We start from the raw sequence: 72,089 nt of genomic DNA, 5'->3' as shown, positions 1-72,089 counted from the left end.
ATTCTAACTTTTTCTCTTCCATGATGATCTTTCCAAGTACAAACAGTAAATTTTCATGTCCTGATATTATGTTTCTTTAAAACTTGTTTTGGCTTGTCTAATCCTGTTGTCAAGTTCACAGTCATTTATCATTCATTGTCTCTCTCTCTCATATATATCATTAGAAAATATATGCAACTATATGTTCTTTATAACAATAATTTACAAACTGCAAAAAATATGATTCTTCAGCTCAATGGTGGTCAATATGGCCCTTCATTTGTAAGGGTGCCCTTCAGTCAAATATGATCCACACTCCACAGGAATGTTTGAAGGTTTTTAAGTACAATTGTCTGGTGCCGCTACAGTTGCCCATATTTTTCAGGCACCTGAATTACTTCCCATAATACCCTATCTTATTTGTCTGTGGCATTTTATCCAGCAACGGAAAACAGTTCTAACTTTTACCAGTCATCAATATCAATGGACTTTCTAAAAAATCCTCTTTTTCTCTAAAAAATGATGAAATTATACTTTATCTATTTAATGAGTGCAGACATTACTTTTTTCTGCTGATATTTCTTCAGTAATGTTCCATCATTCCTCACTGCTTCCACATTGCTTTTTAATTTATTCTTAGAATAACATTTCTTCATCTACATTTTTCAGTTGAATTTTCTCATAATGCCTTGTGGATCCCAACTCTGCAAGCCTGCAGTGTGACAAAGCTATACGCTTGAGCCCTAGTTGATGAACAGATGGGCAGAGAAGAGCTGATTTCTCCACCTTCTCACATGATCTCCAGAGATATTCTCGCTCTGACTTCCTTCTGCTATTTCCCCTTCTCTGAGGATGGAAGTGTCACTTGGTGAGATACCACATACAATTGCTGTGAAGACACAGTGAGTCCCAAAAGAGTCTGAGCTCAGAAGACAAAGACAGACCGGGAAGCAGACTGGTACCTATAAGCCTGCATATGAGAACAGATTCCAGGTCAAAGTGGAGGAGTTAGCTTAATTTAGACCCAATTATTTTTGACAGAGATTATATCTGTGCTCCAGGAGATGTGATCTCAATGTGGGTAAGTTCACCTGAGCAATCTTTAGTTGAGATAATTTGGTCAACTATACATTGAAAATAGGACATTGTGGACTCAGTCTCTCAAATCTAGGAATCTAGGCAGGTTTCTGCAGCACAGGCTGAAATCTCAGTGACAAAAAAATATTTTCCTGTTTATTAAGCAAACAGATTAAAGCTGTGCTTTTCTTTGCTGTGCTACAAGCTTATCTCCAACTATGGTGTACTCTCCACTAACTAATTTTGTTTTAATGACATTGCCTGAGCACATAGAGGTATTGACCAAAATATCTGACAGTGATTTTCCCGTTAACCCGTTCACATCCAGAAGTTGGAACCTGTGGAACATGTGTAAAGTGTGAGTGTGGAAGTGTGATTTACTTGTGCATTGCAGTTACATACGTGAGAACCATCCATTATCTCTGTATATTGCTGTAAGTCACGTTCTGTCTGTTAACATCTTTGCAGTTTGCCTTAGTGTTACACCATGGGAGGCATGGAAAAATAAGATTTTTTTTCCACCCTTTTTCTTTTAGGCTGAGAACCACAACATTTATACATTTGAGACATATGTAAAACAAAGAGAGGTGGCAATTTTTATTTGAATATGGAGGTGCTATTCTGCAGTGTCCCACAATAGGAAGCTTTTAGTCCTGACTACCTAAAAGAAAACAAGGACTACTACTCTAGAAGGTTTACGAAGAATTAAGCAGACAAGAGACCTGTCCCTTTTTCAGTTTCTGTGTGCCTTGTCTTGCTACTGCCATTGTTCTTAAACTGTGTATCAATGGCAGCCATTAAATTTCTTTGAAACAACACATCTCCAAGTCCTTTTATTGAAGTAACTGTTGAAACTTTAATCTACTTCAGCAGATCAATCAATTGCAGCGTTGGTGCTGATGTCAGTACGTGCTTGAAATCCTTGAACTGTCTTTAAGGCCCTGTCTTCATTCCCATTGTCTGTCCTTATGAGTTTTTTTTCTTAGCTGAGTTGATGAAGCTGCATACTTGGCTAGGAACTTCCAGTCTTGCTGTTAAAATTTAACTCTTCATGGTGCAACTAGTCCTTAGGCAGGGTTTTTAGTTTTGCAAGGGCTTTTACTTTTTCAGTGATGAATTAATTTTGAGTTTGATTCCAGTCAAAGAATGGTAAGGAGCCTACCTCTAATAAACTATGCTTTGTGATATACTATCAGAACTAAGGAATTCTTAAACTCAGGGCTTTTTACCTGTTTTAAAAAAATAAATCAAAGAAAGACTACTGACTGATGGGAAGTCACTTAGCAAAAAGTAAAGATGGAGTAGCTTTGAAGTAGGTAGCAAAAACTCAGCAAGTTCCTGTGGGGTGCAAACTGTTTCACCAGAGAATTTAAGAAAGTTTCATTTGTTCACATAAGTTTGTTTCAGTGCTCCCAGTTCATAAATAATAATGTAGGTGCTTTAAAAGGCAACCATTGATCTTTGATCATTTTCTTTCACCCACAAAGAGAAAAAGAACTGCCCCCCCCCCCCCCCAAAAAAACCCAAACCAAAACCCAGAAAAAAACTTCACCCCACAGCAGGAAAAAAATTACAAAACACACAGTGGAATCCAGAATGCTTGGAATCAGAGGAAATTATAATCTCTTTTTGAGAGCATATCACTGAATATATGCATGGTAACCATAATGAATATGTGAATAATACGTGATTTTTGAAAACTTTTTTTTTATTTCTTTGCAAATGTAATGGTTCTATTTGATATCATTCACTGTTTGGAATGAAGTACCTAAGACAGCACTGTGCATAGGATTTTTTCAGAGAAGAACTTAAAGAGGTAAATGACCATTTGAAATAAATGCTAACTGGTAAGCTTGAATGTAGCCAAAAATTAAAAAATATTCTTGGATACGGGAGATATTTTTGTAGCATACCTTTTAACATTTCAAAGAGATTTATACATATATATTTCATCAGGAATAGTGCCAAGATACCTTTTTTGTCTGTGTTTTTGTTACCATAGTGACAATACCACTTTTATTAACAAGGAAAATGCTGAAAACTTCTGCATAGGCTTGAAGGGCCAGACTCCTTAGAGATAATTTCTTCATTGGATCCCACCCTGTAAAAAATGCTTTGTGGTCCCTCTTTGAAACATTTTAAGCACATTTATGTAATCAACATTATTTTAATTTAATAGATTTTGTTCAACCATATTTTAAATACATTGTGCTAGAACATAAACTGTGTTGCATTGGATTAGACTGTACTATGCATAGAGCACCTAATAAAAAAACCTGAAAATAAACAAAAGGAAAAATTAAACCAACTATTGGTGTTTCTGTGATAGAGCTCAAGTTGGCCTCAACTTTGAGGCTTGTGCACCTAGATATTCTCGTCTGGTTGCTTTCCACAATGAAGTATAATGAAAATCAGGATTCACAATTTCTTATATGGAGAAAATTCAAAGTGGCTATGTTAGACAAGTAAAAATAGGATGGACTTATACACAAGTCTCCCCTGCCTACTGTGTTCTTGCAGGTAAATCCTTGCTACTGTGTTTAGCCTTGCACTTTGGAGCAAAACTTCCGTAGTTCCCCCTGTTTCCAAGGTAGTTTGTCTTTCAGTCAGTGCAGAGATGTGTCACTGTTCCCTGCTCCTCTCAGTAATCCCTGTCTTTTGCCTGACATCCTACTTCTTTCTATGTTTCTCTCAGTGCTGTTTTCTTTCTGCTACATCCTGCAACGTCTAGAAGCTTTCCTCCTCCTGCATTTGCTCCGTTGTTCCCAAGCAAAGCAGAAATATCTCCCTCTCCAGAGAGTTCCCTCCGAGCCACAATTGTATTGCAAGGAACAGCACGCAGCTGAAAACAAACAGATCAACCTTACAGAATTTCACACTCCTATACATCTGACCAGAGGCATATGTTTCCCCAGCTTCAATGTCACCATTTACACAAGAAACATATCACAGACATAGCTCTGCTCCAACAAGGACAAGAAAGAGTCTTCCAGATCGATTTGCTGAAACTCTGCCCATCTGCTCTCATGCCTATAAGCTTGTCCTTACACCATCCCCCCTTGCATGTTATTCATGCTGCACCTGATTCAGTTCCTCAGCTCCTGAACTGAACATGTGGTTTAAATGTTTACGGTCCTGAAGATGTCGGTTACTTTACTAGAGGAGTCTTCCTTAGATATCACACAGAGAATGTAGCAAAGTTATTTTCCAGTGCTCTTAATTCAAATCAATTCATTACATCTCAGGAAGAAACTTATAAATTTTCTTGAAAATTCAACTTTTGCCTCAATCATATACTGAAAGTTTGTGTGCATGTGTGAAATAAAAATTGAACAAAGTAAACAAGGTGCCAAACAGATTGACAATTGTGACATCAAAGCTATTGTGAGCTATAAAGTCGGGCTACAACATCTTCCATAAAGTCAAGCATATGAGAACAAATCCTTGTGCTTTTAACCATATTTTACACCCTATCATAATTTCACTAAGATTTAGGCAGAAATTTATCATTCAGTTCAGTGAAGTATATTGCTTAAAAATTATTTAGGCAAAACTCCTACAGAACAGAGAATCATAGGATGGTTTGGGTTGGAAGAGACCTTTAAAGTCCACCTAGTCCAACCCCCCCCTGCAACGAGCAGGGACATCTTCAAACAGATCAGGTTGCTCAGAGCCCCGTCCAACCTGACCTTAATGTCCATTGAAGTTTCGGTTCAGTTAAGACTTACTAAAATGAGTGAATTGTGTATTTTAATCATTTAGTCCAAGAAATCTCCATCATAAGGTGCTAGGCAAACTAAGATTATCATCTGAGGAAAAAAATAGAAGAAAATTCCCAACACTAGATGACAGTTTATAAAATTAGTCCCTGCTCATTGCTTGCTTCAGTCCTGTTCCACCAATCCATGGAACAAATTACATTGAAATCAGGATGATTTAAATTCTTTCCCATTGAACATTTTCTTTGATTTTGGGGTTTTTTACTTATTTTTTTGCTGACTGTTTAAATTTTATGTAATATTATTGATCCTTATAAATACTGAACTGCAATGAAAGAGATTTTACTTTAATCCAGAACATTTTTCCAGAAATTAGAGTCAGCCTTTGCTATGCATCTGGAAGGGTTACTTGCATTTAAAAAACAGCTTAAGGGGGCTTGGGTGTGGACTTTCATACAAAACAAAAAGAATTGTCCTCCTATAAATTATACCAAAAGGAAGCAGAGACCTTAAAGTGAACAACAAAAGAGCCCTCATCACAATAATGTTTTTTTAAAAAAAGAAATCATTAGGTACAGTTGTTAAATCATTACAATTATTTGTTACAAGAAAAAAAAAAAAAGCCCTCATACCAAATAGTCACAGTTAAAGCAAGGTACTACAGTGGAAACACGGTGGGGGACTAAAATCTGTTTGTGGTAGGATAGGTAGGCATACTGTGAAGAACCCAGCTACACTTAAATGTGGAGAGGTTTTATTTCAGGTAGCCCATGGGAAGCAATAATGTTCTTTTCTTAGGGAGGAGTGGGAGGACAGTGACAGAAAAAGAATCAGAGAGAAAGTGAACTTTTATTACTGAGGATATGGCTAAAGTGCATTTTGTGTTCTCTAGGCTACAAGGGAAGCCAAAGATTGTTTATAGTGTGCTGGCTTTTCTCTGCTGCCTATCCAAGTCCATATTCTAACTCATGGTGCATGTGACATGAGCTACCTCATTTTAAGTGAGTACTACTAATGTGCTGCAAATCTGTGCTCTAGCCCATCTGATGATACTCTGAGACACTTCAGGAGGAATATGGCTGTGGCTAGGTGTGTTACAACAGGAACAATAGAAAGAGTCTCAGCAAAAAAGAAAGACTTTTATCGCGGCACGTGTGTATGGACTGATTACATCTCAGCTAATGCAAATATTCTCCAGAAATAATTTATTTTTCTAAAAAATAAAAAAAGCACATTAAAGGCAAATGAAAAATTTCACAAAATAATTTTCATAGAGTGAGTAAATCCATCTCAGTTTAAAAAAATTATTTTTAATGTTGATAAATTTCATAGCTATATATTAAAGACAAAACATTATTCAAAAATCTCACTTTGGTCCAAAATTTATCTTAGTTTTATATATAAAAATGTAATGGTTTAACATTCTAAATCTAAGTAACCCCTTTCATTTTTTCTTGAAGAATATCTGTCAGGTACTAGCAGCAGAGAAAGGCAGGATTTGATTTCTCTGAACATTCCAAAGAGGCTTCATTTTGGGTAATCCAGAATAATACATAAAAGAGTACTCTGTGGACCCTTTCAGTAAAGTAAAAACAGTGATTATGCTCACAGATCTAAATGGGCTATCCGAGTCACACAGGCAAGTCATTTTTTTCCATTAGATGTAGAGGAAGACTATCAGATGAAAGGGTATCAGGCTGGAAGTGCTGATGTTAACCACAGAGTGCAAATATAAACACATGAAAAAGTATCACGCAGCTAACTCTGTGTAAATGCTCTGAATCATTGGCACATCAGTGAAATAATGAAAACGCTTGAGATACTACAACAGCATCCATCATTACAGTATCTCAATACCTTTTCTCTGTCACAGCCTATGCACACATACAAAAACCCATGACGTGCTGAAACATGAATACTTCCCCTTCTGGGTAGTTGAGCTCACGTAAGTTACAGCAGTTCAGACAGGCTGAACTAGTGAGAAAAACAATTGCCCTTGAAGCCCATAGTTGATATGTGGTACAATGCACCTTTTTATAGCCCCTTATGTTGATTTGTTAGTCTGTATAAAGAGTTGATGCTGATTTCCAGTTTAATACTGTCCTTATACAGTGATTTGCTTTTAGTACGTTAATTTTAGAGCACATTCCCCAAATTCAGTTTCTGTATTACAAATCTAAAGTCTTGTTAAGAACACTTCTGTGCCACAATGTTTTGGGGTTTTTAATCCTACAAGAATAAGAAATCTAGTTCACCTATAGTTTTTGTCTTATTAAATAGCCAGATTGGTTGTTAATCTTTCCTATATTCTCTAAGCAGTTGATAAAATAGCAATGACTAGTTTTATCAGTATTTATTTTATTTTCTGTCTAAATTGGAAGCTCTTTGTTGAAATTAAACACCTCTTATGGTTTTATAGGGCAACTCCTACTACCTTTACAGAGAAATAACTCACACTTCGAGATCAATGGGACTACTTGTGTGAGTAATTGCATCCCAGTTGAGGGTAAAGCTGCACCATTTATTTCTTACACTGTATTAGAAGTCATAAATAGTGCTTTCGCTCTCCACAACATTTGTTTCATTGGAGAAGTCAAAGGCTGCAGTGTAAACAGAAATTAGCCATCTCATTGCTGTGAAGTCAAAACTGTTCTTGGAGCAGAGACAGGCCATATAATAAAATATGAGAACATGTTTCCTTTATGCACTGTACCTTCTACTGGTGAACCCTAAAACAAAATCGGGGGACACCTTTTGCTTTTGTACTATTCCACAATATTGTTGATTTGCTAAAATTTCTTCCGTTCATTGGAATCAGTAGATAGGTTTCTTCCTGTATACATTGTAAAACTTCAAAGGATGAACTTTGATGAATAGCAGGCTGATACTAGCAATGTGATAAATGGAAAATTGACTAAGGAAATACAGAATTAGAGCCACAGTTAAAGGGATAATTTTCCTTTATTTTTCTGTGAGGATGAAAAGGTTATATGAGACAACTGCCATTAAAAATGGAAGATGCTTTCCTAGAGTGTAATAAAATAATAATTTTCAGCTGCAATAAGGACATATCAGTGCTTTCTTGGGCAGTTATACAATTTAATCATAATTGTATGATTAAAATATTATGTGCAATTCTAGTTACTTAGGTTCAAGAGGAATAATTTCCAATGGCAGCCACCTGTATAGAAAGGCTAGTAGGATGTTAAGAAGCAAAATGAGCCTAAACTATAGGGGGCTGGGGGGGAGAATAACTCTTCACTTTTGTACTCTAACAGACTGAGGGTTGAGAGAGGATAAAGTCATTTTTTTATAAATATACAGGGGAATAACCATCAAGAGGTTACAGGAAAGGAGAGTTTCAGTAAACAGGGCTGTAGGTTCCGGGAGAAATTGAGTAATTTGCATCTAAAAAAGTGAGTGTGCACTCTGGGACAACAGCAGCGCTTGGAGTCTGACTAGACATCCAGAACAGATGAATACTGGAATGAGATCTCTACTATAAGCCATACAAGGCTGAAATTAAGCTGGAAAACAGAAGAGAAGTTTCAGAACAGCCTTTCTGTAAGTGCAATAAGGTCAGGAAATCTAACCAGTTTTGAGATAACACTCTCTGTGAAAAGGAATTATATGAGGGAGTTACTTGTATTACACTCAAAATCTGATTATGGGCCAAATGGGATGCACAGTGTATACAGACCTAAGACTTTGTCCAGATAAAGTCTTTACAATCAAAATGCACTGAACAAGTATTATTAGTCCAGCTACAACACTACTAACACAGTCGAAATCAATAAGGAAATAAATAATTAATAATACAGTTAAAACTCCAATACACAGAAACCCTTTCTAGTCTCTGTCCATTTTCCCTGGAGGTGTGCTCGCCCTTTCAGGTAGCTGTGTGCTTTGTCCAAGTCCTGAGCTCTTCTTCAGCAGTAGCTCCATGCTGGTGCTAGGGGTCCTTTCCTTCTACGTACTGGGCTCTGCTTCTGGTTTTATTCACACATTTTCTTGACATTTTCTGCTTCCTTCTCCTTGGTTGCTAGCTTACAGTTTGGAATTAGGACACTAGCTTTCCCAGACTCAACATAAAGGGTTAGTACTTGATGTACAACAGCCACTGAGGTTGGTAAGGCAATAATGAGTTGGCAATTAAACAATTTTTATCACAGCTGTAACAAGGTAAAACCTGTGCAGGCCAAGACAGGGCAAGACAAATCCTGAGACTCTATAGTATTGGGCCAATACAAATGTTGTGGCCTCTTACTACTAATAGCAAAACCATATCCCTTGCAATAGTAGGGGACTGAATTCCCTGCGTGAAATAGATCTTTCTTCATCCTTACACATGCAGCCACATCCAATTTACTAGCATAAATTAAATATTTATGAGACATAGATTATTGTACATGTGAGAAATAATATGCCAAATTGCTTGGATTTTCTAGGGTGAAATTTGATATAAATATGATAATTTTTAGCCACCATGTTATTCCATCATCATAATAACAAGCCAAATTTTAGTTTGCTGGTTATAACAGGTAAGATTGTCCACTAACATAAATAAGGAAAACCATCAAAAATAACCAAAAGTAAAACGAAAAAATACAATATGCTAGACAAATCAAATTAAGAAGTACACTAAGCAGGCTAAAACACAACATTTTCATCTTTTTGAAGGGATCTGTTGTCTGTGTACCATAAGAATTTCTACACAGTCCTATCAAAGGTCCATCTAATGACATCCTCCCTTCAACAGTAGTCAACACTTCCATGTTTTCTGTAAACACCTCACTGTTTCTTTCTCAGTCTGTATAGATTCAGTCTATATTTTACAAATACCACAGTCTTTCCCACCAGAAGAAACCAGAGGACAATTATGTACGTCATCTCTAACAAAAGAACTAAAGCGCTAGAAAATAAAATGGCTGATAGTCATTTGTCTACATTCTGCCCCACAGCAAAGAGCAGTTATATGTGGTGTCTAAAAGCATACTAGAAATCGGCGCTAAAGAAATACAGAATTGTCATTGTATTCCATTTTCCGATAAAACCACACCTCAGAATAACACATGTGGTACAGCCAGCATCTGAGAAGCATTTCAACGCAAGTGTCTAAGCCTGATCACTTTAAAATTGGATGGTCAGTTTTAGTTGATCCTGCAGAGTTTGTTGTCATTCAGGTAAGAAAATTTTCTCTTTCTTATTTTGGAAATGTTTGAATTAAAAGTATGAAACAAAAAAATAGAAATATATATGAATAAATGCTCATTTACGAATGGAATTTTTTGCCATCCTCATATGCATTTTTGAGTCATTCTATGTCAACATAGAATAAAAATGAAAAAGTTGTCTCAGATTCAGATGCTTCAGAATAATTTCAGCAAGAAATAGTTAATAGTGGAAATATTTCTGCTTATGTGTGTGGGAGGTTTATTATTATTTTTGAATTTGCAGGGCATTATATTCAACAAATGTAAAATTTTCAAACTATGTAATCAGCCCCAGAATGAATAGTTCCAAGTGAATCAGTCCTTCAAAAAACATATTGTACCATAGTGCTAGGTAAATGATCACTAAAGAATGCCAGAGATTGAATCAACATGACATATTTGTTGTTGTTCCAATGCTGAAAAGTGTATTGATGAAGAGTAATAAAAAAATTCTTATTTCTGTGGGGAGAAAATAATATAAAACCTAGATGATTTTGTCCGTCATCTACAAAATATCAAAATATGGTGAAGAATAAATGTGGTCTATTGAAAGACTTAAAAAAGGAAATCTCCCTGTCAATCATATTTGATAAAAGCATACTGGAAAGGGGAGGAATTGAGGACTATTTATAATACAAGCTCTTCTAAGTCACTAAGAAGCTAGTGGCTAAGTGAAAAGAGATGTCTAAAGATTTTGAGACAGAAACTTCTGAAAAAGTAGAGGAAAAATGTCACACCTGAGGAAAAGAGAGGAAAAGAGGGAAAAAAATAATTTACTGGACATACATTTAATTAGTGAAGTCATTTGAACTAATAGCGAAAAATTTTGAGGTCATCTAGCATTCTTGGAAACTAGTGGTTTATAAATCATCTCTTCTTTATCTGTTTCTCTTTTCTATCACTTTTTTCTGCCCTGCAGAATACCTTGAGTCTGGGTAGAACTCCAGTAAGACCAAAGTTTTTATTCTGTTGTGAAATAACATGGGCAATACAGACAAAGGGGACAATAGACCAGAATTAAGGACCGATTACAAAATATTTCTGTAAGCATTATTCAAGAAAATTAAAAAAAAACAAACAGCCAAAAAAAAAATCCCCAAACACCCCCAAAATCTAAAACAAACCCCAGAAGTTTCTAGGAGTTGTTTCCAGGAGGTGTTTTACTCCCATTTTGCCACTTTTCTTACAGTTATTACGTTTTTCTTTGAAATACTAGGCAACTGTGCCATGGAGAACCCTGGGTGGAAGGGGAAATTTCTTGCCTTGGCAGCAACTCAGTCTGTTCAGAAAGATAAGCTATGAAGCTGCAGTTGAGGCTGCAAAGGAAAGGGGAAAACCACAGGGAGAAGTCTGCAGCTTAGAGGGAGATCGTTGAGCAGATGATCAAGGTGCAGAGAGGAAGGCCTCACGAATGAAAAAGACAGCTATCGCTGGGAGCAGAGCGGAACTGGCAGAATTTCATGCAAGGGAGAAAGCAAGTGATGACCTGCCTTGAAAAGACATAGTGAGAACTGTGTAATTCTTTTGCATCTGACACAGTTCCTTCAAGATTCTTTATTTTACAAACTAAGGGATTCTAGTTTCTATTCAAATAAAACGTGGCTTTTCCAAATTTAAAGCTTTCTTGGTCTTCTTTGGGAGCTCATTCAAGGAGAGAGTCCAGGCATATCCACTTCAAAGTTCTGGGCACCTTGTGGTTCCACCACAAGTAGGTGGATTACTTGGATGTATACATGTAATTGAAATAAAATCTAGAGCGTTCAGTGGAATACTTGAACAGAAGTTCTACACCTCTATTAATAACTTTATATTTCAGCTGCAAAGTGCAGATTCTGGCATTGATATCTGTTAACGTTGTTACTATTCACTTTAGGGTAACATCTACCAGTGGCAGCTAATTCCATTGGTCTATATCAAAATGACTATATCAAAAGATGACCATATATTCTGATAATCTTCCACGTCCAAGCTCTTCTGCATTGGGTGACAAAGAAAAGCATCTTGGTGCCTGTCCAGCTCTGGTAATCGGCTGTGAGAGGGAAAACAGAATGGATGGTAACATAGCAGGTGCAAGGTGGACCACGCAAGTCAGCATGAATACGAGCACAGGAAAACCATGGAGATATCAGTGTCCGTTGTTTGGTGCAATTTACTTCCCCATATTGCCATGGTATTGCTACGACACCTGTCAGTAATGTTGGAACACTGAAAAGATCTCCCAAGCTGCAGTGAGGAATTTGTTTCTTTTCTTGGAATACATTCCCTGTGGGCATCCTTATTGTTATGATTTCATGGAGTTTTCAGAGATTTATGCTGACTATAAAATGAATCAAATGCCTCTAAGCCTTTGTATGTCAGTTTCTATTACATACTTTATGAGTTTTTATAGAGTGATGGGTATTGAATATTTCAGCCTAAGAAAACAAATAAAAATAATCATTAGAATTTGAGACACAAAGCTGTAACATGTGAACAACTAATTAGTAATCCATTTTTAAGTGAAATTTTTTTCAAAGTTCTTATTTTGTACAAAAGAAGTGACTTGCAGCCATTAAAAGCCAAACAAGAAATTGCAAGTTAAAAGGAAATGTATTTTGCTAGGGGTTTGAGTTTATAATCTGTTTAAATAAAAACTTATGGCATGTTCATTAAAGCCAAAGCTTATGGCTAGGGGAAGGGTAAGCAGACAGAAATTTGCTTACTTACTGTGAATAACTATGAAGAAAAACTTCTTTTCTTGCAAGATAGGACTGACCTATGGTAAGGAATGATTATAATGAGTTCATATAATTGGAAACAGAAAATGCATTCATTTTGTTAACCAACAATAATTTTGAAAGTGTTAAAATTATTTAAAAACACTGTATTTAATTCCAAAGAGAAAACCAGTTCAGATCTCACTTTTTTGCCCATTGCATATGTTTAGCTTATTGCTCAAAACATGGCTCTGGTCAGTGACAGAAATGTTGCCATCACTGAGAGTCAGATAGGTCTCCCTGTGTTTGCTTCATCCCATTCGTACCTTGAATAGAGGAAGTTATCAGCTACTTTAAAATGTAGCTAGTGAAACATCTGTTTTCTGTTATAGAAGAAGTGCTAGGATAGGGTTGGTAAAAGAGAGGAAGGCAGCAACTGGCTGAGTCTTTGGAATGCCAAAGCGCTGCAAGGTAAGAAGAAAAAGATGTAGATTGAGGTACAACAGTAACATACTGATAGTGAGATTTATACGTAATAAAGAGATGCAAACTAGAAGGAGCAAAGGACAGTACAGAGGTCCCTAGGCATGTGTTATTTGCAGGGAGAGGCCAGAGAATGGGAAACTGGGGAAACTTTGAAGTTTCACACTTGCTGGATAACTTAAAAAGCATAAAGCTTAGTAGAAGACTATCCTAGTACTAAGATTAGTAATGTGTGTGTGTATATATCTGTACGGTTCTTTTGCTCCTTCTAGTTTGCATTTCTTTATTACTGCATTATATTTGCACAACATTATTTATACAAAATATTTACATACATGTGTGAGGTAATTTGTTTAAGAAAGCTCCATGCATATAAGAAATCATATAAATTGATAAATAATTTGAATATTTGTGTACCTTACTTCAACAGTTTCTTCTTTTCTTTTCTGGTATCTATCTTAACTAGAAGCAGACCATGTATTTGGGTCATCTGATTGCTCATCCTGAATATAGATAAGGTTGCAGAAGATTTTTTATTCTAATGCATTAACTAGATAAGATTTTTTTTTACACTGGGATGGCAGCAGCAGTACAACCTCTCTGGGTAAAAATCCAAATTTTTATTTTCTTACTGGTGTCAGCCCCTTTAAAGCCTGTAGAAAAAGTGTAAAAGCTTTCTTAAAATATCACATAGTTCTCAGACCACTATTTTCTAGACTAATGTGCTTTTTATTTTCCAAATTAAAAGTGACAATAGTTGTTACTGACAAAAAAGAGCAATAGAGGCAAATATTAAAAAGCTATTGCTAAGTCAAAAGATTGTAATGTCTTTCAATGTTCAGAAGTGGGAGGATATAAAAAAAAAAAAAAGAAATTTCATGAAGTGATGAGCCTTTAGGTGGAGCATTGCTTCAGATATTCAGATGAGAACACATTTTGAGTTGGCTAAGCTCTGCTGACTTAAGTATCAGTTTATGCATGCAAATTCGGTAGTACTTGCAGCTGTCACCAAATTAGCTGTGTAGTGAAAACACAAGAAAATCCTGGCTTTGCAGGAGTCAGCATGCAGTACCTGTAAAGTGCAGTAAGCAATAGGAGTTGAATTTCATTCCCTGAGAAGTAAATAAAGTTTAATAAATTGCTATTGGCAGCAAACAGTCCTCCCTGGTTGAAATCTTTCTGCTGATATCCATGAGAGTTCAATCAGGCAACAGAGTTGCCATATTTCCACAAAATCTTACCAGTTTTACTGCCATCATGTGATTACTAGGAAGACTATTTGGTCTCCTGGCTTTTACTTTTGATTTTTAAACAGGGAAAGACAGGATTCATGTCATATGATCAGCTCTAATGTGTCCATGAACCATTATATCAACTGTGTCTATCCTTCAGATTTGCACACGTGCAACAATTAAAGTCTAAGATCATTAGTGTTATTGAAACAATGTGGAAGCTGGACTTAAGTGCATTAACCCCGAGGAAGAAGATTAATTTCTTGCTGGTAAATGCTTATACTTATTTCTGGTTGCTTGTTCTTACTTTACACATTTTGCCTTTTATTTGAGATGGTGAACTTTACAATCATGATGCATCTCCATCACTGTCAGGGTGCATCAAGGGCTGGCTGCCCCACAGGGGACAGGGAACCGGGAGCCCGGGGGGATCCCCGGGAGCCCAGTGCCCTCACTGGCAGGCACCGTCCCTCAGGGGCTGACCACAGCGGACACAGCCACGTGCTGTAACGGGGTCTATCGAGAGCCCTGGGCAGGGCAGGTGACCTCCCGGGGCCGGGGTCCATCAAGCAGCAGGAGACCAGGACAGGGCTGGAGACGTGGCTGCAGCCAGAGTCCAAGATGTGTCCGGGGGAGAGGGACAGAGATGGGGCTGAGCCCAGGGTCTCCTCCTGCACCACTGGGGCAGGGACCGAGGGCCCTGGCTGAGCTGAAATGGGGGTCCTCAGTCCATGTGCAGAGGTGGGAGAGGCCTCAGGGGACACTGGGCAGGAACAGTAAGGGCTGATAGTGCCCTCAGAGCCCTGACAATCGTCCTCAAGGCCATGGGCTCACCTCGTCATTTATTTAAAACGCAGTTTATGGGACTTCCCACCTACACCGCTCCACGGTGGAGGAAGTTTGCCACTCCTATCCCAAAACTAGGCAGCATTTGCTAAGAAGGGGTCGTACAGATCGGTCAACTACAGGCAGGGATGGTATGAAGCAATTGCAGTTACAGTTAAGTTCCTCTGTTCTTCCTTTCTCTGTTTTTACCTGGATGTTTGTTTTGAGTGTGAGAAGACCAGATAGCTGTGAAGAGAAGTTTATTTACAGTTTTTCATGGTAAGTGTACCCTCACTGAAAATCAGAGCCTGTAGATTGTGGCAGAAGTGTCTGTATATATGTAAAATATATGAGGGATGAAGTGAGCATGAAGAACAAAGGCATCACTTCAAGACTCCAGAGAATCTTGGAATGAACTTCTGCTTTATGAATTTAAACCTTTTTGTCTAAGGAGAATACAATAAGCTGAGCTACAAAAGAAGATGTGTTGACATGGGAGTATAATTTGTACTGTGCATAATCTACTGTAGAATCAGATTAAGTTAAATTGTAAACAAAGATACTTGTTCATGAGAAAGCGTGTTCATATTTGTATTGCAAAGCTAATATCACTGATTGGATATTGCTGATGTCATTGTTTAGGCTATAGCTCAAGTAATTATATTAGTGAATATTCTCACATAGAAAAGCCCTTCATGTAGCACTTTAGGAAAGAAAATAAGCAGAGCGAAAACAAAAGTAAGCCAAAATGTAGCAGAAATAAACTTGCAATGAGATCGCGTACTTGCCGCATAAAGGTCCTCTATGTTCTGACGTGAGTTTGCTTTGCCAAGCAAACCAGACAACACGTCACAGCAGCTGGCAAAGCACTGAGGAGCTGGTATGTTAGCTCAGAACAATATTGTCGTGAGACTTGGTCAGCTTGGACTGTGGGCAGAATGAAATGTAAGTTCATAAATGTAAGCCCATGTGGACATATACACTGAGTAGCATAAGTATTATTGTTGGTAGCAGTGAACTCCAGAACACAGGAAAGGGCAGAAAGCCCCACAAATGCTTAGAGAAGCTTGCATAGAAATGTCTCCTGTGCTCCTCTTCTAAAGGCACAATTTTCTCCCTGACTCGTATGAGTCCCAGTATATCAAAGACAATGCAAAGGTGATAAATCCATAATCTACTTGCTAGCATATTACCTCTTTTTTGAAGTGTTTAGCATCTGTGTGGGGTTTATGTAATATTCGGTATTTACACTAAAGAGTAAAATTACCAGAGCTGTGGTGTGGAAGTTGTGAGGAGGAAGAAGGCTTCCCTGTTTTATCCCCCACTTCTTCATGTATATTCTGAATCCCACAGGATTTGTTTTGTGGGATTTCCCGCTACTGCTACACACATTACTGGAAAATGAATATACTCTCATACCTTCCAAATGGCATCTAGGTTGCAGGATGATGGTCAAACAATTGAAATAATTATTAATGTTGTTTAAGAGAAATTTGTGAGATAGTAAAATATCAATGGATAGCTATAAAACAAAATGAAAACACAGGTGGCAGAAAGGAGAGGAAGCTTTATGTTTGTCCACAGTCTATTATGTCACAAAAAATAAAAACTCTGAGATGAAGTTGCATCACTTCAGATTGCAGACTGTGTTATAAATGAATCTTGATACATATACATATTGGCGGGGGTGGGGGTGGGGGAGAGAAATGAATGAGCAAGCACAAATAAACAAAGATTTTTTTTTTTTTTTCATTTGAGCTAAACTTTAGAGGACTTTGTAGGGTAATATCAGTGTAAATCAGCAGTAATCGATGGAGTTACTTTGGCATAAAATTGCTGCAAAATCAGAATGGAGCTCAAGGTGTTTACAAACCATTAATTTTTAAGAAAACAAGCATCTCCTCTTTAAGTGTCAAATGTTTACCTGAAAGCTGTCTGAAATTTTGCCAACTATTTGATTCAACTTATTTAACATGCACTTTTTAAAAAGATACACCTACAGGACTCAAGCAGCTCTGACATCTTCTGCACAAGCGAGCTGCACTGCCTCTGCGGGGGAGGCAGGCTGACATTGATATGGCTCAGGAAGGACTGATCCTTTTAGAATTCTCAGTGTTTCAGAGCCCCCACCTTCCTCACCACACACACACGTACCAGACAACAGCATTTTCTCCTCTCTGTGCTATTTGCAGACTGCAGAAAAAACCCCCATTATTATTTTATCAAAGTGACTTAGAGTAACACCCCAGATGGTTGGGGTCATTATATAAATAGAAAAACTGAGTGGGCCTTCTATCTGCATGAACTTAATGAAACCTCATGCTGCATTCACCTCAATTATTTTTGAAACAGAAATAAATCAGGCTAAGTTTTGTGGAAAAACTTTGTAAGGCCTGCCAAGCTTCTCCTGAAAGTTACTTCTTTATGCCTCTGAAGAATCAATCTATGCTTTTGTTCTTAAAGCAAGGAGTGGAAGTGCATCAAGTTGGCAGCTTTTTTTCGGCTCATTCTTAATCTTTCCTTTGAGATTCTTGTTGTCCACAGAAACTTATGGGCTGCTGTCTTGGGGCCTTACATTTATCTGTAAGAACATATTTTGCAGGCATTCTGCAACTTGCATGGGAGAAACCCTTTTCCCTTCCTGCAGCCATTGCAAGTGGCAGACTAAAGAGACTGGCATTGAAGCTGTGAGCTGGATGATAAGATCTTATTTACATAATAAGTAGAAGAGTATTACAGAGACATAGAAGAAAGTTTTAAATATCTAGTTTTCTCAGTGATCATTCGCAGTGGAATTTTTTTATTACAAAGGCTCTTACATACCATTTTTCAGCACTGATCATAGCTATCATGAAAGTCATTCATACTACCTAATTCGATAGAATTCAATGTTTAGCTTAATGTCTAAATAGACATAGTAGGGGAGATGAAAAAAATACAGAGTGAGAGAAAATGACTGATAAAACAACAGGTTAAAAATATACAGAATAATAGGTCTTAGAACTGCTGAGGTCTTACCATAGTGTCCTACCAACTACTCTTTCAATACAGCTTTCATATAATGCACATTAATATCTTTCTACACCGACTCGTACTTACTTTTCTATTTACTTTGGCATTCTCTGTAGTTCCCTAACTAATTCAAAGAACAATGATGACCTTCTGCATTTACACAAATATAAACTGAATCATTTTAAAGTTGACCAAATCACCTGCATTTCATGAAATCAGAGCAGATCCAAAACTGGGTGCCTTTTTTCCATCAAGGAGATTTTTCTTTTCTTTTCTTTTTGTAAACTGTCAGTAGAAATCCAGGTGTGGTAAACAATGAAAAAAACTAGAAAACACTTCTGAATTATATTTTCAGATTATATGCTTCTGTTAGTAGCAACAGTGTAGCTGAAGGTAATTGAAAAGACGTGGCGCTTAGGGACATGGTTTAGTGGTGGACTTGGCAGTGTTAGGTTTACTGTTGGACTTGATGATCATAAAGATCTTTTCCAACATAAATGATTCTGTGATTCTATGAAAATGTCCCTGTGTCTTTTAAAGGCTTACTGTTACAAAACAGGTCCAGCTAGCTTTCTTTTAATATTTCAGAATATTATTTTCTAGGGAGATAAAATTTTCAAAACAGCTTTGGCTAGTGCTTAGCTTATCAAGGGGTCAAGTTTTATACAGCTAGAGAATGGCTGTAAATTAGGACAAGCAAAAACCTGGACCAGTATGTAAGCTGTGGCAGAAAAAATGCTGTTGTTACTGTCCCAGAGGCTTTTGGAAAAAAAACCCTGTAAATAGTTGTACACTTCTAATAAAGTATGAAATATGAGTTGTTGCACCCATATTCCTGAAGACCAGTTGACTCCCGTGCTCTTTGTGTTTCTGCACGCCCTGCTGTAGTGCAATATTAGCCTACAACAATATCTCCGGTTGCTGTGTTTTTTGACCAATAGATGTCACAGCTAAAATTCTGTAGGTCCATCACTTAAACTGGAAACAAAGCCTGGCCATGACAAGCCCAGCTGGTTTTGAAGATGACTCTGTTTAGTCAGCAAGTTGTTGCATCTGTTTGATTTGTTTGTTAAAACTGAAGAGAGTACCAGCCTCATACATACTGGGCTAAGAATGTTTTTGTTCTGGAAGCCATCCCAGTGCTTACTGCAATACATAACACAGCTGGATATAGATTTTTTATACCTATGGTCAATTCAGATGATAATCGAGCGATTCTTAGATTTCCTATTTCCCTATTGTTTTCTGGGCTACCGAGTTTTTAATGATTGATAGCTCTATTGCAGAATTTTTCTGGATCTGTCCTCACACTTCTTTTTTTATGTTTTCTGGGTACACATTCTTTCCATTACCTTAAAGGACTTTTTTTTTTTTTTAAAAAATTACTGCTAAACTATTTCCCCTTGTTATCTAATGAAACAAAATGAATCGGCTAGGAATATTAATTTTGACAAGTATTTTTTTCGTCATGCTAAATATAATACAAAACCTTAAATGTATGTTTAGATATTGTGTAAAATCCTTAGACTGCTGTCATAGGAGAGCATATAGGTTGAATTGTGAATGTGAACAAGTGGCAGATCATTGTGTGTGTATGTGTGTGTGTGATGTGGGGGAGGGAAGATGTCCAAACCTGAGTATCCGAACTCTCAAGCAGAAGCCTGCTAATTGCTAGCTGCAATGAGTATGGGTTTGTTGTAAATTTTGACAGTGACTGGTTTAAACAAAAGTGGCACATCCTGAATCCTCCACTTAAACAGATATGAGACAGAAGCACCAAATGAGAGGCTGATCAGGCATCATGCTTCTGCACCTAGACTTTTGGTTGGAAAACTGAGGGCCTGGAAAGAAAAGGGGTCGGAAAATTAGGACTGATCCTGAAAAGAAGATGCAGATTCTGCCTAGGGGGAAGATCCTGGAAGAGCAGGAAGATCCTGGAGATGAGAGAGCTATGTGGAGGTGAATGCTGGGAGATACAAACCCCAGTATCCAGATCCATTATGGGTTGATTTCCCCATCTGTCCTGAAATTCATGAGTTTCCGCCTCAAAAAAAGCCAGACTGAAGATGACCTCACTTATATGTTCTTGAAATAATCCTTTTTTTAAAAAATAAAGATAAGGTCTCACTGGCTTTCACTTCTATCACTGCTAGAAAACAAATTTGTGTCTGTAAGAAATGATGCATGATTGGCATATGATGGCTACTCCTTATCCTGCAGGATATGATACAGTGATCTCAGCACAATGAATAGACTGAGCTGTTTCACAAAGTTTACAGTTGACAATGTTGCTCCATCAACTAACATAGTTGATCTATTAGTGCTCTTGTCAGTCATAAAAAGTACGCACAAAAAAAATGGATTATAAGAATAAATGTCTGAAAATCCTTGAAAGAACATCCTTCATTACTACAGAACCATAGAATCATAGAATAGTTTGGGTTGGAAGGGACCTTTAAAGATCATCTAGTCTAAACACCCCTGCCAAGGGCAGGAACATTTTTCACTAGACCAGGTTGCTCAAAGCCCCATCCAGCCTGACCTTGAACACTTCCAGGGATGGGCCATCCACAACTTCTCTGGGCAACCTGTTCCAGTGCCTCACCACCCTCATCGTAAAAAATTTTTTTCCTTATGTCCAGTCTAAATCTACCTTCTTTCAGTTTAAAATCATTGCCCCTTGTCCTCTCACTGCAGGCTTTGGTAAAAAGTCTTTCTCCATCTTTCTTATAAGCACCCTTTACATATTGAATGGTCACAATAAGGTGTACCCAGAGCCTTCTCTTGTCCAGGATGAACATCCCCAACTCTCTCAGCCTATCCTCACAGGGGAAGTGCTCCAGCTCCGTGATCATCACAGTTATCCTTTGGACCCTCTCAAGCAGATCCATGTCTTTCTTATGCTGGGGCTCCCACAGCTGGACGCAGTACTCAGCTGGGGTCTCACCAGTGTGGAGTAGAGGGGCAGAAAGACATTCCTCGACCTGCTGGCCACACTTCTTTTTGTGTAGCCCAGGATACGATTGGCTTTCTTGGCTGCAAGCACACATTGCCAGCTCATGTTCAATTTTTCATCCACAAGTATCCCCAAGTCTTCTCTGCAGGACTGCTCTCAATCCCTTCATCCTCCAGTATATATTGATACTGGGGCTCCCCCTGAGCCAGGTGCAGGACATTGCACTTGGCCTTGTTGAAATTCATGAGATTCGCACGGCCCCACTCCTCAAGCCTGTCAAGGCTCCTCTGGATGGCATCACTTCCCTTTAGAGTACCAACTGCACCACTCAGCTTGGTGTCATCTGCAGACTTGCTGTGGGTGCACTCAATCCCATTGTCTATGTTGTTAATAAAGGCATTGAATAGTACTGGTCCCAGTATGGACCCTTAAGGGACACTACTCTTTACTGGTTTCTGCTTGGACATTGAGCCACTGACTGTAACTCTTTGGATGCAACAATCCAACCAATTCCTCCCTTATCTAACAGTCCATCCACCAAACCTATATCTCTCCAATTTAGAGACAAGTATGTTGGGAGGGACCACGTCAGAGGCCTTACAGAAGTCCAGGTAGACGACATCTGTAACTCTTCCCTTGTACACTGATGCAGTCAGCCCTTCATAGAGAGTGAGGCAGGATTTGTCCTTGGTGAAGCCATTTTGGCTGTCCCTAATCACCTTCCTGCCTTCCATATGTCTTGACATGTCTTCCTGGAGGATCTGTTCCAAGATCTTACTGAGCATGGAGGTGAAGCTGACTGGTCAGTAGTTCCTAGGGTCCATTCTAGCTTTTTAAACATGGGTGTGATTTTTCCTTTTTTCCCAGTCACTGGGAACACTGCCCAACTGCCATGACTTTTCAAATAAGATGGAGAGTGGCTTGGCAACTACACCAGCCAATTCCCTCAGGACTCTGGGATGCATCTCATTAGGTTGCATGGACTTATATATGTTCAGGTTCTTCAGGTGGTCTCGAACCTGATCTTCTTCTATGATGGGAAGGACTTCATTCCCCCCAGCCCCTGCCCTGAGGTTTGGGGGCTTGAAAGATGTCGGAATAGATATTACCTTAGAAAATTGAGGCAAAAAAAGTTGTTGAGTACCCCTGCCTTCTCCATGTTGGTTGTCATCAGCTCTCCCATCTTATTTACCATGGGGGGGTGCATTTTCTTTAATCTTTCTTTTCTGGCCAACATACCCATAAAAGCCCTTATTATTCTTTGCAACCCTTCCCAAATTCAGCTCCAACTGTGCCTTAGCTTTCCTGATCCCATGCCTACACATCTGGGCAGCGTTCCTACATTCTTCCCAGGATATGCATCCCTGGTTCTACTGCCTGTGCATTTTCTTGTTACACTTGAGTTTGACCAGGAGGTCCTTACTGAGACATGCTGGTCTCCTGCCTTCCTTGCCTGACTTCTTACACAAGGGAATCAATAGATCTGCTCCAGGAATAATGTTCTTAAAGAGCTGCCAGGTCCTCACTCCTTCACACTCAGCAGAAAAGGAAAACCATTTCCTTTATCTTCCTATGTCAGATCCTTGGCAAGGGGCTGGATCACTAAAATTGTCCTATACTCACCTGGATTGCAGACTCAAGGGAACTAGCTAGGAGCTTCATGATTCTGTTTCCAACAAGATGAGCAGGAAGGTAGGTAAAATCACTTCTATCTAAAAATCTCGAGAAACTTAAATAGATCCATCTTGCACATGATATTTTGGGCAAGATAGCAAAACTCCTGGATTTATTTTTATCATGTTTTCCAAAAGCCACAGTAAGCTGGGCATTTTTTGAAAAAGAGAGATACCACCAAAAATAAAATCAGTGCCAGTCAGGTGGGCTTTCATGTTCTGTCACAGCTGATATCACCTTCTGATGTTTTTTTTCAGATCAAAAATATGCAAGTTTGATTCATCCAGGAAGGAGAGTTCCTTAAAAAGCAGAAATAAAATGCATCTCAAATTTTATCATTTCAACACTCCTGATGGGAATAGCTCTTAAAACAAAGAAATGAAGATCCTTTACTTGTAAATAAGAATGAGGTTTGAGCTGCAATTTTTACATTTTCTGAAATTCTTTTCACCTATAGTAGTTAAACATTTTATAATGGGGGAAATGCTTTTTTAAACATATTTCAGTTTCTGCTCTGCACATTTGAAAACATTTAGATATAATAATTTTCATTGTATCACTTGCTAGAATATGACTTAAAGTTTTTTGAGATCTTTCCAATGACCACAGATGAAGCCTCTAGTCTATCCATTTTATGCTCCCTGAAAAGGTTCTGTAAATATCAGCTGTTAAGTAGGAGATCCTTTATAACATATTTAAGGATTTAAAATACCAATAGGGCAGACTACTTAAAAGGTGGTCTATCAGAAACAGGATTATAAAGACAATAGTCCATTAAAAAATTCAAGTTGACTATGTTCCTTTAATCTTATAACTTTAGCCTTGAGATAACTCATTCAATTGAGTCTTTTAGACACTGTGTATAAATACTTGCTTTTGATATCCAAAAGGACTTTCTTTTGTGTCCCCTGAGGCTTTAGAAAAACAAGTAGATAAGTTGCATTTAAATAGATGAATCCTGTTTTTTTCCAGACTTCTTTCAGTAGTTCTAAAATGATTTTTCTGGCTTCACAGCTTTCTAGTTAGCACTAAAATTTATAAAATATGATTAGCAACTCTGATCAAAAGAAGTAGCTATATTAAAATAGATTAGGCAATATCATTTGTCCGCTGTATCTTGTGAGCTATATCTTTCCCCAAACTTGGCTTTTAAGTTAGAGGCTGATCCTAAAACGCTCTGAGTGCTTTGTAGCACTGCACACTTCAAGGCTGAGTTCTTGTTGTTCACACATAAGCATATTTAAGGAGAGATAAAAATTCCCTAGTGACTTTCTGGCTTGTTGATGCCTCTCAAGCTGCAGTCTGGTTGCAATTATACAGTGGAGACAGTCTTGCATAGGGGAACTCTCACAAATGCAGGTTTTGGCAGACACATTTGCATAAGCCCAGGATCTGGGGGCAGGATGGGTGTTTGCAGCTTCTTAACACTAGGACATGCCATTTTTTTTCAGTCACAGGCTCTGATCAACTCCCTTTCAAAACAAGAAGACCCTACTAATATTAACAGAAACAATATATAAGGCCCTAAACCGCTTTATCTTGAGACACACCCAATCTCACCAGCTCCTGTGCCTGGAAGTTAATAATAATGACAGCATAGTAATAACATTTCTTAGGAAATGTTACATCTAAAGGAAAAAAGGCTATCTGAAAGTATAATGTATATGATGGTTTCTGTTACGAATACTCATGTTTTTGTCTACATTTGTGTATTTCACCTTAAAAAAATCCCCTCATCTCTGTGATTCTCAGTGCATCTGAGGCCATAAATTTCAAACGTAAATATTGTGCTCATTGAATATAAAATAAGTATCGAAAGCAGATTTTTAAAAGACAAACTGTAGTTACATCTGTGCTTGAATTCCCTTTTGTTCATGCTAGAAAAAAGAAAGTGTAATTAAGTATGTGCGGTTGTGATAAGTATGTGGCAATGTAATTGCAAGCATCACTAAGGATGTATTTTCCTTTTTTTTTCTGTTGGTCAGGTACATTTTTTCAGGATTTTTTCATTGTTTGGTTGATTCTTTGGGTTTTTTTTCTTTAAAAAGAGCATAATTTCCTTGGTCATAAAGTGTATTTATAAAACTTTGTGATTACACTAAAAAGGCAAATATTTATATATGGAGTTATTTCTGACTATATATAACTCAGGTTGGATTTTTTTTTCCTAGAGCAAGTTCTGTCTTGACCTTTTTACTTAATTCTTAGGAAGAAGGTGCTTTCAGATGAGAATCTATTCCGGAATAAGTACTATATTTTGAATTCATGCCTGGATTTAATTTTTTTAATTTTTTGTTTTTAAGTTTGCACATCTCTCCTTGTTTAGAATAAACTAAGGAATACATTTTTAGTATTTTTTATTTTGTCTCCATTGGGTGCTATGTGATGGTTAAGAAATCTACATACAATACAACTTTTCTGTACAATTTGCTTCCCAAAACCTAAACTAGTTTTGCAAGAGTTTGGACCTAAAATTCAACCTCACCAACTGCTTTGCATGGAGTAGTTGCTATAGTCATTCAAGGATATATTAGCTGGCTACCAGGTCTGGTAAAATTTCTTTAAATGTCGCAGTGCAGGGGTGTACAGAAAACTGCATATAGTAGCTGTCAGCTGTCTCTGGTTCATGTCAGGTAGAACAGAAGTATCAGCTGAAAACAAGCTTTTCTTATCTTAACATAACATCTTAACATGTTAGAGAGAGTACTCTTTCAACAGATGAAACATAAGAAGCCTTTGGACTGGCTGTGTAAGGCTTTCTAACCTGTTTGCTTTCTCTTAGCCTGCTTGCAAGCTAAAATTTAAGAGGCTGATAAAAAGTCCTTGTCTTCCCTGGAGGAGATGTGGGATTTCACATAACCACACTGTACAGCTTTGATGGAGGGAGGTTCTTACATAGGCTGTTAACACATAGGTTAATTTTACCTCAGCTGAGCAACAGGGTGGATGAAATAGCTTAAAAGTTATTTTTCCCCTTAAGCTGGTGACAAGGCAATCATGCTGGCATGAAAAAGGAAACAGAAAGGGAACAGAAACAACCTGGAGGGATGAGAGAGTAATGGCATGAAGGGAATTAGCAGTGAGAAGTAACACCATTTGATTTGATGCTTTCAAAAAAACTCAGAGAAAAATGAAAAGGAGCATGAAAAGAAATGCACAAAATAAGAATTAAAAAAAGCATAGTTTGGCATAAGTTTAGGTTACTGAAAGAATGCAAAATTTGTAAGAATATAGCCTGTTTGTGAATCAGATTGCCACCTCCACAGCTAGCACAGGATACTGCAGTAGATAGAGACTTGTTTTATGTCCTGTTCTAAAACACAACCTAGGTTAACACAGCTCCTATGGCATGTATATATGTAATGGTTCTAGAATACAGACACTAGCTAATGATCCACTACCGGGACATAGAGACCTGAAATGGATTCTTTCACTAAACAACCATTTTAATTTCTGTATCCAGTTCCTAATTTCGATCTAGACTGAAGAATAACTGTATGAAACTTTTTCTCCTTGTTTCCCTAGTAATAAGGAAGTTTTCAATCTTTATGAAAAATCCTGCCCGTTAGTTGTCAAAGTACACATATTTGGAACTAAAATGTTACTTAAAGGTATGTATTTAGGTGTTTATCCTATCCACGTCTCCAACTGGAGTCTGAAATTACATGCTTTCATTGAATTAGTTGTATGCACAGATTCACTGAGTAATTCAGATTGGAAGAGACCTCAGGACATAACCTGTCCAATTTCCTGCTCAAAGTAGGGTCAGCTGTGGGGTCAGACAAGCTTGTTCAGGGCTTTTTTCCAGTTGGGTCTCCATCTCCAAGAATGCAGACTGCACAGCCTCTCTGGGCAGCCTGCTTCATTGCCTGGCTGTCTTAAGGGTGAAAGGCTTATCCTTACACCAAGTTTGAATACACCCTTTTTCAATTTATGACAACTGTCTGTTGTTTTCTCACTGGGTACTTGAATAAAGACCCTGCCTACATTGTCTCACTCTGAAAGCCAACCATGTCTCCAGTGCCTCTCTGCATTCACTGTTAGATTAAAAAAGATATACTCAGAGCATGAGATGCTCAGAGTAACCTATTTCGTGAGGAGTTTGAGAGAGCAAAACAGCTCATGGATATTTCTCCTTTTTGGTCATTTTAGTTTTAACCTGATAAGAACACTCTTGAAGATTAAACATTGATTGTTCCAAATAATAACTTTACATTTCACAGGGCAATATTGTATTTTCTTTGCGCACATCCTTCTGTATGTCTGTCCTTCACTGCCCTACAGTAAGCAGCCTGTTTAATGGCAAGGCACAACAACACCTCCACTGGGTTTCTGCTTCGAGTCACTTGCTTTTGCCACCATCCAAAGAGACATGGAATTCAGAGTTAGGATTGTAATTTAGGTCAGACACTGCAGAGATATAAAATACTAAAGGACAGTGGTTTGTGGTCTACATCTACTCGCATGGAAGGTGCAGGAATACTTTGCTTCCCAGCATAGTGTTCTATCACATCACATTTTCAATCCCATATATGAAGTTAAACACCAGTGGTCTTTAGCTCTGTTGTTCTGTTTGACACACTTGGAGGTAATGTCACCAATTCAACCACTTGGCTTTTGGGTACATAATCAACAGCAGTTCTAAGAAGGACTGCAGATATGGGATACATTCCTGTCTGTCCAGAGCTCCGAAAAAAAACCCAGAGTCATGGAGAAGTAAGTGAAGGCAGGAGTCTAGGAATACAATTTTAGAAGCAGACTCCATCTTCTCTTACTGACAAAGCACAAAATATATTTAAAAGGCAGGTTATCTCTTCTGTTAGTACATGATTTGCATGGGTAGGACTTACTTTTGTCAAATACAAACCTGCTGTCTAATTATAGTATGTTCTTTTTACATCACTTTTGGCATGCTCAGAGTGAAAATAGATTAAATGCCCTCAATTGTTACATCTATACCCATTTTAAGGCCTATTTCCACTTAAAACTGTGTACCTTACTGTAAAGAAAAACCTAATTTATTCCTTCAAATGTTGAAACACAAAAATATATTGCTTTTGCATTATTTAACTTAGAGTATTACAGTTTGAAATAAGGAGAATTCAAAAACATCCTCTTTTATCAAATCATAAAGCATTGCTGTTTGTTTTTTTTTCCTCCTATCAGCTATGCACTTCTTTATTAATTCGTGAGCAACAATCCATAAAAAATGAATATCTGCAAATCTCTGGTTACATGTACATGCATTTCCAGAAGAAAAAAAAATAAATTGTTTATTGATGCTGTATAACCTGGGCATATACAATGACAAGTACTATAAATGCAAATAGTAAAATGTTAATAAAGTTTTTTAGCATGTTGGTACATGATGATTACACAGTGAAACCTTTCCTTAACTCCTTTAGAATAAAGGTACTAGAGTTAAGGTAATAATAAGAAAAAATCTTATTAAAAAAGCTAAAATTGTTTGATAACTATATTATCAAACAGGTTCTCTCAGATTTCAGAGTTTGGGGTTTTTTTTTGTGTGACATTAATGGTCTTAAATTGTACTGAAAAAACCCCTCAGAATCAAGTTTTTAAGAACCCATGTCAAAAGTATATTCCTCACTCATTACCTTGCCCTTTTTCTGCAACTGTGTTGACACTTGTCCACTGTTAAGATTAAAACACAAGAAACAAAGCCTAACAATATAAAAGAATCAATAAATATAATGGATGCACTGTCAGAAGAATTCTGTTTTCAGTGTTGAAAAGAATACACTTGGTACATCTAAGAACTGAAAAAAACCTAGAGTTGGTCTCTACAAGTATAAATCCCTATTCAACATCTCTTAATGAGCATTTTCAAGTCCATAAACTGAGAGCTGCTAAAGTATTTCAACTCCTTGAGCAGTTCAGAATGCTCGTTCAATAATAGATCCCTGTTCAGGTTGGGGATGTTCATTTAAATGTGCACTCTCAAAACTGAGCCATGGTGTACAACTGGCATATCTTTCTAGGAATAAAAACTCCTGACAATATCCTCAGTCAGGTTCTAAGACTCTTCCCCAAGCAGACTGATTCTTTCTCTGCAACTTGTTGACTTCAGTGAGACTCTTTGGTAAGTTGGCTGCTACATAACAGAAGTAGTCCCCTACAGTCTGGCCCAGTTTTACTAATATTTAATGGACAACATTTAAATGTATGTCATTTCAATCCTTTCAGTAATGCATGTGCTTACTTCTTCTTGAAGGATGTGCAAAGTGCTTTGCTTAATGAGGATTTATAATAACCCTTTTGGACTAGTGGTCCATGTCTTAGTTTTCCACAGAACATTCCTTATCACTAAAGTTTTTTCATTCTAGAATTGGTGTTGTAAGTACACATGAGGAATGAATAGTCACTTCTGAAAAATAGCTGCTGTGCATTATCATCTATTGTTTCAAACAAAATTAAAGGGGAATCTGAAGCCAATGGATATCTTTATATACCATCTGTGCATTTTTGTTTGAGATCTGACAACTAACTAGCTGCCTAACAGAACCCAATACTATTCTGTAGTCAGTAACTGTTGAAAAAGAGCCATTATGTTCTATCATGTGAGAAATTTGTGTACTTAAGGACAGTTTCCAAGGCAGCTTTCACACAAAAGTCATTAGCCAGCAAGTCCCCAACCATGGATTTCCATGATAGAATGTAACAGTTCTGAAGAAGCTGTTATGGTCTATTGGGCCAATAATTTGCATTTTAAGTAGGGCCTAAATATGTATTTCTCTGACAGATTGGAGCTGTTACGGCCTACTGGGTCAATAATGTATTTTGTAAATACTCCCTAAATAGGCATTTACATAATTTGTATATTTAAAAGTCTGTAATTGACTATCTACACAACAGACCATAATGTCTCCTTTAGAACTAGTATGATCTATTTTTGTTTTGCTTAAAAGAGGTAAAAAAAGAGTAAATTATAATATTAATGAATGCTACAGAGATGAAAATGTTGAAAAATTGAATTCACTAAAGACTTGTGGTTTTCAAGTTCCTTTTTTTGCTATGTTCGCTTTGATTAACTGCACTGTAATAGCACAGCATGTTAACTAACTCTCATTCTCTGTCTTTTATTGGATGGAAAACACGCTGTTTAGTAGGTCAAAGGCCAAAGCAATACTTGAAGAAAATACGTTTGTCCAACAGACCCATTTTACTTATTACTATGGTTACCATTCAGCTTCCTAACTAAATACTTCATCAAAAGTGCTCTTTAAAATAGTTCCAGGAGTAACCAGCAGGGCAGTTATGCCTGAAGAGGACTCATCTAACTTTCACCTTCTTGAGAATTTGGCTTCTAATCCATATTATTATCTAAAATACCTCTACAGTCAGAGAAGTGAGTACAGGCATCCTAGAAGGTAGTTCACACTACCTGTTTTGGTCTGCTCCTTTAAAGAGACTGTATCATTCTCAGGACATACACATAGCTTGCTCTCTCATGGGCTGTAGAAGGAATCCAACTGGTACCTTAGAATAGAGATGTACTCTTTAGCTGGCTACAGTTAGATGAGATTAATCCTGTCCTTACAGAAACCCACTAGGCTAATCTATGTTCTAGCCTTTAATGCTTTAGCTCAAGAAGCAAACAGGCAACTGGCACAGGGAATTTCAAGATTTCTTCTTATACTACTGCTTGCAAAATCCTTATGGACATATTGCAGGTACCATGAAAACTCTGACATACTACTTTCTTTCTATGCATTAATCAAAATCCTTATACATAATGTTATTTGCCATATTTTCTGCAACATGTTTAAAGTATTTTTACTGCTTAGCTTGGTTGCATACAGGAAAAAAGTACATATTTAACATTAAATTCCATTCAAAGATTAAAACAGTCTCAAAAGTAATTGTTATTTCAAATTGTCACATTCTCTCTTCAAGCATTTGCAAACAGTTCAGTAAGAACACTCAATATGTGAGCTGTCGTAGATTATTGACAAGTGTCATGTGGGCTTTTTGGATTTAATAACTTCTGCAACAAAAAGAGTTTCAGTTCAAATTCAACTGAAGTATTAAATTCAAAATGAACAGTCATTGTAAGTCAGCTAAGCAGTTCGGCATTAGATTTTTAGCTGATGTATAAGCAACGCAGCTTCAAAATAACTATTCATGTTATTAATACTGCCCATGAAAGATAAGCTCATTCTCCATGAAGAAGGTCAGCACAGGCTCTCATTAAGCCTTCAATATGAGATTAAGCAAATCTTAAATAAGATACAAATCTTGGTTTGGGTTTCTGTACAGGGGAGAACTTCACCTTCAAAACTGGGTGGCAAATGAACCCATAAAGGAATGTGGTTGAATCTAGGTCGTTTAAAATTACCAGTGAATATTTGTGTAGTAGGGTTTTTTCCCATGTTTTGTCCAGGGTCACTTTCTTCATATCACTGAAACACATTGGCACAAACTCTTCCCATCTCTGATTCCTATGTTTCAGTGAGTAAAAAGGATGAATGCATTTCAGTCATTTCTACTGTGCAGAATGGAAAAGTAATTACAAGTTCATATTCCTGCATTTGTTGTCCATTTTATGCATCAAAATCATTACATCATTGAACTGTTGTCAATTAACACAATTATGCAATGAAAAGTTGCATTAGGACATGCCTGTGCCTTTGAAGAAACAGAGTTCAGAGCAATATTTTCTAGATTTTAGCTAATTTTGTTCCTATATTGGCAGAAAGGAACCAGACCATGTTTCACACAACTGTCCAATTAGAACTTCCCTAGAGTGATAATCAGTAATGAAGTATAAAGGGAGGTCAGTGCTGAGCTTGGCAGAACTGTCATTGATGATAATAGATACGGGCAGCTCTATCACTCTTGAGAAGAGATGTGATTTTTGATTCCTTCAGATTTTCTGTGGGTATGTGTACTGATGTGTCTATGTGCTATCATTTCCATTAACTATCTTGAATAGAATACTTACATGCTTGAAAAGCTTGGGAGAGAAATTTTAAAAGCAGATTAACAAATAGTGATGTTGAGGGTATGCTATTTAAGAGATAGCTGATTGCAGATCGATCCAGTTAGAGAAGCTGCATTTGCAGATAATTCAAAAATGCATGATTCCATATTGCTTATAGAGTTTCCCACTATATCAGCTGATTTGTGATGAAGTACTTCTTCCTCTATTCAGCCTGGCCAAGTGGTAGAACTGTATGGAATGTTTTGCAAGTTAAATGAAGATGTTGGGTGTCAAATAAAATAAAATAAAATGAAATCTGATATCCTGTCATTTTTGCTTTGATTAAATTAGATAGAAGTTTTAGTTTCTTTCTAAGAAATGTGAAGGGGTTCTCAGCAATCTGCCCTTTAAGGGACCAATTTATTCACTTCCACAATTGTGCAAATGGCAGTTTTAAGCAGTGTGCACATTTCTATATCCCAGCCATCAACCTCTGTTTTCTCTCTTATGCTTTCTTTTACTGAAGCAATCTTCTCTAGATGTCCCTAGAATCTGATCTGAAGTATTGCACTATGGAGATAAATTGCCATTTCTCTTGCTTTTTTTCCCACCCTCTACCAACTACCACTTTTACTGATTGCAGTTTTTTCCATGTTGAGGTAGCTGGATCTTCTGTTACGACATGAAATGTTATAATAATGATGAGAACATCTTACTCTTTCCATCAGGTGAATCTCCTCTCCACTGAAACTGACTTGTTTAAAATATACAGATCAAAGAGATGTATCTAAATTAAAAAACATTTGGAAACTTGGCAAAGTCTGTGCAAGTTGGGAATATGGAAGGACTAATACATGCTTTATATCAAAGTTAAAAAAAAGTTGATCTCATGTCCCCTGAATGCCAGCAAGACATGCAGCCAAATTATGAGGTAAATTTCATCTCACTGGGTAAAGAATTTATGTATAAATCCTCTCCTGATTAAATTACTATATACTATATATACCTCTGCAGCTCTCTTGAGTAGCATTCCTGATCCTACCAAAGGCAATGGGTAAAACTCACACTGACTTCAAAGACATCTGCATGGAAGTTTGCCTGCTTTACTTTACAGCATTGCTGCCATTTCTCTTTCAGTAAAGCTCCCCTCTATTTAGAAGAGAAAGAGAAAGAAAAGAAATAAACCAGTCTTACTATTCTTAGAATAACGGTATAGTATGGCCAAAAAGTACTTGCAGAAGTTTTGTTACTTTTTATGTACAATCTGTGTTTGCATGAGTAAGATTCTTTAGAGAGTGCAACATGAAAAGACAAGTCATATTACTAAATATACATATATTCACGCTAGCAATGCAAAGAAAAGTAATCAAAACTCCAGGACTAGTATGCTGCCTAAAATATCTAAAGGAGAGGAATAATACAGTTATCTCCTTCCTTTAACAAAAAGGCTCCTTTGGCACCTCTCACATGTGAGTATAACTCCTCTCAGCTCCGTATTCCCCATAGTCCCACACAGCTTTCCCAGACATTCCTATGCTGCAGGTTCACCATCTGATGCTGTAAAATAATTTATATTAAATGACAGACTGCATAATCAAAATCTTTCCTACAAATCAATCCTTGGGGCTTTTTGGAGATGTGCTTACGGTAGAAAAACATCCATTACTTGCAGATAATTGTACCAAACACAATATTCTTTTACTCACCAAGAATTAATACTGCATTTCTGAAGTCTCAACCTCTATCTAGCAGTCACACAACTGTTCCATGTTGCTCCTCAAAGGCTCGTAATTTGCCATAAGCAGCAATGCTTCCTTTGGTACCTTAGACTATGTGGCATCAATCTTGGCAGTTCACATGCAGCTAGCCAAAAAAACAGATAAATAACTTACAGTCTTTCAGAGGAACAGTGAGTGGGGATAAGGGGTTGGGGGTGGAAAGAACTGTGAGTGGAAGTAATCAGGTGGACAATTACTTAGATTCATGTATATCATATTTAAACTTACTGCTAGCTTACAGTTTTAAGTTGGAAGTTGTTCTCGTGGCTTGAGTCCCTACCTTTTTGCCACAAATTTTGATGTAACTCTGCTCCTTTACCGCAAGTTTCTTGAAGATGCCAGTCCTGAGGCACTTTTTGTCTTGTAGCAAGGGCTAAAATGCTCTGTAATACCATGCTGTATATCAAGTTTATGTTTGGTCTAACTCTACTGAAGTCAGTGATATATCACAGGTATGATTTTTGGCTCCTTATCAGTGTCTAATCATAAAAAAAGTGTTCACCTACATCCTTCCCTTTGATCATTCTGGGATGGAAAACTTTGTCCCACATGGCTGAACTATCACAGTGGCACCATTGTTAACAGTTATTTTCACTGAATTTTAAAATGTCTGTTAATTGAATACTTCAGCCGTGGGTTATTCTTCCAGAACTTTCAGAACTCTCTTAATTTCTTGATAGCTGACCCTAGTGTAAATAGCCAAAAGTCTGTGCTTGCTGAAATGAAGTACAAACATAACAAGAACATACGTATAACAAGACAACTATTTTCTTCAGATAACATAATTCATGACAGCTAACTATGGACAAAAATGTGAGCTTCTGACTTTCCAATGTTGTGTTCAAAATGGCTTACTCCTTGCTCAGATGCATTTGCAGAGGAAAGGAATTGCAAACTTGGAAACATCAAAGACAGGCCTTTACTTTGGAGCAACACTTCAGTTTCTTATTCTGTGGAAGTAGCTTCTCCATTGTTATTAAGATAGCCTTTTCCAAAAAATAACTAAATGGTGGCAGGAAGAAATTCTGTATTTATTGTTCCTGACTGTTTCCATTGTAAGGACTGTCCATGAGTTACAGAAAAGCTATTCAACTTCCAGGTCTGGAAATTCATTTAAATTCAGTCAGGAATGGAAAAAACATGTCATATGTTTTATTCATACTGCCTCCTTGTATGCCTTGTCCTTGGCAAAAAAGTCATGATTTAAAAAAACAATTTTAAAAAAATCACTAACCAGAAAAAGAACATCCAGGACACTGTTGCTTTTAGAAAGTAGAAATATGATTCAGAGAGTTCAGTACTGATGCATACTCTACTCTCAAGCATTTGTGATTATTTATTTCATTCTGAAAGTAGTGACTTTAATGGTGCTCTTTCAAATTACTATAACAAACTTCCTATTTCCTCACAACTTTAGCTTACCTGCATGACTTATTTGTTTCCCTTCAGTAATTTTTGTGTCCTTTCTTAATTTACATGAGTACCTTTAAATTACAATTCACTAAAGAAATGAATTATTTTTTAATGCACTGTTTTTTCTGATGTTCAAAAACATGGTGAACAATCCTGCCAAATAAGAAGAGAGCATAACAGTGACAAGTAAAAATAAATGCGTTTTCAAGGTCATTCTACCAATTCGTAGACTGATTTTGGGTGAGGTTTTTCAAAACTTTTTAGGTATGTAGGAATACAAACAGATGCTTTAGAAAACCCCTAGTAGCTCCTAGCATCTTTTGAATTTCATATGAATTGCACATTTGTGTTTTGAAAAACTACCAGCTTTCTTTCTGCATCTTTAGACACCTAAATTCCCATGAAATTTGGGAAATAACAGTCATTATTTTGGAGTCATGCACTCCTAACAATTCAAAGCTACAACTGCAGCTCAAGTAGACGTATTTGGGCTAGCTTTATAGTAGCTTTTCGGTGTAGTCTGAGTTTCAGGCAGTTGTGCATACCTATATTTGGAGTACTTTAAAACTGATACATATATACTACCGAAAAGCTGAATCACACATTTGAATTGCTATATGAACGTGATTTTAAAAAACTTTTTGGAGGTACTTAAAGAACTTCTCTGATAAAGGATGTTTTCCAGAACTTGGTCAACTTGTTTCTGGCTTATGTTGAGAACTCATGGCAAATACGATCCAAAATTTCTCTTGTTATACGTATGTTCTTGTTATGTTTGTACTTCATTTCAGCAAGCACAGACTTTTGGCTATTTACACTAGGGTCAGCTATCAAGAAATTAAGAGAAATGTGCAGTCTCCTTGAACAGTGAAATTATTTTTATTTTATTTATGCACACAATTTATTTCCCAAAGGAGCTGATACAGAATGCTATTAAATAAGAATAAATCTTCTGATATTCCTGGTTCTTATTATGAAATTATTTCATAATTTTCATCCAATAAATGACTGACAGGGTAATTAGCCAACCAATGAGAAATTAAGACAGGTGATGAGATACCAGGCTTTGTTTCATTTTCTCAATAATATCTAGGTTAATTTTAATACTACTACACTTAGTTTATTAAGTTCTTATGGAACCTCTGGTCCCCTAAGGAATGGAATCTAAGACACAGCCTTTTACTGCTCAGTTTTCCTGAAGTGCAATCAATCAGAAGGTACTTTCTGAAAGAGAGGAGCAGTTTATCTTGACCTCTAAGTGACTAAAGAAATCCCCATGCACTATCAAAGGTTGTCACAAAACTGACATTGACAAAGAGTGCAGTGCCAGCTCCAAAATGTGCTATCTCTTCAGCTGCATATATTTGCATTGATTTTACTGTTTTGCATACATTGCAATATGCATGTATGGTGAGGTTTGTGCCGAAAAATATGCTTTTCTATATACAGTACAAATTCCCAGCAAAAAGCCACATTCTGTACATCTGTATTCCTTGCACTTTGGCCTTTTTGTTTGATCTTGGCCCTCAAGGTAATAATAAAATGGTAATTTCAGGCCACGTATTGTTTAGCTTACCCAAACTAACACTTCATGATTTCTGCTGCAAGAGTTCCTTCAAGCAGCAGTGAAAGATCATGCTGCAGTGCTGTAAGCATTGCATAGATAAACCTCCCATGCTGGAATAATATACCACCTAAAGGACAGCAGAAAGACAAACAAAAACAAAGTATCAGAAATTAAGGGCTAGATCAGAGAATCCTCTGGTGAAATTATATATCTTATATTATACAAGGGACCTAACTGACCCTATGGGTATAAATTCTGTGAATTTATGAGATGGATACAAAATGTCAGTAGAGAACAAGGTAATAGAATGATGAGATTAGGAACATAAACTGTTGTTAAGGAACTAATCATTGGTGTTTTACAGCCCTGCTCTCCATGGTGGCTTTTGATAGGCAGATTTTTATTAAAAGAGGATAGAAAGCAATGATCATTATTTCAAGTTTCTTTTGTCCCTTTTTACTTTTTCTGCCTCTTTTCTTTCCCCATCTCTTTCCAGTGACTTAAACAATTCAGATATTCTACTTTACTGTCCCCTTCTGTTAGCCATTCTTATACAGACAGAGCACTGTTCAAAATGCTGCTTTAATATGGGAATCCTCAGAGACACCTCAGTAGTTCTGACACCTTCTTTTTCTCTCTCCTTTTCTTTCTCTCTCTGTCCTTCCTTTGAAAGCAAAACCTTCATATCACTCTACAGTGGAATATATAGCTTACAAACCTTGTTGAGAAGGACTTTATTGTTTTTATTTCATTGATTTTATGAATCTTTGGTACCTTAAAATTTTCCATTAAAACAGGAAGGAAAAAAGTCTCAAAATTTTCACTGACAAGTAAGTAAAGAAGAGCTTTAAGAACAGCCTTATCAGATTTGGTGTGTATATTTGGTCACAGCAATGCAGTTTATGCCCAGTAATGATTTTCTGGGTTATATTTTACATTTTTCCTTAGTCCACTTTGGTGTTTTTTCTCTATTTCATCTATTGACTCACATTTTTTTTTTTTCTTTTTCTTATTTAGAAAGAGTTTTAATAATGAAAGGAACATCTTAAAAATTTTGTGGCAGAGAAATATAGTGACTACTAGGTATGAATTTCCATAAACACTGTACTACAAAAGGAATGAAAATTCTGATTGAGAAAGACTTGCCCAATAGCTAGTGCAAGGCCTAAACTTAATTTACATCTAGACTGTGAGAAATTATCTGTCTGCTAAAAAACCCCCACAACTTTGTTCTTGTTTTAGTGTACCACAGTGACCTTTCATGTTGTTGCCATGCTAGAAGTGGACTCTATAATGAATGGCAAATGAGTTAGTCAATTCAGTGTTATGTACTGTAGGTTTATAAAACATTAAGTTCTAGTGATAAAAATTATGAGCACTGCCACTGACAACCCACAAAGCAATATCTTCAGGAAAGTACCTCTTCTGCCTGACCACAAACATTTACTTGGCTTTACTACTAGAATTCATACTTCTAAAATTCAGGAAGTGCATTACCACATATCAAATTTTAAAATAACCATCACCTTTTCACAGATTCTCTTTAGTGTTCAGCTCCTGAAAGAAAGTGTTTAGATATTTTTTTTCAATACCATAAAATGGGCTAAGTCTTTATAACCAACTCTCACCAGCTAGCTCTATGCTAGCTGGCAATACATCATAGGACTGATGTTGTTCTGATAATGTATTACACTAATATATCATCAGTGTGACAATACTCTATGATGGATGAGTAATACATCTTCCAGACAAAGATGTCAAATACGGACCTGCTTGGAAAAAGAACAACTCCCCTCCCTGTGTATTCGTCTAAGTTTATTATCTTAAAACTTTATAAAATGCTTTTAAAATTCTACTCAAATTATTCATTTGGGCAGCCAACACATTCCCACATAGACAGGGAGGTTTGTCACAGCTCTGAGATCTGTTGATTCGACAGAGCTTTTCTTCACTTCCAGTGTGAGAGATGATAGAAAGTAACTCCCTTTACATGCAACATATGGTGTTGCATAAGGCAATAAATGTCACCCTATAGAAGCTCATTACGAGATTAGAAAATGCACTCACTGTTTAGACAGTCTGTAATTTCTAATTCTAAGGTAATTCAGCTTTTTCCTCCTCCGCCTTCCTCTTCTTCTTCTTCTTCATGCAGTTTTCCATTTCCAACCAATTCTAGCAACTCAATTTTCTCTTCTTTATGATAAATAGAATTGAAACAGTGCTTTCATTTGAGAAACTAGACATTGAAGCAATTCTACCTTTGGCTTTTCTCTTCTGTTAAATTTCATTGGGAGAGTTATGATTTAACTGAGACCATTTTTTCTTCCATATCTTGTATAATGTAATTCCTGTACATTTAATTTCTAGACTACCATAACTGCATGTCTTTTGAAAGATTTATCTTTTGCTCTTTTTTAACTTTGGTACAGAATGAGGGGTCTGTACAAAATGAAGATCTACAAGTACACCAGGAAATATGCTGCCATTAGATTTTAAGCAGAAAACATGACTGAAAGCAAACCTTACTTCTGCTAAAAAATGGTGACATCTAGACTTCAGAATCATTGGTTTTGCCATAGGCTGTAATAAATGAATGAATGAATGAATGAATAAATAAATAAATAAATCTATTCTGAGAGGCCCAAACTTTCCCCTCTCATTGGCCCATCAACATCAGTGACAAAACAAGTGTAAATGAGTTGCACCAGACATTAAAAATCCCTGTATATTAAAATATTCTGAAGGAAAGATGGATTTGTGTTTGGATATAGCTCTCAGTGAATCTTCAGGACATTGGGATTCATTTCCTAGTTCTGATATAGATTGCTTCCTTTGTAATCTTACTTAAATCACTTTTTAATAAGGGCCTCAGATAGTACAATGGCGGCCATGATAGAAAAAGGCACAGAAATGCATGAATATATAAAAAAGAAGATAAACAGGATGTCGAAGTACCTTCTTTGAGAATCTAGCTAATATGGGACCAAAGTTAGGAGACTAATACTCTGCATAGTCAATTAAGAGACAACACCCAACAGAGAACTATAAGAATATCTAAATTACTTACATTCCCTATCTTAAAAACATAGCATGAATTTCCTCCTCACTATCATAATTTCTTCTTAATTCCTCAGAAGTGAAGTCATTGTTGCTATCAATATAAGGTAGACATATAAGATTCAAAATATATAAAGAAATATATCTGAGAAAGAAAAGAGTAATGGCTGTAGAAATAATTTTTTATGTTCTATGTGTCCATGCAATACCTGTTATCGGAATGTCAGGCTACCCTCTCTTTATATTCTTATACTACAGGAATGAATCCTAATTATTTTGGTCTGCTTTCTCTTTCAGCATATTGAAAATCAAAGAGAATTGTGTTATATAAAATATTTGGTTCAATAAATCATGCTGAAAATAAAGGAATAAATAAAATGGAACTGGGAAATATACTATTTTCCATGTTTCCATAATAAAGTTCAGTAAGCTACTTACTGTAGAAATGTTTAAAAAAATAAGTCCTTATTTGAGATTATAAATATAGAAACTAAAATGATTAATTAGCTTTAGAGATACAATATATCTTTATTAATACCTAGTCTCTCAGAAGAATAGATCTTTAGCAGAGTCTAAATGAAAAGTTACACCATATGAATAGGAAATAGTCCTTGCTAATTTTCTTAACTAAAAAACCATTTAATCTATAATTCTATTCTCTTACTTTATCCAGTGGTAATATATATTAGACTTATTAAATTTGTATAATTGCAGCAAGCTTAAATTATTTAAGAGAAACCATATTTCATTTCATTTAGCATTATTATTAAATTTAGAATCTCTTTGGCAGAACTGAGATCAGATGTAAAAACTCTCCAAGGAAAGTGACACATCATTTGAGAAAGGCTTCTTGGAGATTGCCATGAATAAGGACAATTAATTTGCTCTTTTAAAATGAGCTCAGATCTTAAATCTTATCTTTTACTTTGTATCAAAGCACCAAAAGTTCACATCACACTTCACATTTTATAAGATCTGGATATCTAGTGTCAATATAAGGCTTTAATTGTGCTTTATTGATATATTGTTGATCTTGCAAGATGATGAATGTCTCCAAGAAATATCAAACAACTACTCACATTAAGAGTTAATGAAATTGGTGCTTTTTTCTCAGGAATTTCAGGTCCAGACCCATAGTGTTGGAATTTTTTTTTTCACATTAGTCTATCAAAGATTTGGTGTTCAAATTTAGTTGAAATATATATTTAAAAATATGGATTCTCATCCGAGTGATTTAGGCAAGCCTAGGCAGCCTATTTTGAGTCACAAAATTTTAAATATAAAGATGGTTATGAAATTCCCTGGATTTACCAGCGGCCTCTTCTACACAGTTCAATTCTTCCGGAGTCCAGGCCCAAAGGAAAAAACCACAAACCAACAAACGACAAAATCCAACATTTGGTTTTTTTAATGGTCTGAGTTTTCAAAAATTTACTTTTATATTTTAGATTATAATAATGTCAAGAATGAGTGAAGACTGGCATATGGGTGAAGGGATTTTGTTCTGGACCCATTTCAGAACTTCCTACTATGTCTTTCTCAGTTTCAAAGAGTTCTGTATAATAAATGAAGACCTCTTTTAAAATTATTCCATCTTGGGAATTCATTGTTTCACATTAGCCTTCACATTTTTTTCTACATGTTTGTAATCTGTTAAGATAAATCAATGCTACCATGAAAACAAATATGTATAATGATTACCAATCCATAGTTTTAGAACTAAAATGCAGAAAACCCCCATTTATTCTATATCTGAGACAAGTTTTCAGCACGGAAGTCTTTTCTGCCTATTGGAATTGTAAAGAAGCTTGATCAAATAAATTTAGAATAAGGTGGACTTGTTGTCATAAATATTGCTAAAAAATGGAGACAATATCCTGCCTTTAAAATCTAGGATGATACAATATAATTTTAACACTACTTCTTCCACAAATAGATAACACTAAAACAACCTGAGATAAATCAAAGGACTGTGTACTTGTGAAGACAGCAGATTGTTTTATCTTAAGTTTTAAATACAGACAATTCTCCCACCCTTTTAAATCTCTCTTCTACCCCTGAGAACACTGCTTTTATTTTAATGGGAGTAAATCCCTATCATTTTGCCTTCTGAGTGTTTAGATGTCCTTTTTTAGTAACTGTGTGAGTGGAAGTTCCTTATGCGGAATGACTTTAATCACATACAGTATAAATAAAGCATTGCTATACCCTAATTTGAAGCAGGTGGCTTATAAAAAGAATATTCACTGTGGGAAATAGCATTAAATATAATAATTATATATAACATGTAAATAAATAAACCTTTGTGTTAAATACTACACAAGATTATAGATCTATTAAAAAAAGTTATAATTGTAGAAGGTAAAAATACAGATCAAAACTACATACAAATAAAAAAAAAAAAAGATATTTGAAGTTCCCCAAGAATAGAGAATTATAAATAACAATTAGAGTCAACGTAAGGGCCGTAGATCAGAATATACACAAGAAGGTTCATCTAGTAACTCAAATTATGAGGCAGTTTCATCTTTGCCCTGTCACCTGAGCAAGAGCTGAGGTGCCCATTTTTTCATCCTAATATCATGTAGATAACTACAAGGATTAAAAGGTATGATTACAGGGTAACAGTTGGGTGGTAAGCTGTGGGTGAAACTGTCATTAATCATAAAGGTGATTTAACTTCTGGAGAACTAAAACACTCAAACTACTCTCCTGGGCTGCTGATTATTGTAAATACAGACAAATAGCGTATTAGGATTATATGATGTAAGGTAGATCACACTGTTACTTGTGGAGCTGTTTTATGCTCTAGTTTCTGAATTCACTTCTGTAACTGTACAGGGTATATTTCCAGAGTTCCCAGAAGAGTCAGACCACAGGGTAAATTAAAGAGGCTTAAGCAAAATGGTGCTGCTTCTTGCACATCAGCTAGACAGACATAAGTAACAAGTCTGTGGTACCTGCTTATTCTAGTGCCTTGCTGAAAAGAAGCTTTTCTGAGCATAAATTAGGTGCTACACTCTTCAGGTGTAGAGTACAGCAAATTTTTTCTAATAGGAAGTGTTCCATACACAGTTTTAGAAATGGTATAGGGAATGCAAAAATGCATGGGAGTCTGCACGTGTATATCAACACTGATTTCCATGTATAAAAATATGGCCTTTAACGCCACAATCCAAATGGTGCAATGAAAGACAAACAAACATCTTTCTACTTCTGAAAATATGGAATACTATTTTTCTTAATAACATTGATATTTTTAAAGAAAATGTCTGAGAGTAGAATCACTGATAAAAAGCTGATTAATTAATCACAAAATTTTTGCAATATTATGTAGTTTGAATACACTTTGAAAGTTATGCTACATAGAAATCTTGTATACTTCACAAGATATTTAAGGCTACTGTCTTCACCGACATTCTTGCTTGATATTTCTTTCCAGCACAGCTAAATGCAAAGACCTCCCCCTTGAGTAAGTCTTGTAGGATGTAGTTAGCAAAGTCTAGGTTATTTACTGGAAAAAGGCAAGGGAACTGTGCCAAAGGACAAAGCAATTGTCCTTTGAAGTATGTGAGAGCTTAATGGATGAAGAACTCTATATGAGCCCTCAGTGACAGGAAATGTAAAAAATATACGGTTACATATATAAAGAAATAGCAAGAAGTAGTAGAAGAACACAAAGAGATGGAATTTTAGCTCTGTTAATCTCACTGCTGAAACATTTAGGCAGTCTGAACAGTTTCACTGTCTATAGTTTTCCAAAATTAATCTGGAAAAAAAAAAAAGAGGGACACAGAAAAAAAGCCATAGATTTAACCAGGTGATGGAGAAAAAGATTCCTGGTAAGGAGTACTGAGAGACCTTGATTTGTTTATTTTATTAAAGTGAAGATTCAGTTTGATTGCTGTACATAAATATTTTCATGAGAGCAAAAATCCAGAGTGCTATGAAGTTCTTCTGTTACCAGAGAAAGGAATAAAAAGAATTAACTTCTGGAAGCTGAAATCAAATAAACTCAACTGCAAAGAACATCTTTCTTTTCCTTTTGACTGATCAACTTTTTGAACAAATGTGTCATTTCATGACCTGTAAAGGTTAAGCATACAGAATTTAACCATGTAAAGAGTTTTGCTGCCTTCTAGCTGGGAAGAAGAATGTTAAGAGAATTTGCGTTTGTAACTTGTGTACTGCTAGCCTTTCAATTTGTATACACTCACTTTTTTTTGCAACTTGTCCAGCCTACCTGTACTTTGGTTCCAATTTTGCTCCACAACATTTCCTCTCCCTCCTGGGGCCCGTCAACAGTTGAGTTTTACTTTGTTCATGAGTTAGCATCCTGAATAACCTCCATTCCCTAGCTTGTCCACTCCTATTTAAAGACCTGTTTCTTTAAGAGACCCATGATACTGGGAAAGAGGTGTACCTTCCCCACACTGAACACTGTTAAATCTAAAACAAGCTTTAGACCTGTAAACATTTCCATTCATGTGTTTATGCAATAATTTTGAAAGAAACAAAATTACTTAAGTATGAAAAAGCTCCAAGTGCAAGACCATAAAATACATACTTTGATGTGACAATTTCTTGTCACACAAGCAAGAAGAACAACAAGCTTACATATTTTGGTTTAAAGAAAAAGGATTTTTCAAAAATGAGCTGTCAACAGCAAGAAGGACTGTGAATTTGGCTTTTTTGTGTATCTGTGAGGGTTTTTTTGGCATGCACAGCTATCATCAGTTTCTCTGGTTTGTATTACAGTTATGACATCCCCTACTGCATTGCTTTTTGATAGGAATCCACAATAATAATCCTGAGGTCCAATAGCACATTTTGTGTTCAAAAAATCAGCATTAGATTTCAAGCCAGATCTTGTATTACAAGTCTAGACAAAGTAACAGCTAACCAAATAGTCCTTTCATTGCCATAGGAATATGTCTACCTGAGTGGGTGGAGATTGACTTAAGCTCTTCTGCCCAGATTCCAAGCAGGTCAGGAAAAAAATCAGCCATAGCCTGGGGGCTGCACAGCTCCATTACTGAGGCACTTTGCCTACGCAAATTTTCAGACAGTCAGGCACAGCACTACTAACACAACTGTCTGGCTTCCAGGCAGACAACTTGGAGTATGGGCACAGGATTTTAGGAGGAGAAGGAGACCAACTAACAAAATCTCTGCTGAAGTCAATGAACACTGGCATGAGGAAAAAAAACAAAACAAAACAAAACAAAACTGAAAAATTCAGGGTTACAAACTGATGTCCCTTGATGTTTTGATACAGGCAGCCACCATTAAGAAGACAGGGAATGAGTAATAGGGTTATTTTAATGAACCAGTCCTTTTCTCTTTCTCTCTCCAGCTTTTCCACATATGCCTCAAGGAAGATAAAACATAATGTAGTTAAGACATCATAAAATAAAAATGAAAAGTCAATCTAAGCAGTCTATTATGAAAGAGTACCCAAAAGTCATCACAGCAAGGGGGAGAAATGCATTGAAAAACCTTTGGTCTTCAGTAGCGAAGAGATGGGCTTCTACAGATCTGCATTCTAAAAGTTATCACTACAAATGTGTATCACTTTATCACCGAAAGCTTCATTCCTCTCAAAGCAGAAGTGAGAAGAATTAAAGAGGTGAGAAAATATTGCAGCTTACTATTGATGGGTCCTATCACAAAATAGTACCTATTGTGTTATAGTTACTATTATCATATATCACTTTTTTTAGTTTGCGTTGTATTGAATTACTCTGGTTTTATCACTACAAAATAATGCTAGGAAAAAACTTCAGCACTTGCACAACTTGCAATTATTTCTATAATTTTATGTGGCTTTCTCATGATCTTTTTTCCAGATGATACATGAAATAACAAAGAATATGCTGTGAATATACAAGAGTCTGTGGACAGATTGCATCTGCACAATACAGGACAGAGGCTCAGTTTCTGAGCATAAGACTTCCATTACCTTTTGTTCCATAATATCAGATTATATCACACAGATAAATCCAACATAAACCTGTGTTAGTATTATTGTATAAAACTAACTAAAAATAAATAATAGGTACCCTTGACATCATTCTCTGATAAGACTAGCTAATAATGTGCTATTCAAAAGTACACAGAAAGATTTGTGATATAATGTCTTCACATCACTGCTTGCAAACTTCTTAATCTTCAAAATTACAGACAAATTAAACAATTTGATTCAGTTTACAGAGTATCAGCATTTATAGCTATAATTTACATGAAGGAAATCTTTAGCAGATTCTTGTTTTCCTCCTCTTGCATATCTCTATATTTTCCTTTAAAAAACATGTATCTTATGAAAAGCAAATACAAATACTTACATTTATCATTACCTGCCTTTTAGATTATACAATAAAGCTATGCAGGTTTTCTGCTACATGCAGTGATTCCCTAAGTTAGAAACAGAATGTTCCTTTCACACCAAATCCTGAACAAGTTCAGTAGTAAAATTACTTCATATAATGCTGTGATATGTCAGCTGACAGGCAAAATGTACTTATTTGGAATTTCTTTACTGGACAAAAAGTCACAACTCAGACATACTTACACAGCAGACCGGTTAAGTCTGACACACCAAACAGGAGACACTGAACTTACCCTTTACCTTAGGTGTCTTTGCCCTCGTGAGTCACCTCTAGACCTGCCTCTGTTACCCAGTCCCTGGTGTAGGCTCACCTGCCCACCTGTGACCCTATGCACATCACAGAACTAGCATGTGTCACAGGATATCTGGGTAAAAGTAACAGAAGTTTGAGAAAACTCATGTCTCTCCTCCACCTCTTCTCTTCAGAGGTACCCTCCCGTGCCATTCTTCTAGCAGGGGATCCATCCCACACACTAGCTCTCTATTCCAGTCTAGCTACCGAGGATAAACACAGCAAGGAGACATGCAAACAAACTGTCCCCTGCTGCCCCAGCAGACACTCAAATGATTGCAAATAGTGCCAGATAGAAGTACTGGATGGTAGAAGATGACCGGCAAGGTCAAACATTCACCAATTAATAGCATACGGCCATTAAAAAAAAATCACTATCACCAGCTATACCATATTTCCAGCATTTTAGACTTATAATGACTTCATTGGCAATTAGGAAGATTGATGCAGAGAAGGCAAAATTCACTGTACAACAGAACACAGGACATGATTTCAGACTGCATTCTTGCAGCTTCTTGTTTGGGGTCTCAGAATTTCTCAGCTGCCCCAGCATGGTGTCATGACCTTTCTCTAGATTAGCAGCCCAGAGAGCCACCACCAGCAGACATAAGAAGCCTGAATTCTTCTTGCACCAGTATGCTAACTGGTACAGTTTATCTGAAACCAGTGTGAAAGGTAAGAAACCAGTTTCTCCTTGAGCTCAAAATATTTGGAAGTGTTGTATAAGGACACCTGTATTGGAGCAGACATAACAATAAGTATCAGTGTAAGTCACTGTGCAGACCTTGCCTTTTGCTTTTTCTCACTGTAGTGTTTAAACAAAGGTAGATAGAAAAGGATTGTCATTATCATGAGTACTTCTCTTGTATTTGAGCAAAGATTGCAGAATTTGTAGGCAAGAAGGGAGGAGATAAGAAGGAAGGGAGGAGGGCAGGGAGGGAAATGACAGCATTTAGTTATGACTGCAAAATAACTCAAACCTGATATTCTGCCTTAAATATCAGTATCCAAAGTTCAGCATTTTAACTCTACATACTTACATCGTCATGCTTATAGTTTGGAGGACAAAAGCTGATGTTATTCATTCAGTAGGTAAAAATCAGAAAATTTTACTGGAGAAAGCTTTTCCTTGTTTTTCCATCAGATAAAGCAGAGAACTTGACTCATTTTGTAAGGTTGTCTCTTCTCTACCACAATACAGCCAAAGTAATTTTGCTCTCTAAATAAAAATGACTCTATATGTTTAATAGATTTCTGGTTGATCTGATTTTGGGCAAAAAGTTACCATGTGCTTCCAGCTGGCAAGTTAAACTCTTGTTTTCACTTTGCTAGAGTCTTGTTCAAATGACATGGTTCAATTGAACTGAACTAAAGGGTTATGATCATGCATAATATGGGCATAGTTCTTGATAGTTACACAGAGGTGATCTGAAACTGTATCTTCTGCAACTTTGACCTTAATATTGTGCAATAGCATTCTGAATTTCTATAAATCTCAAAAATTCATTATCACTCATACAAGACCTTCACATGGACTTTACTTTGAATCATTCAATGTCTTTTAATATTAGTTCATGTCTTTAATTAAGATATGCACAATATACGAAATTTCACTAAGTGTCTTTCAAGAAGCTTTGATGATAATACAAAATGATGCAATGGAAAGCCTTGCTTTTAATAACTCCCAAATTATATTATTCTGGAGTAAATTTCTAAGGCCTTATTCATTTTGTGGGGGAGGGGAGGAAAAGGGTCTTTCACTATTGTTAATTAAGATGAAGATTCTCATTAACTGAAGCAAATGTTAAATGGCCCAAGGGAGTGCATAAATAATAGGCTCACTAATAAACTGTAGTATATCGAAGCTGAGGAAAATAACTTTAACAATACTTTCGCAGATTTACTAATTACAATAGCTTCCAGCAGTGCCAGATCAACCTGCAAAGAACTTAAACTACCATTTGTTCTGTTTCCAGAAGTGCTTCAGAATAATTAAACTATTTTGAATCAAAGTTGCTCAACCTGCTTATTGAAATAAAAATAGGCAAAATAGTTGTTATAATATTGTGGACTCCTGGTGGCCATATATTCCATAATTGAAATAGCTCTTTCCTAAAAGGGCAGTACTTCTGGAAATGAAATACATTAATACACTTACATTTTATTCTAATTAACTGTAGTGGTTAGTAAGTGCTTTATTGTTGCAGGAAGATGATTTTGCCATTATGAAAGCTAATATGTGGGAAACAGTGGTACTCATCAGTAGTTCTAGTCTTTTCAGAATGACAGCTCTATAAAAAGTCAATGTTATGCATGGATCTTCTTTACACAAGAAACTAAAGGATGGTATGTGTTTCGAAGCTTTTTTTTGGAATGTAAAAATATATCACTATTGTTGTGGGTTAACCCCAGTAGGCAGCTGAGCCCCACCTGGCCACTTGCTCGCTCCCCCCCAGTGGGAAGGGGGAGAGAATCAGCAGGGTAAAAGTGAGAAAACTCATGGGTTGAGATAAAGACAGTTTAATAGGTAAAGCGAAAGCTGCGTGCCCGAACAAAGCAAAACAAGGAATTAATTCACTACTTCCCATCGGCAGGCAGGTGTTTAGCCATGTCCAGTGAAACAGGGGTTCATCACATATAATGGTTGCTTGGGAAGACAGATGTCATAACTCCAAATGTCCCCCCTTCCTACTTCTTTCCATCAGCTTTTATTGCTGAGCAGGATCTCATACGGTCTGGAACATCCCTTTGGTCAGTTGGGGTCAGCTGTCCCAGCTGTGTCCCTTCCCAATTTCTTGTACACCCCCAGCCCACTCACTGGTGGGGCAGCATGAGACACAGAACAGGCCTTGACTCTGCGTAAGAACTTTTCAGCAATAACTAAAACATCCCTGTGTTGTCAACACTGTTTTGGTCACAAATCCAAAACAGCACCGTATGAGCTTCTATGAAGAAAATTAACTCCATGCCAGCCAAAACCAGTACAACTACAAACAACCATATAGTATGGAAAGATTGACTAAGTTCCAACAGGTTCAAGAACACAGAAAATGGTAGAATCCCAGTATAATTTTATGTGGAAGGAATCTGTGGAGATTATGTGGTTTAATCCTTTGCTCAAAGCAGAGTCAGTTCAAAGTTAGATCAGGTTGCTCTGAGCTTTATCCAGGAGAGTTTGAAAACTTCCACAGACAAGTTTTCAAAGTCTCTTTTAACAGCTTGATTCAGTGTTTACCACTCCCATCATGAACACTTTTTCAGCATACCCAGATGGATTTTCCTTTTTCACAATTTATTACTATTGCCTCTTGCCTTTGACTCTGAGAAAAGTCTTTTCTATAACTCACCGTTATGGAGTTAAAACCAGCAATTAGATTCCCCACATCCTTCTCACCTCCAGGCTAAAAAAAGCCACATCTCTCCATCTCTCCTCATGTATCATGTTTCACAGACCCTTAACCACCTTAATGCCACTCTTTGACTCTTCAGTTTGTCAGTCTCCCTCTGGTTCTGGCAGAGTACCAGAAGTCCATTTGCATTTCTTTCCTTCCTTCTGCCTTCCTGTCTTCCTTCCTACCTTGTAATTATGCATTGATTTTTTCTTATGTGTTTTTGAGAGTTCAGGAACAAGCTTCTTCTCTTCATATGAGGCTTACTTTCAGGGCAATGGAATAATAAAGGGAGAGAAATTCCTTCTTTACTTACTTTCCTTATGCTGTTTTGAAACACAATCATGCATAATCACCAGCCAGCTATCCTGCTTTTTTCAGCCTCCCATTACTAAAGTAATAACCCAGTTGTGTCTACTCATGTGTCTTCCCAAAAGTTTTGAAAACCTCTGTTGCCTGCAAGTTTTTAGACATCTACTTACAAAACAAGTAAGGGAGAACAAAAAAAGTAGAGACTTGTTTATTCTTTCTTTTTCCATATGAATAGAGGCATCTTGGACACTGTCTTCTACAAACAACAAGTGATTTTTTTTTTCTTTAATTCTTCTCACACTTTTCCTACATTCAGTAAGAACTATGTGAAACATCTCATTAATCTACTGTTCCTTTGGTAGCTCAGTTCGTGTCTTACATTTTCAGCATCAACAAGCCATAAGCAATCATCAGCAATCTGTTGGAATAATTACCTTCCCAGAACCGACTTTGGTTCTCAACTATACAAGTGTTCCTTTAATTTGTTATGACACCCTTCTGATGGATCACTCCATTCCCTTGTACTTGATATAATCTGGAAGGCTCAAATACAAACTGTTGTGCAAACAAAGACCTTAAAAGATATGTATTCATGAAAAAATTTAGTTTAGTGGTATATTTGAATATAATCTCTAAACCTTTGGCAGGGGAGAACTTAAGATAAACTTCAGAATGATGATGAAACCTAAGCTGAAATTTTGATGACACATCAGAAATAACATTTTCAAAAGCACATGAAATTGGTCTATCACTTCCATTATATGAACAGATTCGTTTCAACACAAAATTAATAGGGAAAAGAGCTAGGCACATTGTTGATAGCTTTTAGATTACTTACCATTTTTTATTTGATGTTTAACACTGTGCAGATAGTCTGATTGGTTATCTACAGCTTCGTTGTGTTAAACCCCCCTCTTACAATAGTTTAAAAATGTGCAAGGGGAGATCAGAACTGGCTTGTAAACTTTACATTAAAATGAGGTTTCTTCACTACTGGGATATTTCTTTAACTTAAATTCCATTAAAAATTCTACATGTATTGGAAGATTGGAAACAACACCACAAAGAATGCAAAGTGTCTAGTTTTGGGCTTTTTTAGGAAAAAAAAAAAAACACCACCAACCTTTAGGCCACCACCTGACACCCTACTGCCTTCTATACTCCCCCCACCCCCAGCAAAAACTTTTAGGTTAACAGTGAAGATTTAGTAGGAGGAGAGTATTTCTCCTTATGAACTTATAAATGATGAGCTTTATAAATGAAAACCACATCTCAAGTCCACATTTGAAATAACTTTTATTTGGGAGAGAAGACTTTTTTCCTATGCTATGAAATCCCCAGTATTGCTATACTGAAATAATTTTAGAGAAGTTTTTGTTTGGTTGGTTTTGCTTTTTTTTATCAATATATTTTTACAAAATATCTGTTATTCTGATCAGATAAAGCTGAGCCAGGTACACCCACACAAAGGCTTTTAAAGAGCCTACACATCTCAAATGTCAGACTTTTAAAAGGCTTATTCATCTTTCACTGTCAGAACTGATCTCTTTTACACTTCCTTACCATCAAATCTATTCTGACTTCCCCTGTATAGGAAATCATTGAATAATCATAATTGAAATGCACAGTTGAAAACAACCATAAACTTCACTACACACACCTTTGGATACCCTTAAACAGGCACTCAATCAGGCACTATTTTAAGAAATAAAAAATAACCAACGTTAATTTAAAAGCAAGACCTCCATTAAAGAGCATATCTTTCTCCAGCAAAGAAGTCAGATTTATCTGCATTTCAAATGCATGGCTGTATCTCACTGAGGTCAGTAAGGAGAAACACATACATAAGGAAAGCACAGAGTTAAATACCTTCTTGAAATGGGTCTCTGTATTGGATGATCTCTCAAGGATCTATAATAACAGATCACTCATTTCATTTTTAGATTTTTAGAAATAAAAAGTCACTTCAGACAATTATTTCCTTTCTACTCTGTCAGTTGTCATTTGTCCTTGCTTTTTTGTTTGGTTGGTTTTGCCCTTTTTTTTTTTTTCAGTGGAGGGTGTTGTAGAAACAGGAGGAACATGTAAAGCCCAATCACAGCTGTGAATACCCGCATACTGACTGAGGATTCAAATTTGCAGCACCTCATCATCATCAGGATAAAAAAAAACCCAAAAGCCAAAGACACAGAAATTAAACACTTTCTTTGGATTATGTAAATTAATTAGCAATCATTTTGAAACTATCATCTCAAATACGTATCTGTAAGGCCCATTCTGTTGGTAAAATACATTATAGCCAGTTTAATTGCATCTGTGCTGACTTCATAGCTACATCTAAATGGACTGACTGCAGTTGAATCAATAGCTGTCTGATCTTTTTCACTGAACCTGGTCTTTTTCACTCTCTTAATTGGGAGGAAACACTCATCTACAAACCTCTAGCTTCGCCTGTCCAGTCAATGTGTTTTTCAGCATGGGATCTGAATCAGACACTCAGATCTGTCCTAGCCCTCTTCCTTAGCTCCAAACCCGAATACATCAGCAGTCACTGGCATTCTGGATAAACAAGATTCACTTAGCAACCATTGTGACAAGACAGGTTAATTGTAAAATATTGTGTGTCGCTGACTCTTGAAGCAGCAAAGAAAGCAATTAATGTAAAGTAAGTTGAAGAAGCACCTGCTGTGTGTGTTTTGAGAGTGGTCTTTTCCAGGCAATTAATTCAATTGCCCAAAACGTAAATATCTGAGGTAAGCATAGCAGCATATGAAAACACTTGCAGTTCAAACTGCTTCTTTTTCTGTCAAATGTCGAAACATGCCGAAGCAGCTTCCCCAGCTGGTGTAAACCATATATACTTCACAGATTTCAACTGATAGCTTTCCCCATTCAGTAAGTGGCTAATTCACTTTAACACACGTAGGATATAAGTAGGAATAAAGAAACAGAAATGCAAGCTGAGAAATCTACCGAATCTACAGCTTTCCTACCTTTTTGTATGACAACGTGGACACGGTGTCAGGGAGCTAGGTGCGTGCATAGCTGTGTGCATCCCCCTCCTTCCCCTTCAGAACCGGTGCATCCCGTCAAAGTGGAAGACCAGCGGCCTTGGAAGGTCCCTTACTCCGCCCGCCTGTCAAGACGAGAGCTGTGATAACTAAAAAATTCCAGGCAGATTTTTATCTAACAGGATAAAAACCAGCAGTGATGGAGCCTCCACAGCTCCAAAGCAAATCTAGGGAAGTGACTACTGTATCAATAAAAGAGAACACAAGCACTGTAAGTGTAAGTTTTACTGGCAATTTAATGTGAACAGAATACACTGATCAGAAGACTATGGAGCAAATCAATCCATAATTTAATCACGCTGAATGCAGTGGAAAAACCCAGGGGACTGTGTCTCTATCTTGCAGGTGTAACTCTCATTAAAAAAAAAGAAATAAAAGTAAGATGATGCGGTTACCGCTGACCTTCTTCAAAACATTTCACTTTCAAAATAACAATTTCTTTTATTTCTCCAATAATCGAGCCTACGTCGGTGACTTAAAGCATCACTGCCTGCCAGCTCACAAGGACACCTGCGTGTCTTGCAAAGCGCGCTCCTCTCCAGGGGGTTTGGCTGCCAGGGCTCAGGGCCTGGGCAGCCCCGGCCCGGTCTCTGCCGCAGGCCCCAGCCTGAGCGGCGGCCACCGCCATGTCGCAGCCTGCCTGGGCCTGCGCCTCCTACCCGCTGACCTGTGCCCGTCCCCGGTGCCATCCCCCCGGGAGGTGCCCGATGCCCAGGGCTGCCCCGGTGCCCCCCCGGCTGCCCTGCTCCTGGCTGGGGTGATGGGGTGGGCCCTGGCTGCTGGGCCCTGCCACGACCCACCGGGGGAGCCCCGGGCACTGCCGGTGTGCAGCCCCACGGAGCTGGCGGCCCCCACGGTGCCCTGACACGTCACTGTCGATATACCACAGAGAAGTATTTTCAGATTGTGGATTTGCCCCTTGAGTTGCAGGCACTACAGCACCAGTATTTGCCTTGTAATTAAAATGACACAAATACTGACTCAGGTGTTGGAAACAAAAAGCAAAGTCCCAGGGGAACAAATGAAAGCAAGTTTAAATAACCTTTAATACTAGCTCTTGGGCAAACAGCATTTCAATTTGTTTTACACCTCAGTTCTCCAAACGGCTATGAGAACTTATCCTATACCAAGTGTACAAGAGGGAGTCAGAGAGTCTTCTTAGCCTCAGATTCAAGTGGAAAAATCTTTTTCTGAAGGAGCTCTTTTGCTCTTTGTTAATTTATTTCTCTACCACCACCTTTAGTTTCCTTCCTTCCCTGAAATTGTCTTGCTGCAAATATTGTAGTTAAACAAAGTAGTCTGCGTAATGAACCTTAAACATCACATTTTCGGCAAAGTGTTGTATATGGAACAATCAAAATTTCTTTTAGCTTTGGTACAATTCTGGAAGAAAGCAATCGCATAGATTTAAATAAGAACATCTCGGTCTGTTCGATACACAGCTATGAGTTTGCAACATAACAGAATAACAGTTTGCAGGTGCATGTCACCAACAAGATGCTCCAGGTTAGAATAAGTAGATTCAGAAGTTCCCATCAACAGTTGAAAAGCTTTTCTGAGAAATGCTGAGTTGGAGGAAGATTCTGAAGAGGGGGTTATGAGATATACTTACGATCTGCTTCTTTATTCCTCTTCTCCCGTACATGACGTACATCCTTAAGACCATTAATAGGGTCTTTTCAGTATCTTTAATCCATCTAAAGCCCTTCCTCAGCCTCTCCTGCTGACTAGATAATTCAGACTCTTTCTGTGTACTTCATAAACAAATTTCTAAAAGCTCTCCCCATGGGGAATTGTCTCATCACTGATTTCTCCACTCCCTTTGAAGCTACCAGTAGGACTCTAAACAAGCTGAAACATAGATAGTGGTGATGTGGCCTTGACTTTTTTTTTTTTTTTTTTTAATCCTATAACTTGCTGGTAAGTACGATCCCTTTTTTGTTCAAAAGAATGGAAATCTGCATTTTCTGTCTTTCAGAAGACTGCCTTACCTACCAGACTCTAAGGCCTTTCAATTATTTCTGTCCCACTTGCTTTATCTATTTTCTTTTGCACAGTAGAATTAAATACCCTTTAGCTGGAGAACAGATGTTTTAATAACAGAAATACCTTTGCAGATGAATGGTTGGACACTTGCACATCTTCTGACAGGTTTGAAGTTTAATATAACTGTGTTAACTGGAGTCTTCTCCATGCAGTTTAACAGTACTGCAGCTTTAGCTTTCTGCAGAATTCATCATGTTGAAGCAAACATCTGCTGTAGGTATAATACATTGGAAGAACTCTTGCTAATCTGATGCCTTGAAGTTTATAATGGGCTGAGTTACCAATTTTTTTGCAGCATATGATAAATGAAGTGAACTGTATGCAACAACAGTACAAAAGAACTCTAAATTGCATGCAGAAATTGTTAGTATCCTTCACGCTCGCTTCTAAACCTGGGGGCCCTGGATTAAAGTGTATAACCAGAAAATAGAAGGCCAGAATTGGACTTTATTACTACCGTCTCTGCCTTTACTGCCTGTTCCCAAAGGTAGCTCACAGGAAGGATAATTTGCAAACATAGAAAATTAGGCCAAGTATTATTTATGTGAAGTGCTCATGAACTGTAGGCTCTGCATAAAAATTCACTATAAAGAATATACCAGAAAGTACTTCAGGACTTGGCTGTCTACCAATCACCATGTACAACAACATAGATGACGAGAGCTTTGAAATTGCCAGCAATTTATCATTACCTCTGTTTTTAAAACAGAACCAATATCTTGAAAGATTTATGCAAATGTGCAACCCAACCTGTAGGGTTGACTGAGATCTTTCAGTTCCCTGTGAGTGCATAGTCAGGGGCAATGAGAATCAAACTATTACGGATCCCAGCTATGCCCTAAGGAGTGTTCAGTGCTGGGAGCAATTAAAAAGAACTTTTCTATTCCTCAGTACAGTCATCCCACACATTGACAAGTCTTTGAAAGCAAAGAATAAAACTCCTCACACATAATTAGCTAGTACAAACTGATGAAAGAATTAAATATAAAGTGTTCTGCTCAAAGACATGATCATCAATCTACAGTTCATTCCATCACCGCTGATTTGAAAATGCAGAAAGATAGGCAAATTATCCCATTCTCCCACAAAGCCCTTAAGGGGCAGAGAAAATGGTCTCAGACCCTTCTTAATCCTTTTTTTTTTTTTTTTAATTTTTGATCTGGTTATCTTAGTTTGATTAGTGCAGTCCCAAGTAGAATATACAGAAATAAAAGGACTTCTAAGACATAATGAAATTGTTCCAAAAGATAAAACAAAGCATTTAACCAATCATTTAAGATGTACTGACCTTTCATATGATAAACAATTTTAGGTGTCCAAACATCCCAGTTTGTGCTGTGACCTATAAAAGCCAATATTGGAAACATTATGATAGGATAACTGGCTTACACAACTTGGTTCTTGCTTCTTTTAATAAAGTAGGATTGTTAGTTCAGCAATGCAGTTAAATGTTGAGATGTAACCTCTGCCCAGTTTTAATCAATGTGGGGTTTGCCATTTTCTTCAGTGAGGTGAGAATTTTGCCTCTCTGCTTTAACTCACCTGTCAGCTAGAAATTTCAGACAGAAACTGTCTGAAAAGAAGCTGAATGTGAAAGGAGTTTCAAGCTTCAGCTATAAATCTTCACTAATTTTGCGTTACTTATGCCAAATATAATGAGACTGGACCAGATTCTGTTCACTGTTTCATCAACAAAGCTAAAGCAGACTCACTGACTTCAGGAGATTGCAGAAGGGTAACTGGAGGTACATTTTGTCCCTAAATGCTTCTGTAGCTAATCTGTCAGTAGAAACCTGCATAATTTTCCAATAAATATGCAAGATGAGCAGCACTGGATGGTTGAATTAGAGAAACAGGAGTGCCATACTCTACAATCAGTTTGTTTTTCATCTACTGCACACCTGTGGCAAGGACATTTATAATGTAGGTGGTGTATTTTGGTGAAGTGAAAAAAAATCAGTAGCTAATTTCTGATCCTGATAGCATGTTTTCTGTTTTCAGGGTATATATTTAGTTTCTTGAAGTTTGTAATTATTTTAGCATGAAATATTTCTCTTTCATTTGGAGTAAAAACTCTTAAATGTCTAAAGAAAAAGACCAAAACCCCAAAATCAAACCCATAACTTACACATTTGGGGGAGGGTACCTGAGATCATACCAAGCTCATCTGTGTAAATGTGCACTAATTGTCTCCATAGACTGTTCAGGCAGACTGGGTCCTTAACTCTTGATAGTGAATTTTAGACTGGAATCTGGTAGACAGATGCTGCCACATGCGTTTCAACTTCTGTATTATTTTCTGGTGTCCATGGGATTATAAGAATATTTGTCTTTTCCAGACCCCATAAAGATTTCTCATTGCCTCCCAGAGAACAAAGATTGTCTCCTTATTTCTCTCTTTCTTTACAGGGAACAAATTAAATCCTTAAGTGAGAATTTACCAGTATGTTCCATGGAAACAGCTCCCACCTTCAATTGCCCCTCAGGTGCAGAACCTATTTCCACTGTTGCAACACTATTGCTATTTTCAGGTAGAAAATAGCTTCATGAACAGGTTTCTGGAACGAGGAAGACACTTCAGTGCCAGGCTAGAAATACAGTTAGAGAAAGGATGACCATCCGTACATTTCCATAGTTCCCTGTATGAATTTCACAGAGGATGTTTGTTTCCTTGTCAAGACATAGCTCAGGACTATGCAGAGCAGAGGCTGACTGGGCTGCAGCAAGAAATCAGCTGATTTACCATTGTTAAGATATCGTGGTGACAAGCATACTGCAAAAATTCATTTTAAAAAAATGGAAGGAAAATGGAATACATGATTACTCGCTTTTCTGAGTAGGAACATACTGTGCCTCAGCCTGCCACTTCCATTTGGCAGGTACTCTCAACAGACCCATCCACAGATTACTTTCTTTAGCAATATAACATAGAGTTCAATAGGCTATTCAGCATGACTTTTTCCAGTTATTTTGCTTAGGGAAAGATCCTAGCCAACCAATTTTGTCAAATGAAGGATCCCTCTTTCCTTTTTAAAAAAAAAAAAATCAGCCCAGCCCAAGTAGGAACATGGTTACCTCAATATAACTAGTGGAACTGCAATGCTGAAAATATATCAAACACTTATGACCCCTCAGCTCTTTCAAAATCTGTCCTAGTAGAGAGATATTTGCAAAAAAAGCCTGCTTGAGGTTACACCACTGCATTTTAATTAAAGTCCTAATGAAATAATGTTCTGTCAAATTATGTTGGACTGAAACTTACAGCATGTGCCAATCATAAAAAGTTAATTGCAATTTCAAAATTAAATTAAAGTATATTAAATTTTATTGACAAAATAACAAATACAGCTGTTTATGAATGCTTAGGTAATTAATTCTTTATAGAGGAATCAATACCCTGTTGAAAAGTTCTGAAAGAACAAAGTTATCAGAAATATTTTTGAAATTATGCAAATAAAATTGTAATGGCTTCAGGTCATGTTAGGAGTTTATTAACACTCAAGATAGAAGGTACGTTGCAGTTATACTAAGATATTGCCTTGGAGACTACAGAATCATAGAATCATAGAATGGTTTGGGTTGGAAGCACCCTTAAAGTTCACCTAGTTCCACCCCCCCTGCCATGGGCAGGGACACCTTCCACCAGACCAGGTTGCTCAAAGCCCCATCCAACCTGGCCTGCAACACTTCCAGGGATGGGGCATCCACAATCTCTCTGGGCAACCTGTTCCAGTGCCTCACCACCCTCACAGGGAAGAATTTCTTCCTTACATCTAATCTAAATCTACTCTCTTTCAGTTTAAAACCGTTACCCCTTGTCCTATCACTACACTCCCTGTTAAAGAGTCCCTCCCCATCTTTCCCATAAGCCCCCTTTAGGTACTGGCAGGCTGTTATAAGGTCTCCTCAGAGCCTTCTCTTCTCCAGGTTAACAGCCCCAACTCTCCCAAGCCTGTCCTCATAGGAGAGGTGCTCCAGGCCTCTGATGATTTTCATGGCCCTCCTCTGGACCTGGTCCAACAAGTCCATGTCTTTCATATGTTGGGGGCCCTAGAGCAGAACGCAGTACTCCAGGTGGGGTCTCATGAGAGCGGAGTAGAGGGGGAGAATCCCCTCCCTCGCCCTGCTGGCCACGCTTCTTTTGATGCAGCCCGGGATATGATTGACCTTCTGGACTGCAAATGCACATTGCTGGCTCACATTCAGATTTTCATCCACCAGTACCCACAAGTCCTTCTCTGCAGGGCTGCTCTCAATCCACTCATCACCCAGCCTATATTTGTATTTGGGATTGCCCTGATCCATGTGCAGGACCTTGCACTTGGGCTTGTCGAACTTCACAAGATTTGGCTCCAGTGGCATTGTGTAAAGGAAACTCTCAAAAGTAGATTAGAGTAGGGTAAAGTAAGAGTAAGATAAAAGTAAAGTAAAAACAAAGTAAAAGTGGAGTGAAGTACCCTTTACTGAAGGAAGCTTGAAAGTGATTGAGTAGCTTTGCAAATCTCAGCCATTAACCACTGAGTGAACCATTAACCTCTGACCTTCCTTAACTCAGTAACAAGATAGTGTTGTCCTAAGCTCTCTACACAAGTGACTAATCAAGTTCTTATTGTTTAATGTCCATCCAATACCAAGTAACAAATGAACAAAACTTACCTCATATTTATAGAAATAGAAAGCCACTTATTGCGGTTTAATCCCAGCAGACAGCTAAGCACCTCACAGCTGCTCACTCACTCCCCCACAATGGGATGGGGGAGAGAATTGGAAGGGCAAAAGTGAGAAAAATTGTGGGTTGAGATGAAGACAGATTAATAGGGTAAAGAAAAAAAAAAAAGACAAAACCAAGAAAAACAAGTGATGCAAAAACTCCAATTGCTCACCACCAGCTGATCGATGACCAGCCAGTCCCTGAGCAACAGCAACCCCATCAAACTCCCCCCCCCCAGTTTTTATCACTGAGCATGACACCATATGGTATTTAATATCCCTTTGGTCATTTGGGGTCAGCTATCCTGACTGTGTCCTCTCCCAACTTCTTGTGCACCCACAGCCTACTTGCTGGCAGGGCAGTGTGAGGAGCAGAAAAGGCCTTGATGCTGTGTAAGCATTGTTCAGCAATGGCTAAAACATTCGTGAGTTATTAACACTGTTTTCATCAAAAATTCCAAAACATAGTACCATGCAAACTACTATGAAGAAAATTAACTCTAGCCCAGCCAAAACCAGTACACCACTGTAGTGCAAAAAAAATTAACTAGACATTGCAATTCTACCACTTAGTACATTTCTTCTGCTCTTTTAGGTGGAATAAAATTCTTCTCCAGAAAATTCTTTTGTCTATATATTGTATAAATTTAACTTTTGTGGTATTTCTTACTTTCCTTTAGTCCTTTACCCCAAATGTACCTCTTCAATTCTAAATTGTGAAGTATAGCTGCAAATTTCAGATACTTTAAACATTAAAGGCACCTTTGTGTTTATCAGTCAGCACCTTTGCTTTATCCCCATGACTCTGGCAGATAGATGCATGCTAGGACTGCTGTCCTGCTGTGGTGTTAATCAGATGAGAAGGATCCTGCTGGGAGTTGTGGTAATTACAGTGGGATAGCTCATCTCTTCTTGAACTCTCTCCAGGCCTTCATTTTTCTTAATAGCAACATTGATACTAATTAAAAACAAATGTTAATTATGTCAGTTTATCATGTCCCTCTTTCTTGACAAGTTAGTTTAATGGTAACTACCAATGTGCAAGAGGTCCACTGGCAACTTTTCCAGTTCAACTGTTCCCTCCTTCCTTTGATGTCAACTAACTTGAATATTTTTTCTGATAACATGAAGCTGAAAACAAGCATAAGATTTTTCACACGTGTCTTGTTCACTGATCTGTTCTCTGTTGAATTTACTGTGCCTTTTACAAACCCTTTCATGGTGTTTATAATTTCTTCATTTTTTTTAGAGACCAGCTTAGTAGAGAGGCTTTTTTAAGTGCAAGTCAGAAACTCAGATACTCACATATTGTCTTAGATCTCTACCTATGTGCAAAAGTTGATGCAATTTGCACATCAAGGAGGAAAAGAAATTTTAATTTAGGGTAGGACCAAACTAGTGTAAACTATTCATTCAAGTTTTTTCTAACAGCTTACAATTTTTTTACTCACATTCCCTAACAAGTGAGTTGCATATTCTGATTTATATCGTATTAATTATCAGTTGTGAATACAGCTATCATTTCTAATAACAATGGATATTTAGTTATCTCCTTCTCTTATTTAATTTAGATTTCCAGTCTTTTAGTCCTTGCATAACTAGAAATTTGATAATAAAAACCTTCCAATGATGTTAATTCTTCCAAATCAAATTAATGAAGATATTGCACTTGTTTGTTACAAAATATCTATTTACTCTAGTAGCACTAAAGTAACTGATCTTATGAGGAACAGGTACACAATTCAGTTCAAATTTCTGAAGTAACTAACTAACACTCATGATGTAAACACAAGATCATAATTTTTTATCTTTATTACTGTGCATGTTAGTTCTTCTAGTGGAGTAAGTGATACCTATGAGCTAAGGGGTATAAGATTGGATTCTTACCTTTGTCTGCACTTGTGAAATACTTGGTAGAAAAGGATGAACTTTTTCAGAAACAGACGTCCTGGATCATTGTTTTGCTGCTGTAGCCAAAAAACAAGGAAAGCAAACCTGAAAGCTTGTCAAACATAATTTGTACTATAGTATCTGGAATTTTCTTCACCACAAGAGATTTCAGTGATCCTGTCTGATAATTTAATCTATCTCTTCACCTGTGCATTTAATCTACCCATTTTATCAGTGTACCCATCAACACTGTATACATATTTGCCAGAAAAAAACACATACCATATCGAAATGAAAGTTCATTGTAGGCAGTCTTAGTCACCAAAATTGAAATCCAGCTAAGGGAATGCTCATCTACAAAGGCTTCAAAATTATTATACCTTCCTATTAGTGATCAAAATAATCACAGAACATTTTGGAGTGGTTTTAGTTTTGTAATTATAAAGATAAGCCATATTTAGAAAATGTAGAAGTATATATTTATTTATTTATAAATGTGAAGCAATGGTACACACTATATTTATGATATAAAACTAAGAGATTTCTCTTTCTAGATATTCTAGGATTAAATTATCTTGAACTTGATGTGTAAAGGTAACAGCATTAGGCTCTAGTCAAATTTTTGTTTGTGTGAGTCATCCTTTTGGAAAGATTCCTGAGATCTCAGCTGATTATCCTGCAGACTTCCTGTCCTCAGACCTGTTCAGAGTTAGCAGGGATGCTGAGAACTGTGAGAATGAGGGATACAGATGACTGAAGGGATGGAAAAACAGGAAGACAAATGGACATTTATGTCTTCATGTGGGAAAACAAATAAATGTTGCTGCTTGACACTCAAAACTAATGAATAGATGTTTAGAAATCAATGACTATCTACTCCTTCATTGTAATTTAACAAGTAGGGTTTTTTTTAATATAAATATAGAAGATAAACATTAATTCAACTTCCAATCAAACAGGTTTATATGATGGGTCAACTTTCAACCATTTTCAGGTTAATTTAAATTTGCAGTCAGATTGTTTTAACATTTTCCTCAAATTAAGTAACATTCAACTCCACAGCTGAGCTCAGCCCACAGAAAAATGTACTTTAGCCATTGAAGAAAATAATGTGAATACACCATGCATTAATTGCAATGCATTATAGATCATACAGTTTTCAAAATGTCAAAATAGCTTCAGATTAAGTGTCATTTTCCAAGCAATCTGAACTTCTTTGAAAGCAAATAGGATTGGGCTCCTTAATGATTTGGGCACTTTTGAAAACGGAACTTTTTGCAAGCATTGTGCTAGATTTTCTAGGACATTTTTGTCACGGCCAAATTTCATGCTTGAGGTTTAACCTTCATTATTACACTTTCATGTCAGCGTGATACTGCTCATATAAAAGACATTACATCAGTCTAAAACAAGTATGTTGAATTAAGCATTCAGTCTCCAACTGTGTGCATTTTTTTGTTCCTTGCTTTTTAACACAGAATTTATTTGCATACCAATTGGGATATTCACATCTTCAATCTTAGGCTATTTTACTTCATTGGTTTTTTTCCTCCAGCATCTGCCTTTTCCACTGGACACAGACCTGTGGCTCTCTAGCCACAGACTTGACCTAGCACTAGGGTTGCTGTGGGTTGACCTTGGCTGGACAGCAGGTGCCCACCAAGCTGCTCTATCCCTCCACCTCCTCAACTAGACAGGGGGAGAAAAAATACAATGAAAGGCCCATAGTCAAGATAAGGAGAGGGAGATCATTCACCAATTACTGTCACAGGCAAAACAGACTTGACTTGGGGAAATATGTTTAATTTATTACCAATCAAATCAGAGTAGGATAATGAGAAACAAAGACAAACCTTAAAATACTTTCCCTCCACCCCTCCCTTCTTCCTGGGCTCAACTTCACTCCTAATTTTCTCTACCTTCTCTCCCCGAGTGGAGCAGGAGGACGGGGAATGGGGGTTGCAGTCAGTTCATCACACATTGTCTCTGCCGCTCCTTCCTCCTCAGGGGGAGGACTCCTCACTCTTCCCCTGCTCCAGCATGGGGTCCCTCCCACAGGAGACAGTCCTCCACAACTTCTCCAATGTGAGTCCTTCCTACAGGCTGCAGTTCTTCACAAACTATTCCACCGTGGGTCCCTTCCCGCGGGCTGCAGTCCTTCAGGCACAGACTACTCCAGCGTGGGTCCCCTGTGGGGTCACAAGTCCTGCCAGAAAACCTGCTCCAGCGTGGGCTCCTCTCCCCACAGGGCCACAGGTCCTGCCAGGAGCCTGCTCCAGCCGGGCTTCCCACAGGGTCACAGCCTCCTTTGGGCATCCCCCTGCTCTGGCGCTGGGTCCTCCCCGGGCTGCAGGTGGAGATCTGCTCCACCATGGACCTCCCTGGGCTGCAGGCAGACAGCCTGCCTCACCATGGTCTTCCCCACGGGCTGCAGGGGAATCTCTGCTCCGGCACCTGGAGCACCTCCTCCTCCTCCTTCTGCACTGACCTGGGCGTCTGCAGGGCTCTTTCTCTCACATATGCTTACTCCTTTCTCTGGCTGCAGTTTGTTGTGCAGTTTCTTTTCCTCTTCTTTAATATGTTATCCCAGAGGTGTTACCACTTTTGCTGATGGGCTTGGGTTTGGGCTTGGGCTTGGCCAGTGGTGGGTCCATCTTGGAGCTAGCTGGTATTCACTCTATCAATCAGACATGGGGGAAGATTCTGGCATTTTCTTACAGAAGCCATCCCTGCAGCTCCCCCAATACCAAAAGTTTGCCACGCAAACCCAATACAGTTGTCCTCTATTCAAGCTGTACACAAGGAGGAAGATAGGTTTGGTTTGGTTTTTTTTTAAATAAAATAAATACATCTGTAAAAGTCTAATTATACAGTAAAAAAAAATAAATAAAAAATTGGACATTTACAAACTGTAACTTCCTGTAAGGATCTCTCCATTTTGGTATACAGTACTGCATATCCACTAAATGCTAAAAACAGTATTTATGTATTTGGTGTGGACAAAAATACACAAACCAGTATCCCGATGGCACATTTGGCACACATATCCTTGATGCGTTTTGATCTATTCCATCTTAGAGGAGGCTTTCTGAACTATACTGTCCTGTAAGTCTAGACTGGGTCATTTGTACTTCACCCTGTATGCAGAGATTCCTTAAAGTTTTTTTGCTGTCCATGGTACATTAAAAAGTTGCTTCAGTAAATCAGAGGCACTCTTTGTTAGTACTGGAGGCCCCAAAGCCAATTGGCCAGTTAAGTTTTCAAATGAAGATATGAAAAGATGAAAAATGAGCTACTTGCATTTGACCTAACATAGAAATAAATCCAGACAATTTGAAGACCATGTAAAGCAGGAAGGAATGTGATGTGGTAGATGTAACAAAAGACCTTGGCTAAATGGAAGAAATAATTTCTGAATAACATTTAGGAGTTTGTAAAGACTGCTGGGGTAGGCAATCACAGGAAAGAAAACTGCAGAGTAAAAGGTCATGCCCTAGTACCATCAATGAACAGCATAACAACAAGCAAAACCACCACAGCCCCAAAAGCTCCAAATGAACCCAGAGTCCCCCACACCATTGCTTAACATCTCATGAAAGCTCCCTTTGCCTTGGCTTTGCATATTCACAGTAGACATGGAGTTAGCATACCCTGAAGCTCTTGATAATGATGTTGCACCTTAGGTGACTGGTTACATAGTCTGTGACTTTTATTTGTCCTTTGAAGTGTTGTGGTAAGTCAAAAGGGTTATTTGCCTTCATTCTAGGGATTCTCGTGTCCTCTTCCTTTAACAACTACCTAGTGAGTGGAGCAAAATTATTCCTTCTGTCAGGTGGCCTGATTGGTGAGTTGCAGTAATCCTCAGCTGGTGTGTAACATAAATTGGTTTTCCTTGATTGATCAGTATCAGCATTGCCTAGCATTATTACAAGATAATAATAACTTATAAGATAAGTCTTTTTATCTGAATGGTGGGAGGTGTGCTATGTCTTCAGTTAATATGGAAATCTGAACTCCTCTGACTTTAGCGGAAGATGCTTATGGTAGCTGAAGAGCTGGACTTGACATTAAAATAGAACACATTCATTGTATAATCCTGCAGTAATCCTGGTTTCTCCAAAGTATTTTGCCACTACAATTACAGAAAACTGAATCCTTATTTGATGGCAATGCAATTTTTGAAAAAGGTCTTTCCTGGACTAATACTGAGGTTTGCTAAGATACATGAGGTTGACATACAATAATCCACATTGTAGCTATGGAATTGTCCCTGCACTTTTCTCTTTGTCACTAAAAATGAGACAGTTGCCCATTTAGAAAGTTGTACTGAATTTCAAGGAATGGCAAATTAATTAATGTAAAAATGATGCAAAGATACATATTTCTCTCCAACAAAATGATTACTTTCATGACATGAAGAGTAGAATCCTTCCTAAAATCTAGTTTACAACAGAAATATACACTAACTAGGCAAAGTCTTCACCAGTCCACAGTATCCAACATCTTCTGAAAGGAAGGCTTATGCAAACACAATGTGCAATTTCCCTTGGTGATTTGAAAAATATTAATAAAGGGTTCTAGGTTGAGCTATCAAAAGTGTTCTCTTTACAAGAAAAAATGTCTTTCACAGTGCAAATCTGCATCTTTGTAAAATGATTTTTTTTCTTCATGTCAGTCAAAGTTTCAGTCATCAAAATGATTTCATATGTATTTCAGTCTTTTTGATTATTATGTTTAGTTCATTCTCTGAATCATATTCTGGATTTAATTTTTTTTTTTATTCAAAAATAATAAGGAGTGACATCTCATTTTAATTTGTTTTTAGCTTTAAGAATGTGGAATCAAGAAATGTATCAACCATTCCCAGAAATCTCTTTTTCTTTTAACTAATGGACAAGAGTTCTGTAAAAAATCTTGATCAAAGTCTCATTTAGTGTGAAGTATTAGTAAACATAGTGACCCCAATACATATAGGCAAGATCTGCCCCAGACATCTATCTCTAACTCACAGGGTAGGGGTAAAAAACTTATACTCTAAATGTATAATGAAATTTGTTGTTAAAATATTGTTGTTAACAACAATTATTAAAAGCTATAGTTTGTTTAAAAACCTGAAGTTGTTGGTTTTTAAGCAACAATTTTTTTTAGACAGTCCAGATCCTCACATAATCGAAAGTGCTTATGCCTGTTACTTTCGATATAATCAATTCTCTTTAAGGTCCCAGTCAAAGCAAATACTAATATAAGATAAATTTTAATACATTACTAATATAGTATTGCTAAATCACACAGACTTTTAAGATTTTTATCAGTACAATTAAGAGCTTTATATCTAGCCTTTTAGAGACAAACTGAATTTCTTGGAGAATTTTTTTATGTGTTACACACCTATGAATCATTTATCTTAAAGAGCTACTGAATCACCCACTGTGAGAAAGTTGGACTGGAGCATAGAAATACATCTTTAATAGGAAAGAAGATGATGTTTTACACAATTTATCCTCAAATGCTATCCAAGATAATTACACGTACCTTGCTTCTTGGTTTCCACCAAGTACATTTTTATCTTTTTTTCTGATTCAGGTATCAAAAGTCTCTTGTACTTTCAAACTGCAAAATGAAGGCACATTCTTTCTGTGTGGTCTTTGGCTAATCTTGCGTGGTGCTGGTTTCAAACATGTATTTTGGGGCACTGGGGAAAAATCAAAGGGTTTACATGTTAATGTATATATATCAATAAATAATTAAAGATGACAAGAAAGCCAGTAAAAACCCTGTAATTTAAAACTATACAAGATTATCTGTATAAATAGATAGTATTTTTACAATAAGTATCAACTGTAAAATTATTGTAAATTATCAATTATCTGTGACTGGAACAACTGAAATATTTTGCAATACACAAAAAGAATGTTTTTATTAAAATAAAGAAGCACACCCTTTGGAAAACCTTTGTGGTGAGGTAAGTTTTATGATCTCTTTCCATAATGGTGCCCTTGACTAGTCCTCTACAAAACTAAATAAGAGAAAGCATACATGGACCTCAAATTTTCTGGATTAGCTGTTTCAGAAGATCCAGAAATGTATTATATATTAAAAAAGGGACTTGTTATGTCTGATTTAAGAATCTGATTATCAGTTATGACTTCTGATTATTGTTATACAAAAGCACCCACACCCCATCTGAAACCATGATCCCATAAATCTGAAGTCCTAAAAGGCATATCCACACTGTGAAACTATAGAAAGTCAGGAATTAAATTTGAACACTGGCCTCCAATCATCTACTTTTTAAGTTTTCTTTCTGTGTCAGCTGTGAATTTGTCTTCTGCAAGACAAAATCTGGGCAGAGGTCGGATCATACCACACTTTGGATAGTCTTGCTCCAAAAGGTCAGTACAAAAGGACTGCATTAGTTTTGGATCCCTTTACATTGTAGACTCTTCTGGCACTTTCCCAGCACCATCCCTCTGCACACCCTTGTGCCATGCCCTAAAACTCACAATACATACTTTCAGGTTCATGCTGTAAAGCACCATTGTGATGGGCTAAACATAGTCCTTAAATTATTTCAGACAACTTGAAATGAAAAACAAAAGGAAAAGAATGGAAAGCCACAAAAACCTGTGACAATTACGTGTCAATGATACAAGGATGCCATATAAGATCCACTGGGGATCCAGAGATAAAGATATCTGTTGAGGAGGTAACTGGTCTATTCTAGGAGACAGGTGGACGTTAACCTGTCTGTGCCACTTGGCCTTAGGGTCACGGCTGTCTTTTATCCAGCAACATTGGCATACCAACAGAATAGTTGGACTCATATAAATTAACACCTTGTAGCAGTGCTGATGAAGAGTAAGATTATAACAGCAGCAGCAAATTGTAGTTACATATGGTATTGGTATAAAAAGAAGCCAATTTAAGCAATTGCAACTCTAGTAACTTCTGAGCAGTTAAATCTGAATAGAACCACAGAAAGAAATGTTTCCTTCTTTTATTTAAAAAGAATTCTTAATCTAAAAAAAAATCAGTTTGTGTAAAACTCTGCAAACAAAGCAAAACAATAAACAACTATTTTGGACAGCCATGAATTAAGTGGTCTTTTGTTGTATTCAATAACAGATTTTCATTTTTTAAGAACAATAAATTAAAATAAGCTGTACATATTATTTTTACCCTTCTGTTGCCAAATGTATATTTGACTTCTTTCTTTCTATTTAATATTTTTAATGTGAAGAATTAGCTAGCCTTGGATGGCAAGGGTGGCAGTCAAAAAACCAGGAGAGCTCACTGATGCTGACTTGGGACTTGCCATGTGTTCAGTGCTGGGGGCAGGGGGAGTGTTGCAGGGTTCTTTCTGGATCTCAACAAGAAAGGCACAGAAACAAATGGTGTAATAAAATAGCTGTTTTAGAAAGACAGAATAAAATGAGGAATATAGATAGTGAGTAAATTTTACTTCCCTTCAGATTCTGGGGACCCAGCGTTCATGCAGCACCAGACAAAGCCTGGATGGATCTTCCCATGGCACACTGCTTAGATCCTGCCCATGGAGAGATTCAATTTCCTTCCCATACTCTGTTGCCTTTTATCCTGTGTAACAAAGAAAACCATATATCTTCTCCTGACAGGATGGCATGTTATGTCTGTCATAACGCCCACCAGCGCAGCACAGGCTGGCACAGGGCACACCAGCAGGTTCCCCTACAGCGGCTGCTCATGCTACCATACGGGCTGCTCAAGCCCCGAGTACGCGGCCCAGCAGAGCAGACGTGGCCTGTTCAAGGTCACTAACTCCTCAATACAACGTCTTCAGCAAGATCCCCAATACGCTGTTTCTCATAGCTACTATTAATCTATGTATCTATTTATCAACAACAGCAACAACAACAAAATTCAAATCTTGGTGTAATATATTGTTTCCTTTCCATATATTTTGAGCAAAACAAACCTGCTAGTGGAATTTAAGTCACAAGCTAATGTTTTTTAAGATATGTATTTTTCAAACAGTCCTTCAAAGTGCAGAATTATTATCAATACTTCTAAAATATCTAGTCATTATATATGCATGCTTGGAATAACCAGTACTGGCTTTCAGAATTTTTCGTTATTTGATGTCTTCCTCTTAACTGTTTTGCTTTTATTATTATCTAACTGCAGAAAGATTCCATGTAGATGCAATCATAGTAGGTAGCTGCTATAGCTACTTATGAGTGTGTTTCATCAACATTTTGAACAGCTGTGATAAAAATGTTAAGACAGAAATTAAAACACAGTGGCTATCTTGCTAATACATCTGCTTTAGAAGGTTGGCTGATATTTTGAAAGTCTCCAATATTTTACAAGATATTTCCTTGTTAAACCTGGCTTCCCTCTGAAGTGCACACACCAGAACCCCACACTAATACGCAAAGATTCTAGTAACTTATGAAACAAAGCTATTCAGAATTAATGAAACAGTTCCTTCTGCCTGGGTCTAGATGTTTCTGAGAAACAAGCAGCAAACTGTACATATTGCAGTATTGCAATTCAAAGAATGGTCACTCATGCTGCCAGAAAGACAACCTCCAGTAAGCTGGTAATACTTTAATTGAAAGACAAATTCTTTTAAGCTCCCTTTTTTGTGCTCAGATGTATATGTGTCCAATTATCTCCATCAAAATACTTTGAGCTGTCTTTTTTATTATCATTATTTAGAATATAAAAATCTTTAAAAATAGTTAGTATTGCTTACAAGATGTTACAATGTAGAAAGAAAGAGTGCCGGGTCCTACACCAGAACCATTTCCAGTCTAAACAGACACAGTAGATAAGGCAGACATAAGTAAAAATACTAAATGATTTGCACACAGCCGTACAGCTTGTCAACAAAATGTTTGATTTACTGATATGCAACTGTTCTCACTGGCCATCCCAGTGGAAATTTTCTTGAGGACTTCTCTGGTGCAGACACAGCTGGATGAAGAGCTATGGTGGTGGCAACCAGCTCCTTATTTATGTCCATCATGTAATAGGTTGAAAGCTATGGTCCTATGGCAGCTGCCGCATGCTATCTCTGCAAGATCAATTCATCCATTTTTCAGCTTATTCCCCCGAGGCTGGAGAGGCAGAGGACCAGTGGGAATAGGCTTGGTGTCTGTTTCATTCTTCCTGCTGAGCTACACACAGGCAAAGGCTAAAGGTTGAATATCATAGCCTTCAGCCTTAGACCACAACACAGCATACATAATTTCCACAGGATTTTCTCTTTCAAATGTTGCTGATGTGGTATCAAAGGAAAAGTATGCTCAACTTGTTGAGATAATAAAGACAAGGGGAAAGTTCTCTTCCAAATAGCTCTCTGGATTCACAATCCATGTCAGTAAATGTAATTCTAATTTCTGCAAATTATTAATTCATACCAGTGGATGATTTGGTTCTAAACGCTTTTATTAAACTTGCAGGATTTTTCATGTCCGATTCACATGAATATGTAGGTTATCTAAAACAGGAATCTGTGGGGCAAATGAAACTATTCTCTGAGAAACAAGGAATGATAGACATTGAAATATTTAATTTTAAGTTTTCCAGAATTTCATAGAACATATATATTTTTAAAAATTCTCCATTGAAATGAGAGACATCTGTTCAGGTCCGCCTAGATTTTATTTAAAACTAGCTGGATTTAGATTAGGAAGGAAAGAATTCAAGTACCACTTTTGCCTTTAAATCCATGAGAAACTGGCTGCTTTTATTTTATAATTAACAGCAGTGAGCCTTGCAGGGATTTCTGAATGGCTAATAACTACTGGAAGTGATGTTCAACTAGCACATGCCTCTTAAGGCCAATTTCCCCCAGGTAGTGGAGGAAAAAATTGGCTGTGCCAGTTTCAGGGATTGTGATTCATCTGTCCATGTGGCTGTAGCCAGGTCTCAGAGCCCTGAATCTACAGGGTCCTGACCTTCCGTTCTTCTGTTCAAAATGGGAACAGTCGGGAAAGTTCAGTCAGCTGGCACGTAGCAACCAGGAGTTGAATTGTGGTAAAGGAGGCGCTTGTGGTGTTAAAGTAAGCAGTACCTGTTATCTGACCAGTGTTCATCCTTTAGAAAGCTTTATCTTTTAATAGCAATATGTTCATCTCAGACAAAAGGGGGCAGTTCACTTGTGAGACTTTCACTAGAAGTGTTAACTGCCAGAATTCCTCTGTGGCTCCTCAACACCACCACAAAAAGTAGAGGTGGTTCTTGTTCAAACAGAAAGGCCAGTTCTGCTGGTTCCCCATTGCTGGAGGGCTTCCAGGCCTGATTTACGGAGACTGTGAGAGACTGAAAGAGTTAATGTCTCAAACACTGTGGTCTGTGGGGCAAGTTCCACACAACAACA

This window comes from Haliaeetus leucocephalus, unplaced genomic scaffold, assembly GCF_000737465.1.
Source record: "Haliaeetus leucocephalus isolate CR32 unplaced genomic scaffold, Haliaeetus_leucocephalus-4.0 Scaffold328, whole genome shotgun sequence".
Taxonomy (NCBI): domain Eukaryota; kingdom Metazoa; phylum Chordata; class Aves; order Accipitriformes; family Accipitridae; genus Haliaeetus; species Haliaeetus leucocephalus.
Note: the sequence above shows the minus strand (reverse complement) of the source record.